At 46.6% G+C, this 71,216-nt stretch overlaps 2 protein-coding genes across 3 annotated transcripts; both read left to right on the top strand.

Moving 5' to 3' along the window:
- The first annotated feature begins 2,813 nt into the window (after positions 1-2,813).
- LOC113198447 (uncharacterized) lies at positions 2,814-9,678 on the top strand. 2 transcript variants are annotated; one of them, XM_026411195.2, is made up of 3 exons: positions 2,814-3,101; positions 5,187-6,031; positions 7,558-9,678. In XM_026411195.2, exon 2 carries the CDS (start codon positions 5,215-5,217, stop codon positions 5,824-5,826), a length of 612 nt encoding a protein of 203 aa, XP_026266980.1. In that variant the 5' UTR covers positions 2,814-3,101; positions 5,187-5,214; the 3' UTR covers positions 5,827-6,031; positions 7,558-9,678. The 2 variants fall into 2 exon arrangements, with proteins under 2 accessions (XP_026266980.1, XP_026266981.1); XM_026411196.2 differs by lacking the exon at positions 2,814-3,101 and adding an exon at positions 4,047-4,298.
- Positions 9,679-31,673: 21,995 nt separating this feature from the next.
- On the top strand, positions 31,674-56,967 carry Gimap8 (GTPase, IMAP family member 8). The gene is made up of 5 exons (XM_077795883.1): positions 31,674-31,696; positions 45,883-46,543; positions 48,397-48,442; positions 52,305-52,931; positions 55,114-56,967. The coding sequence occupies exons 1-5, from the start codon at positions 31,674-31,676 to the stop codon at positions 55,863-55,865; spliced, it is 2,109 nt and encodes a 702-aa protein (XP_077652009.1). The 3' UTR covers positions 55,866-56,967.
- Positions 56,968-71,216: the final 14,249 nt, after the last annotated feature.

Here is a 71,216-nt window from a genome sequence, read left to right as displayed (position 1 = left end):
CAGGAACACCCTAATCCCAGCATCAATAATCTTCAACCTCAACTTCCCTAAAACTCCTATTGTCACGCCCTAAACCCAAGGACGGAGATACTTCCTGCAGGAATACACCCTAATCCTGGATCCACCCTGGTGATTGAGCAGGGTCACCTTTCTCAAACACACAAGCAAGGTCGCAGCAAATTTCCAAGGCAAGTCCATTTAACATGGGGTACACTGGCAAGGATTACGATGCGTCATACCTACTTGGTAATGGCCCTCAGCACTCAGGGTAAGCTGTGAAAGCATCAGTGCCTGGCCTCCAGGTCTGGTGTCCTGAGCAAGGTGCTGATTTTACTGCCTAGTGGCCCCCTGCAATGCTTCAGTTCTCAGGCTCTGAAAAACGCACTGTGGAGCCTGGATCTCCCAACGCTCTCATGAGGGACAGCTCCACACTAAAGTTACATCCGCCATTTGCTGGAAGGGGTCCCCCTGAGTCCTGGGGAATCTCAACTACTCCCTTCGTGGGGCAGCTCCCAAGGGGCCCAGAGCTGAAGCCTTAATGTCCCTTGAGCCCTGGTAGCTTTACACTCTCCCTCCCAGGCCCGCTGACTGCCATCATATCCTTTGTGTTTGTCTGCGGGTCTTGGGCCTAGTAGGGTGGTACAGAGGACACAGTCACGAGGCCACTCCCATCTGGGCTCTGCCACTCTGTTTCAAATTTCATTTTATTTGCCCATCTATAAAATGGGATAATGATACCTACCCAATTTAGACTGCTTATGGTTATTGGAAGTTCCCACGAGATAATACATGGGAAAGGACTGTGTAAAAAGCAAAGGCTCCTACTAGCAAGCAGTAGTGTTAGTAAATGGCAGTGGGAAAATGGAATTTCTCCCTGCTTCTCACAATCGCTGCTACTTTGGGTGTTGTAGGCAGCTCTTTTATGGGCTATCTGTGGCTTGACCACTGTGGGCCAGTTGTGTGGAAGAGGGGCTCCAGATTTTTATTCCTTCTCCTGGTCATCTTAGTGATTCTGTCACTGGAAAGGAGGTTTCCCAGAAAAGAGAAGAGGATCTCGACTCTCTGGCAGGTTCTTCTCCTTATTTATTTATTTACTGGGAATTAAACCCTGGGGCTCTTTACCATTGAGCTATATTCCCAGCTTTTTAAATTTTTTATTTTGAGGCAGGGTTTCGCTAAATTGCTGAAGCTGGCCTGGAACTTGTGATCCTACTGCCTCAACTTCCCAAGTTGCTGGGATTATAGGCATGTACCACCATGCCCAGCTCTGGCAGGTGCTTGATTTAGGACACAGAAAGGAATTTAGGACACATCAGAGAAGGCACTAAGGCTTATTTAAGAAAGACAGACATTTATTTAGGAAAGTAAGCAACAGAGTCGAATATACAAAGGGAGAATTTCAGATGCTGGATAGTGAGAGATACTTTGGCCTTGAGCTCTTCATTTTATTTATTAATTTATTTTTTTTATAACTTTTTTGGTAACAGTAGGCATTGAACCCAGGGGGACTTTATCATTGAGTCAGATCCCCAGTGCTTTTTATTTTTTCTTTTAAGATAGGGTTTTACTAGGTTGCCCAGTTTAACCCCCAACTCTTAGATCCTCCTTCAGCCTCCCAGGTAGCTGGGACTACAGGCATGTGCCACTGTCCTGCTTATGCTCTTTTTAAAGGAAATTGTGTAAGCGGTGTACAAGAGAAGTGTGTGGGGGGTGATGTCAGCATGATGAGCTCAGTTTTTTTAAAAATCATGGAGCACAGGGCAATTCCCTGTGGTCTGAGTCTTTCAGGATCTCTAGGATGATGTCAGCCAGTGAATAGATAGCTTTTGAAAAATACCCACCCATACTGTAAATTAAAAAAAAAATATTTTCAATCTTTTCTCCCTCACTTAAAAAAAGTTTGTTATAGTTGCATATTATTAAAGTTTTTTTTTTTTTAGTTGTAGTTGGACACAATATCTTCATTTATTTATTTTTATGTGGTGCTGAGGATCCAACCCAGGGCCCTGTGCGTGCTAGGCAAGTGCTCTACCACTGAGCCACAATCCCAGCCCCATATTATTAAAGTTTTTAACAATATTTTCCCCTTGACTTTATTTAGCCTAAAGAAAATACATTGTATAAGCCAGGCCTATAATCCCAGGGACTCAGGTGTCTGAGGCAGGAAGGCTGCAAGGACGAGGCCAGCCTCAGCAACTGAGTCCCTAAACAATTTAGCGAGCCGCTGTCTCAAACACACACACACACACACACACACACACACACACACACACACTAATAATAAGGACTGGGGATGTAGCTCAGTGGTGCAACACCCCTGGGTTAAATCATCATCATAATCATCATAATAGTTGTATGAGCTAACAATGTATGTAGGCATTAATCATCTGGACTCACAATACTACTCTAAGATTTAAGGCTTTTACAAATTTAGGCCTGGAGGAAAACAGGCTTGTAAGGTGAGGGTGTTAATAGGCCTTCTTGGATTTAGAGTTTCCCCCTTCCCTGCTAGTTCCCTTTCTGCCTATCCTTTTTTTCCATCGGGCTTCGGTAGCACCCAGGCATGTAGTTTCGAGGGCTTGGATCTGCCCTCATAACCCTCTGCGGTTTCCGGCCCACAGACACTCTATGGGGCTCCTGCGATGACCTCGTTCTCTCTCCTACGATGACCCCTCTCTCTCTCTCCTGGAGCTCAGGGACAGCCATGTTGCCTCCAGCGCCCCCACTCTGTCTCCTAGTCGCTGGGAGACAGGCATCCTATGGGCCTGGCCAGGCTATTCCAGCCCTGGGAAAAGGGAGATTGAAGATGATGCTCTAATTACCGAATTTGGACCTGGGGAATTCTGAAAGAGGAATGGCTAGGGCGGGGGCCCTGGAGGCTTGGGGTGACCCGCCCCGCAGGGCTTTCTGGCCCTGGTGCCGGCCGGAGCCGGGTCCCCTCTCCTGCCTAGGCGGGCGAGGCGCTTGCAACCTTCCTTTTTCCACCAGCCAGGGTGTTGGCGAGTTAGACCTCCCAGCCTCACGGGGCTGCTGTGCGGCTGCGACGACGTTGGCGACTGCAGCGCTGCGGCGGAGACGAAGGGCTCGGGAGGCGGCGCCATGTGAGTCCCTGGCCAGGGTCTTGGCCGCGGCGGGAGGTTACCGTATTTATCCAGGCCATTGCTGGACCCTTGGGGGCGGGTCACTGCGGGCGCGCTACCGTATTTGCCCGGAGCCGCGCAGTCCTTTCCAGGAGTGGTAGTGCCGCGGCTTAATTACGTATTTATCCTGGGTCGCGTGGTTCCGCGGGGGGCGCTGCGGGCTCAGGGGTGGGCTGCATTCACCCTTGGGGATCGGGGGCTTGCCGCGGACTGGGTGGGGTGCGGCAGCTGGGTGGCAGCCTACGTCTATTCGTGGGTGGGGGTGCGACGCACAGTTTGCCATCTTTCTCCAGGGTCGCTCGGGTCCCCCGAGTTGGCAAGGCTGTGCGCGAGGGTCGGGTGAGGCGGGGTGAGCTCTTTCGGTTAATGCAACTCTTCAGCAAGAAGGACGTGGAGGGGGGCTTGCTGATTTTTCTGGGGGCGGGGGAGGAGGGGCGCGGAGGCGCTGCGGGAGAGTTACCGTATTTGCGTTGGGCGGCGCAGACTCTAGAGGAAAGAGCTGTCGCTGGAGACTGGAGAAGCGGGGGTGCAGCCTGGGCTGTGAGTGTGCAAGGGGTGGAGGAACTTGGGGGAGGGACAGGGGCCGTGGCCTTGGACCCTCTAGGCGGGAGGAGCCTCTGTCGGGGTTGGACCCCGGAGGAGTGGGGAGGCTGCCCAGTGACAGGCTGAATTGATGGAGGGGACTTTGATGGCTTGGGGTCTACCGCCAGTGGTACTTGTCCCCCAACTCCCAGAGTGAATGATTGCCTGTTCCCCTGGAAGACAGAAGGGTGTCCCTGAGACCCCACTCTGCAGGCGGATTGACTGAGGCTGGAAGTGGGAGGGGCCTGCAGGGTGGTAAAGGGGAACAGCCAGCAAGCTTCCCTAGTGAGGTGGGGGGGTGGGTGGAGTTGTGGGTTGTGCAGAGCAGTCCCAGTGCCCTGAAGGAGTTTTTTGGGGTATATGGGAGTGGTGGCAGTAGATAGTGCCCCTACAGGAGCAGTGGTCCTTTGGGAATAGTTGGCTCTGCCGTGGTTGGGATGGTGGTGGGGGTCTCCTCTCTACGTGTGTGTTGAGGAGTGCTTGGTTACCAAGGAGCTAGTGCATTGAAGAGAGCTTTCAACAGTGAATCTGGAGACTTAGGGCCTAGTACTGGCTCACCTTGCTGTGTGACCTTGGGTAAGAATATTGACCTCACCAAAACTCAGTTGTTCCATTTGTAAAAATGGAACTTGACAATCCTGCTCTGTTCCTTTCTCAGGGCAATGTGAGAACAATGGGAAATGATTTAAGAGGAGCACAGTGGTCTGGAATAGGATCCTTAGGAGAAGCAATGTGGAGGAAACCAGGTGCTCAAGATGTTTGTTGAACTCCAGTATTGCTCAGTCTTGGGCCAGGCTTTGCTGTGGGGACACTGAGAGGAATCAAGCTGAGACCTGGCCCTGGGAACCCACTGGTTCAGTGATTTGCACACCTTTTAAACACATGCCTCATTTTGATAAACAAAGAGCTTCTCCCTTTAATGTTTAATCCAGTGAGGTCACTTTCAAGTCCAGAATTTTATTTTTGTTTCCTGCTTTAAGTTTTGCAAAAAATATCTTTAAACCGTGAGTGATCACATCCTTCCCTCCAAGTTTGGGGTGCACCTCCCACCCCCTCTCCTTGAGAATCTGCTTAGAGAGGTAAGGTGTATCCAGGTGAAGACTAAAACTACTAGGAGCTCATGGATGGTCCCCATAGGCATTTATTGCAGGTCTTATGGGTAGCAGGCGAAGTGCTTGGATAAAAGAAGGCAGCTCTGTTGGTAAGGTGCTGGGGTAGGGGCAGTCTGGTGAATGAGGGTCACCAGGTCGGGCAACATGGCTCAAGGAGAGGCTATAGGGGTCTGGAAGTCTTCTGGGAGGAGGTAGCATTTGAGATGAGCCCAGGAGGGCAGGTAGAGGAGCATGAAGGGGTTATTTTGGCTTGAACAACGACGTAGAAGGGCGAGTGCTGGAGGTTTGGGGAGGTGAGAGGCTCCTCTGGCTGGGGGTTGCCTGACCCCTTCTTTCCCTTCTGCCTTTCCAGGGGCTGGTGATTGCAGCTGGAAGTGTCCATGACCGAGCTGGAGTCCTCCGGGGGCGGGTCCCCTGTGGGGGACGGGGAGGAGGGTCTGGGGGACGAGCGAGGCCTGGTCATCCACCACCCTGCGGAGGAGCAGCCCCACCGCTGCCTGCTGTGCGGCCAGACCTTCTCGCAGCAACCCAGCCTCGTGAGGCACCAGAAGGCGCACGCCGGGGCGGGCCGCGCGGCCTCCTTCGTGTGCCCGGAGTGCGGCAAGGCTTTCAGCGTGAAGCACAACCTCGAGGTGCACCAGCGCACGCACACGGGGGAGCGACCCTTCCCCTGCCCCGAGTGTGGCCGCTGCTTCAGTCTCAAGCAGAACCTGCTCACGCACCAGCGCATCCACAGCGGCGAGAAGCCACACCAGTGCGCGCAGTGCGGCCGTTGCTTCCGGGAGCCGCGCTTCCTGCTCAACCACCAGCGCACCCACGCGCGCATGCCCGCGCCGCACCCGCGCCGCCCCGGCGTCTTCGGGGAGCGGCGGCCCTACTTCTGCCCGCGCTGCGGCAAGAGCTTCGCGCGCGAGGGCTCGCTCAAGTCCCACCAGCGCAGCCACGGCCACGGGGCCGAGGGCCAGGCGGCCCACCTAGGCCGCGTGCTATGACAAGCACGTGGCCTGCCACCCTCAGCTGCCTCCAGGCCCAGAGCGGCGTCCCGGGGACCTGGAGATGGAGCTGGGCTGAGGCCCTCTCTCTGGACAGGATCCCGGGAGAGGGACAACACTGGCTTGGGGTGTCAAGTTCAAGACCGGATGCAGCTGCTTTGGGCTCCTGCGTTGGTTTTCCTCGGGCTCTTGTAGCCTTAAGCAGGTGAGGCCTGCAGGGCAGCTTGAAGCCCCAGAGGTCCAGAGGTGTCAGGGGCGGGCGGGTGAGTGTGTGGGGAGCAAGCTGGGTTTGTAGCTCTGGTTATGACGAGCTGTTTACCAAATCGTCATCCCCAGAATGTCAGAGTTGACAGCGACTTGGAGAGGGCCACTTTCCACAATCCCCAGGTCCAGTCTCAGTCCCAAGGCCTCCTTCACCCACTCTGTGGTGTCCTTAAGACTTCGTGTCTCAGTTTGTTCATCTGTAAGTGGAGGATCAATTTGAGAGTCTCCTCCTCCCTGGGGTATTGTGAGGATTTGCTGTTAGGAGAGGGTAGCAGCATGAGTGTGCGCTGTGCTGTGCTATGCTGCACTCTCAGAAGGAGGCATAGGTGAGGACCACAGCCCAGTCACTCGTGTGTGACTGATGCCTACACAGGATATGGGCTGTAGTGGGAACCATCTGTGAAGTTTCTGGGAGAGAGGTGACTAGAGTCACTTGGGGGAATGCCATGGCTTTGAACTGGCCCTGGGGATGAATAGACTTGCTCCAGAAGGGCAAGTATGTGGAAGGATTTGGGAAGTGAGGTTTTCTTAGTGGAGGTTCTAATTTGCCCTAGGAAGGACTTTGTGGTAAGGGAGGAGGGACCTCGGAGACTTAATGAGAACCTAGTGGGCTCAGACCTGTGCTTTAAAGGCACTGTGAGGACAGATGGAAGACCCAGAGCCTGGGGCCAACCAGGCAGAAGATGAAGCTCCAGCTAAGATGCTTGGCTGAGGTCACAGTGCGAATGGGGTGAGCCGAGCCGGAACTTGCCTCCAGGACCTCTGATTGCAAGTTGGCGCTCAGAGGCACAGACCTCTTCAGCTGATTGGCAGATGTAGAAATGGTCTTCTCCAAGCTTGTCCCAAGTCCCAGTACTCAGCACAGTGGCTAAGGTCAGGCTTTGTTTTGGATTCTGGACCCCAAGACCCTTCAGCTATACTGCTGAAAAATACAAAATGGAGCTGAGAGGATTCTAGCATGTGGCTGGGGGTCATGTGAAGGAGCCCAGGCAGGGCCATCACTGGGTGGTGCAGATGCCTGAGGGCATACAGATGATGGATGCTGCTGCTCCCAGAGCCCTTGCTTCCCATTCAAGTCTGTGCTGAGTGCTGGAGACCTGTTCCTTCTTCCCTCTGCCCTCTCTGTCCTTCCTCAATGCAGTGTGGCTCCTCAGAGATCGATTTCCTTCTGCCTGCTACCTTTGGTAGTTGTTGCAATGTGGACTAGCACTTGGTGGCAGAGAATAAGATTAAGCAGGGTCCTGGGACAACTGGAGCCAATCACCCAAATGTCCTGACCCCAAGATGTCCCATCTGTAAATGGGATTAATAATTCTCGTCTTGCATTGTAGGAGGTTAAGGGACTTACTCAAAGCCCCAGGCAGATGCAGCGGGGGCAGCTGATGTCCCTTCTAGCTTTGGGGGTGGATGGGCAGGGCCATGTTGTAGCACCAGACCTGACCCCGATCTCTTTGTTTCTCTGAACAGATGTGAAGTGAGCAGGACCTCATGGCCCAGAAGGTGCCGGGCACATCTGGGCACAGAGACTAGGAATGGAGTCCCATGGGAACCTGCATGGCACTGCACCCTGGCATGAGGACACATCCTCTAAGAAGATCTACCTTGGGAGGTGCCCTGCAGTGACCTGTAGAGGTGACCTGATGGAACCTGGAATTAGAGGCCAATTCCAAAACCTGGTGGGAAAACCCCCCAGGCCTCGAGGGAGTCACAGCAGGGGCAGGCCTCCTGCTGGCTTCCAGGCCACAGATCTCTACTCTCATGTGGCTGCAGGGATGGCATCTGTGGCCTTTCTGCTCCTGCCTGGTCCGCCAGTCAGCTAAAATTCAGAGACAGGAAGTGACTAGTCTAAGTTAACACAGCAGGTCAGCGGCAGGTCAGGCTTGAGGGCAGAACCTTGCCCCTGTGTGAACCATTCCTGCAGGCTTCATTTCCTTTCTGAGCCAGGAAGGTTGTTAACACTTTGGGGTCACGTGGCCCTTTGAAAATTTATGAAAATTGTGGACCTTCTCTCCAGGAAAACATGCATACTCACTTAGACTCAAAAATTCCAAGCAATTTCAGGAGCTGCTGGACTCCAGACAAAGAACCTCAGCCCTGGAGGCTTCATCTGCCACCCTTCCCTTACCTGACACAGAGCCCGAGCTAAGGCTGCCATGCAAGCAGTGTTTCTCTCTCCCCTGACCTCGTTCCCTTGTTTGGGAATAAAGAATTCTGAGGTGGAGATTCATATAGTCAATCCCTTCTCTCAGACACCAGTGCACCAGATTTCTGGAACCTAATTTCCCTTCCCCTGACGTCACTGGAGATTCCCTGGACTGGTTTGCTCCTCTGCATTTGTTTCGTGTTCTGCCAACAGGATGCTGGCTTGTGAAATGGAGCCTCTGCTCGGCCTGGGCTCTGATTTCACTGGGAGGTGTCAGGGAAGCTGGACTCTGAGGAGGTGGAAGAAGCACCAGTAAGCCCACCCAGGGAAAAGGAAACCGGTCACACTCAGACAAGGCTCCTGCCCCACCAGGGCAGCCCCAGGCAGTGTCCTGGGGGAGAGCTGGGGAGGAAGACGCTAGAGCCCTGCTGCTGGTGCCTGTGGCTGGTGGGAGAGGCAGGTGCAGAAGCTGTGTTGCCCCAAGCAGATGGGTACAAGTGGAGGGGCCAGGCTCCAGGCCAGCTGCAGAGCTTAGTCTTCACACCTGAGCAGGTCATCCTGGAGCCCACAAAGCTCACCTGCCTCCCCAGAATGAACTTCCCATCAGAAAAGGTGGGACCCACTGGGTTGGGATGGAAGCCAATGGATTCCTGCCCTGGGTTCCTGCTGCTCCTATCCCCCAGACAGTTTGGCACCTAGATTCTTCCTGGACACCTACTGTATAGGATTGCAGAATGCTCGGGGAAATAGAGAAAGGGGAGCCACTCCCTGCCCTGGAGGCTTCCATGCGGCTCTGGTCCTTGGCCAATCTAGGGAGAACCACAACAGCACACCCTCTCTCTGCTAATTGTTCAGCTTGTCTCCTTGCCATACCTGTGCTGTGCCTTCCCTGGTATTGCTCGGAAACGTCCCCCTTCTATCCTCCTCTCTACTGAGCCCTCCGTATCCACAGGTTTGGGCTTCCTTCTCTGTATAGGACCTGTGTGAACATACTGTCACCCCTGAGTACACTGTGCTGTCTAGTCTTGTGCTTCGGTTTCCTCTGTATGTATGTGCGTGCGCACATGTGTGTCTTGAGTCTCCAACTAGACTGAGCTCCCTGAGGGCAAGGACTGTGTCATTTCTTTTTGAACCCCGGCTGGTCTAGCACAGGGCTGGACTCATAACTCTCAGGAAACACTTGTCAACTGGCTGATGAAGCAAGTGCTGGAGCGTGGGGGGTGGGGATGGGAGGAGCGTGAGGGGAGAGGGCATATGAGTTAACTAGTGGGTGCGTTTTATTGGGCTGTGGACTGGCTCCCCTGGGTCTCCTCTTCTGGAGGCCTCAGGTCTTCCACTACTTGGAGGCAGTGGATGCAGGAGGAACCCCCACCCCCACCCCTGCCCGTGACTACGCAGGACTATACGGAAAGGGTCGTCCAGGCTGGCTGTTTTTGGAGGTCACTGACACTTACTGGAGCTGACCAAGTGGAATAAATGTTCTCTTGACATCAGCTGGTGTGAAGAGTAGTCCTTGGGGCTTAGCTGGGAGCAGGGTAGAGGCTGCAGTCTTAGCCACCATCATTTCTGGAAGGTTAGGTTCAAGGTAATACGGTGCCCAAAGACTAGAGAAAACATAGAAGTTAGCCAGCTGTGGTGGTGCATGCCCGTAATCCCAGTGGCACAAAAGGCTGAGGCAGGAGGATCTCAAGTTCAAGACCAGCCTCAGCAAGTTAGTGAGGCCCTAAGCAACTTATAGAGACCTTGTCTCAAAACTTAAAAAAGGACCAGGGGCAGGGCTGGGGTTGTGACTCAGTGGCAGAGCGCTTGCCTCACACATGTGAGCACCACATAAAAATTAGTAAATAAAGATATTTTTTTAAAAAAGGACCAGGGAGGTGGCTTAGTGGCTAAGCACCCTTGGGTTAATCCCTAGTACCAAAAATAATAAATAAACAAAAAAAAAAACAGCAATGAATTAATGCAGTTCTCTCTGCATGTGGAAAGAGAGTGCTGTTTGGATTTGGGTAACAGGTATTAGCAATTCTCTGACACCAACAGCTTGCTGAGCCCATGGCGGGGCCAGACCTGCTGAGAAGCCTTGGGGCAACTCCCACTGGCACCCAAGAGGTGGGCCACGGAGAGTGCTCGGGTCAGGAGACCAGGCTCCAGGTCTGGCCCACTTCCAATGAGAGGCCAGCCCCGTCCCACCTCTCCTGACTGTCCCTGCTCACCAGCTTCACAGGGTCTCGAGAAACAGGCATGCTTATAAATGATGCTAGTGCCAGCAGGTCATCGTGTCCTTACTGATGTGGGACCTGCAGAGACCGTGTCACTTCACAGCCAGGCCTCCTGCCACCAGTGACCCTGGGACTTGGTTAAGTTCGTTCCCTCCTGTTAGTGGGGAGCTGGCTCACTCGGCACCTTTGCTCTGTTCCTTGCTCTCTGGGATCTGCAGCTGCATCACTGACTCCTCAGTCCGGGGCCTGAGTGAGTAGGAAGTCACTCAAGAACAGCAGCCTTGAGCCCTGCTTTGCTGGGGGCAGGTCTCACGTTTGACTCACAGGTGCTTCTGAAGTGGTCACGGCCTGGCTTGTGCCCAGCCTGAGCTGGGCTTCAGCCTGTTACCTGCCCAGCTCAGTGGCCAAGGACGTGTGATGTCATGAATGACCAAATCATGTGTCCCCCACTGAGGGACTAAGTTCCACCTGGAGCCTACAGTTTAGGAAAACCAGAGTTGGGGATAAAAGCAGAGCTGAGAAGATGGGGGGCTTGGACTCCAGGAGGACCAACACCCTGCAACCAGAGGGGAGAGAGCAGGTGTGTGCCTCTCGGGCTGACAGATTAGGCGTCACCTGGGAGCCAGGCACTGGTCCCTTCCAAATCCCAACCAGAAGCTGCATTTTAACAAGATCCTGGACAGTTTGCCTGCCGTCACAGCTTGTGAGCTCTGCACCCCACCTTCCCACCGCCCTGAGGAGGGCCCTATGGCCCAGCTGTCCTCCTAGCCCTCCTGCCTGGAGGGAGAAGAAGGAGATGGGCAAGTTTTCAAGGTGTAGAGACAAGAGGCTTCTGCCTTCACAGGGGTCCAGATGCTAACCACAGCCATTGGCCCCTGGTTCCAGGACCTGGAGTACAGATCACACCACGGTTCATCCCCAGTGGGCACCTGGCCTGCTTTAGGGAGTTTGCTGGAGTACAGGAGGGAAGGCCGAGGAAAAGGCCAGTCCTGGCCAGAGAGCCCGTGTAGAGCACCTCACCCTGTCCTGACTCCTGAGGTTCCCATCTCCACCCTTCTTCAGCCTCCCCCAGCCATCTCCAAAGCTCACTGTCCTCACCCCAGTGATGCCTAGGTGTGAGGTGGCTTCCGTGGCTGCCGCTGGTGTCCCCATTCCTCTCCAGTGGCTGTGAGTGGTGCCCTCGTGGCTCACAGCTGCTTTCCCCAGCTCAGCCGATGATGTGGTGGGGGCCAGCTCTGTGGCATGTGTGCCCAGAGCCCTGTGGGATCAGACAAGCGGTCTTGCTGGGACACGCTGCGGCTGTGCTCTGCCCCGAGCTGCTTCAGCCACTCTTTTGCTCCAGACCCCCTCAACCCTCTTGTTCCCACAGTGAGGGTCCTCATCTCAGGGGAGTACAAAACCCAGGCATCCTGCACATGGGAGGTTGGGACCAGCCTCTTTCTTTGGTGGCTTTGTGTGATGCTGGTCACCTGTGGGCCTTCAGTGAAAATCTGCCAGGGGGTTCATGGATGGCAGGTGACCATATCCTTTGTGACCAGCCAGGCCAGAGGACCTAAATGCTGGCATGGCAGCCCTTCACCAGGTGCCCCAAGCACCCCTCCCAACTGGAAACAAGGGACAAAGGTCTAGTTCACAGGTCGAGGGCTGAGGTCCTTACCACTTTGCACCTGTTTCCCATCCCTGACCCTCACAGGGCTGCCTACTGACAGCTGAGGGTCCTTTGGGGTTCCCCTGACTGCCACCCAAGCATGTTTGGGTGGTGAGGAACAGAGACCCACTTGGGCTAGAGGTGGGCTGTTCAAGGGCCTCAGGGATGTAGGGAAACAATCACATCCGGCTGTGCAGCCAGGCCCCCCAGAGTGGGCAGCAGAGGCCCCCAGACAGTGCTCCTCCTCCTCTGGTCTCACTACCATCTCTGCTCTGTGTGTGGCAGATGCTTTAGGAATGGAAACCAGCCTTTTTCTTTCCTTTTTTAAGCAGGAGATTGCAATTGCTAGCAGTTTCTAGCAGCAGTCACAGAAAGTCACCTTGAAGCAGACCTCCTTTGTTTCTGGAAGGTCATCAGTCCCTTGCAGTTAAATGAGTGCAGAAACAAGACCACCATGTGGTCTCGGACTCGGGAGTGTTTCAAACACAGCTGCTCCAGACCAGGGCGAAGGTGTTCTGCTTCCTGATGACCCAGGTGCAAAGGCAGCTGCAGGCACAGCAACTGGGATGGGCCTCCGGGTGTGAGAAGGACCTGGAATTCTCTCCCTGGTGCTTGGACACCTGCAAGGGGACGAACAGGGTCCCCTGAAATTGGATGTAAAGCTTGTGGATTCGAGGCACCTTTGTTTACAGCATCAGTGGGAATTGTGTCCACATGTGGGACAAGAGAGAGTGACATGGTGGTGCAGAGGGGTCCTGAGAGGTGGGAGTGGCACTGGATGATGGACAGAGGTGACAGTAGCTTCTGTTGGGTGTCAGCACACCCAGAAATTACTACAAGGGGAGAGTGGGGCTCCTGGAGGAAGACTATATTATAGAGATTGGGGAGAGTCTCAGTATCTATTAATTTTGATTTTGTGGTACCAAGGATTAAACCCAAGGGCACTTTACCACTGAGCCACATCCCTAGTCCTTTTTAATACTTTTATTTAGAGACAGGTCTCACTGAATTGCTTAGGGCCTCACTGGTTGCTGAGGCTTCCTCCTGCCTCAGTCTCCCAAGCCACTGGAATTGCAAGTGTGTGCCACCGCGCCTGCTCAGTCTTTATTTATTATAAAAAGAAACTTATTTCAGGCTGCAAGGCAGGACCCAGTGACCCGGCCTCCTGCTTCTCCTGTACCTGCTGCTTTATCACCCATGCCTGTCCTTCTTTCTTCTGCCATTGCTCTTGGCTGTGATGAGGTTCAGGACACACCACCCCAGAACATGGCACCTTGGCATTTGAGAAAACTGTAGAATCCGGAAGGTTGCTCTCCCGCCCCTGGCCTTCCTCCTCGAAGTGGCCATCAGAGTTTCCCCGGCCTTCCTCTAGAGTAGGTCGTAATACTCTCATACGGAGGAAACCCCCATGACCAGAGGAAATGAGGGTCACGCAGAGGCTCTGGGAAGAGCCTGGACCCACAGGCCTTGCTAAGTCCCCTGCCCTGTGGTTGATGGGGTCGTGCCCTTTGTCCTGCTGTCTCACTTCTGCACAGCTCCCCGTCAGATGGTTTTGTCTGCGTTTCTGAAGGCTCCTGTGTCGCAGAAAACTGGTATGCGATACATCGTGTGCTCTCTCTTGTCCATCTGTCTTTCTGTGGTGGGGCCCCAGCCTCGGGCCTACGATGGGCAAGGAAAAGACACTTTTTCTCCCTGACGTCATCTGCCTGGCTCTGTTCCCGTGGGCCCCCTCGCTGTCCTGCAGCAGGTTGAGGTGTCTGGTCACCTTCCTCTTGCGGGTGTCTCTTGGGTGGTGTCTTTTCTCCCCCACCTCCTCTGTTGTCATGAGCCTGTCTGTTGTTATGGCTTTCCTGGGCTCAGGCCCGTGCCCTGGCCCCAGACCCACTGGCAGGGTGACAGAAGCCCGGGGTGTAAACCCTGGCCCTGGTCCAGGAGGGAGTGAGGAGCGCTTTCCTCAGAGGGCATGTCTGACGTGCTGTTCCTGCTCCCTGGTGCAGCACCACTGTGTTTCTGTGTCCTCAGAGCCTCAGATTCACTGCGCAAGTCTCTCCTTTGGTAAATTACCCCACAAGGCTCAGCACTCTGCTGTTTTTGTTTTGTTTTGCGATTCCAGGAATGGAACCCAGGGCCTCATGATGTGGACAAGTGCTCTTCCACGGAGCCCACCCCAGTCCCTGTCCCAGCCCCTGCCCCAGCCCCCACCCCATCTCCCACCCCAGCCCCCTCCCCAGCCCCTGCTGTTCTCTTTTTCCACTAGAGTTGTCTCAAGATCCCATCTGTTTTTTGACAAATTGTCCGTGTGCATCGTTTCCTGGTTCCCTTTTGAGTGTGCAGGCTCCTGGAGGGTGGGTGGGGCCTGCAGCTCTGACAGCGGAAGCTCCTGTGGACAGGAGGCTGTCTGCTTGCAGAGAGGTGGGTTTTGGCGGGAGCAGTGCCCTGAGCACAGTGCTGGGCTTGGGACAACAGAACATCGCTGTTGGAGCTTCCTTCAGCGTTTGTCACCTCCTCCTGGTTGGCATGTTGGTATAGTCACTGCTCCCTAATGCTGGGACAGTACAGAAAATGGGACTGCTGCTGGGTGTGGTGGCACATGCCTGTAATCCCAGCTGCTGGGGAGGCTGAGGCAGGAGGATCATTAACTTGAGGTCAGCCCGGGTCATTTAGCTAAGACTCTGTCTCAAACATAAAAAATAAGAAGAGTTGGGAATGTGGCTCAGTGGTGGGTGCCCCTGAGTACCTGAAAAAAAAAAAAAAAAAGAATTTTTTTAACAAATACATGTAAAGCCAAAGTGTCCCTCTAATTGCTGGCTTAGTGGCATCAGACAGACTCTAAATGTAGTGTTTTCATAGTCGTCCATTCATAAATATTTTTCAATTTCCTTTATTTTTTTGACTTGAGTTATTCAGTGTTTTAAAGCCCTGAATGTCCTAAAACTTTTGTTTGCTATCGTTTGTACTGAAGTTGACAGTATTTAACTGTATATTTTTTTGGTAGCAGGGACTGAACCCAGGGACGTTCTACCACTGAGCTACGTCTCCAATCCTTTTAATTTTTTTAAAAATTGTGAGACAGGGTCTCACTAAGTTTCTGAGGCTGACCTCAAACTTGCAGTCCTCCTGCCTCAGCCTCCAGAATGCTGGGATTACAAGTGTGGGCTGCCAGGCCTGGGTGAACCGCATATTTCTAAAAACTAGAAGAGCTGGGTGTGGTGGCCCATGCTGCCTGTTATCCCAGGGACTTGGGAGGATCGCAAGTTCTAGTTCAGCCTGGGCAAATAAGACCCTGTCTCAACAAGAAAAAAAAAAAAAAAAAAGGCATTGAGCTGGAGATGTATTGGTACAGTGGCCCTGGGTTCAATCCCCAGAATCAAAAACCAAAAACAAAACCAATCTGCATATCCCTAAAAGCATTTCGAGTACTTGAGTCAGTAGTAAGAAATATAACCTTCACTCCCACAGTTAACTAAGATAGGAGGCCCAGGTCCTTTCACTGGGGTGTGTCAACCTCAATGAAGCCTTCATATCCTAACAGTTCTGGGGCTGAGAGAACACTCCTAAACTCACTTACTGAAGCTAATAAAACTTGAAAGCTAAACCAAAAAAGGAAAATTTTAGGTGAATCTCATTTAGGACTGTAGATGCAAAATTTAAAGTAAAATGTTAACAGATTAAAACCAGAACTATGTTTAAAATTATATCATGAGCTGGGCCCTGTGGCACACGCCTGTAATCCCAGCAGCTCGGGAGGCTGAGACAGGAGGATTGTGAGTTCAAAGCCGGCCTCAGCAACAGCGAGGCAAGGTGCTGAGCAACTTAGTGAGACCCTTTCTCTAATTAAAATACGAAATAGGGCTAGGGACGTGGCTCAGTGGTTGAGAGCCCCTGAGTTCAATCCCCAGTACCTAAATAAATAAATAACATACCTATTATTATAAAACAAATTATATCATGACCAAGAAAGTTTTATCCCACAATATAAGGGTGGTTCTGGGACAGGGGTCCACTTTACGCTTTGACTATGGCCCTTGCTGCTCTGCCACTGAGACTTATTTTTAAACTGAACTTGTTTCTTTCTCTTCGTCTCCCCCTCCCCGTCCCAAGTCTCCCCCTCCCCGTCCCAAGTCTCCCCCTCCCTAATCTCAAAAGCAGGTCTACCTTTCTTCCCCATCTAGGCAGCATTATCTGTTCTCAAACCCAGCACAGGAATGAAGTAGTTTAGACTGATTTGGGGTGGCAAAACCAGAAGATCTAGGAAATGACTTTCTCCCAAATTAATAAGTGAATTACAGCTCCAACGGGGAACACCTGGAATTCGGCCTTTAAATCACCTCTTAAAAAGTCCCCTGTTGCCCCTGAGGGGCAGACTCAAGCCTCTGGGACAGGAGTCCCCTGTGCTTCTCCTTTGCTAGCAAAGCAATAAAACTTCTTTCTCCTTTTTCTCAAGACTGGGCTCTTATTACTGGATTGGCATCAGGGACAAGGACCAAGCCTTTGGCAACAGTTCATGTCAGAAAGTTGGTTAAGGAAAAACCCACTTCGGTAATCAAAGGAGAGACACCCCATAGGATCAGCTCCGCCCATAGACAAAGCTTCTGCCAAAATTAAAGTTGTTTTAATGAAAAAGCAAAAGGAGTCCTGAACACTGAGCTTTCCTCGGTGACCTCAGTTGGTCTTTGCCCCCGCACAGACTCCTGGATGAACAACAGGCCCACGTTTCCCGTGAGCACGTGGTGAGTTAAAAGGTGGTGAGTCGATTGTGTTCTGCAAACCTAACCTACTGCACAGCGCGGCCACCAGTGAGGTCCCGAAGAAGAGTATCCAACACGGAGAGCGTCTGCTGCTCTCAGTAGCTTGGGAAAAGATCAAAGCCCCCAGTCTGAAGTTTCTACTGAATCCTTATCACTTTTCTCCAGGGCAAAGTGCAAAGATTGTTGATTTGAATGATCCAAAGCCCAAGGTGTCTGTATATCTTTCCTGTTCAGTTTTGATCTTTTAAGAACTCATTCACTCTCCTCTCCCCTCCCTCTTACTTATTTTAAAAAATGAATTCTCTAGATCATTACTTTCCTGTGGCTGGGCTTTTCTTTTTCTGCTGCTTAGTACCTGGGAGGGAACCTCACAGCCAGCAGGTGCTGTTAGGTTCTCGCTAAGTGGCAAAGTGGCTGAGGCTGGCCTCAAACTTTCCATCCTCCTGCTGGGACAACAGGACACCGGGTCCTCCTTCCTTCTTCAGACAACGGTGACACAACAGATATGCTACGGGTTGGAGAATTGGAACTGTTTTTTCCTGGACGACTGTCCAACTTGCCATCTGCTGCCGCAGTGGAGGGCTCTAGACCATCTTCAAGGAAGAGGTGGAATAGAAGGAGTGAGTCCCAGAGGCTCTTCCTCTGCTTCTTCCACTCCTCCTCTTTTCTTCTGTGAAATGAATAAAAACCCAGAATTTAAATAAGTAATAACAAACATCAAAACAGGGAGAAAAAAAAAAAAGAAAAAGAGAAGAAGAACTCACACTCTCCTGAGAAGCACTTCTGCTTTGCTCCTCCCTGTGGAACTTTCTGGAATGCTTGCCTCCTAGGCCTTCCCGGGGTCTTTCCTGTCCTGTGGTATCAGCACAGCTGTGGTCTTTCCCAGAGGCCTTGGCTACGCCCTTTCTAAATCACACCGTCCGTTAGCCCAGTTTTATTCCCTCCTCAGCATTTTCCATGAACGTTTCCTGTTTGGATAGGGCGTTGGTCAACTTCTTGTCACTGAAACAAACACCTGTTGCTTTGGGCCTGTGGGGCGGTAGCAAGATGTGGCCAGATCATTTTTTGTTATTGTTGTTTTTTCTTTTGGTTTTCTCACATTTATTTTTTGGGTACCTGGGATTCAACTCAGGGTCGGTTAACCACTGAGTCACATCCCCAGTCTTTTTTATTTTTTATTTTGAGACAGGGTCTCGCTAAGTCACTTGCTTAGGGCCTCACCAAGTCACTGAGGCTGGCTTTGGACTTGGGATCTTCCTGCTTCAGCCTCCCGAGTCACTGAGATGACAGGCGTGTGCCACCGCTATGCTACCAGCTATTGTTACATATTCTTACCGCATAAAATATGATGATATAATTTGGTCAATATCACCCCCCAGTATCTTCCCTTGCCCTTCCCTCCCTCCTTCCTAGTTTCTTTCCTCTACTGATCTCTACGATTTTTATGAGATTCCCACCCACCTTTCTTTCCCCTTTTCCTATCTAGCTTCCACATATGAGAGAAACTGTATGACCTTTGACATGAGTTTGGCTTATTTCTCATCATGTTCTCAAGTTCCATCCATTTTCCTGCAAATGACATTATTTCTTTCTTCTTTGTGGCTGGATAAAACTCCAATGTGTATATGGGCCACATTTTCTTTACCCACTCATCCTTTCATGGACACCTAGGCTGGTTCCACAGTTTGGCTGTTGTGAATTGTGCTGCCGTAAACATGGGTGTGTCACTGTAGTAAGATGACTTTAATTCTTAAGGATAAATACTGAGGAGTGGGATAGCTGGGTCCTGCGTGGTTCCATGCCTAGTCTTTTGAGGACCCTCCCGACTGATTCCCATAGTGGTTGCACTAATTTACAGTCCCATCAACAGTATAAAAGTGTTCTTTTTTCCTCCACATCCTCCTAGCATTTTTTTATTGTCTGTGTTCCTGATGACCACCCTTCTCGCTAGTGTGAGATGAAATCTCAGAGTAGTTTTGATTGACATTTCCCTAGTTTCTAATGATGTTGAGCATTTTTTCATATATTTGTTGGATATGGCCAGATGTTAAGGGGGTTACAAAACCATTCACCTCATGGTGCGGAAGCAAAAAAAGAGGAAGAGGAGGGTGTGGGGTCCCACTATCCCCTCAGGGTACACCCCTAATGACTGGAAGGCCTCCAACTAGCACACGCCTCTTAAAGTTTTCTCCCCCTCCCACGGGCCATGGACTGGGGACCAAGCGATCAACTTGTGAGCCTTTGGGGGCCATCTGATATCTAAGCTACAGCCAGGCACGATGCACACACCTGCAATCCCAGCTATTTGGGAGGCTGAGGCAGGAGGATTCCAAGGTCTAGACCAGCCTAGGCAGCTTAGCAAAACCCTGTTTTTTTTTTTTTTTTTTTTTTTTTTAAAGGTTGGGAGTGTAGCTCAATGGTAGAGAACCTCTGGGTTCAATTCCCAGCACTAAAAAAAAAAAAAATAAAAGAAATGCAAAGTATACCAGTTGCCATGTTTGTTTATCTGTTTGTTCATTACCTACCTCCCCCTTCAAATGTGAGCTCCAGGAAGGGAGGGACCCTGCCTCAGCTGCCCACTCCAGGCCTGGCACAGCTCAGGCTCTGAGTAGATGCTCACTCTGTTAACTGGCTGTTTTCTTGGCCTTTATTTGGGCGGACTGAAGAAGATTGGTATTTAAAATGGAATAAAAATACTTTTTGAGACTGTCCTTACCAGTTAATAAAGTGGGAAGGCTGCATCGTGTAGACATTTAATTGAAGACTTATTGATCTCAATCTCGCAGTTTTCTTTTGGCACTTTAGTGTTGAAAACAGCACCCAGCTGTCACGATTTTAGGAAGGAGCAGACTCCCTGCCCCCAGTGCCTGCTGGAAAATAGACCTGTTTGGGGGCAATTGGGCAGGTTCTGCCTTTCTTTTTTTGTTTATGCTTCTAACGGATGGAATTTATTTCGCTTTTAAACTGCAAGTGGTGTGAAATTCTTCATCTGGGTGGGTGAGCCTGTGAGCAGGCCAAGGGAATCTTCCTAGGCGGAGTACCATCCCAGGTAGTGACAAGGGGCTTTGAGGAGCGGGCGCCAATGGGAGAGTGGCGCCCTCTAGCGCACATTTTGAGATTTGGCGTTTGTGAGTTGGACCTGGAGAGGGCTGTTTCCTCTAGCGCCTTGAGGGAGCACACTTTCAGGACATATTTGTTGATGAATGAATGTGCAGAATCATGAGCTTCTGGAGTGTTCTAAAGAAGGGAGTCATAAAAATACGTTGTCCCTTATAGATGAAATGAAGGTTGTTGGCTGATTCAGAGGAGACAAAAGGAATACAGAGATTTCTTTCTTTTCTGGTTTCAAAGAAAATTAAAAGGAAGCATGGAGTAACTTTACAAGGAGAATTAGCCCAAAAGTCAGTAATGAAAATTTGCTCTAGTCGGGTGTGGTGGCACACATCTGTAATCCCAGCGGCTCTGTGGAGGCTGAGGGAGGAGGATGGCAAGAGCAACTTAGTGAGACCCTAAACAATTAGTGAGACCCTGTCTCAAATATAAACAAACAAACAAACAAACAGACAAACCAAGGGGCCAGGGATTGTCTTAGTGGAAAGACTTGACTCTGGAATCCCCAGTACCAAAAAAAAAAAAAAAAATTTTTTTTCTTTGCTCTAAAAATCATAAAATATATAAAAAATAAACAAACAGCAATAACAACAAAACCCAAACTATCCTAAAACATTTAAGTGGGATGCCTCTCCTGACCGCCCGTGCTGCCTCAGGAGGGAGGAATGGTCTAGTAATAGCTGGGGGACAGCTAATAACAACCTCTGGGAAAGCTGTGGGCTGCTCTCATCTGTGAAATGTGAAATCCCAAGACGCTGTTGGGGAAGTGTGGGCCCCACTTGGACATTTGACAATATGGTGGTGTGGATTTTCCCCAGTTATAGTTAGGGGGTCCTGTTGGTACAAGGAGCCTTATGGTTCAGAGGTGGGTGCTGAGTGAAATGCGGTCCAGATGTGCTTGGAAATAACCCGGGCTTCGCCTGGAAGGACGCTGAGGCCGTGTTGATGATCTGGGAGGTGGTCACGGGCAGCTGGGGGTTTGTTCTACTCTTTTTTCTGCTACGTGACATGCAGACGTTTTCTGTGGGGAGTTAATGTATGTTCCTATACGATCCTTTTTCCTTTTAAAAATTCACCTCCAAGTAAATACTCCTAAAAATAGCTTCACTACTGTGGGAAGGGGGACAGGTTTTTGGCTGATGTGAAATCATGGTCTGGGGCTGTTTCCTCTGGTCTAAGAGGTCAGGATGGCTGAGGAGGGGAAGGTGAAAAAATGAGAGAATCCCTTGCTTATTTATGAATGGGGTGATTTCAAAATTGGGTCACTGGGAGAGGGAAATTAAATAATGGATCCAAATTTTAGTGTGTGATTGAATGAATTAAAGGATGAATCAACTTTTCAATATTTACTAGAGAATCAGATCAGTTTTCCAAATATCACCAAACAAGCAAAGTTGCTTCAAAGGCTCTTCACTATCCATTGCAAGGTTGAGAGTGAAGCAACTTTAAAACAATGATTTCATTTCTTAGGCTGATTTGAGGTTCACAGAGAGATCGGGCACAAAGCGCAGAGATTTCCCAGGAACCACTGCCTCCTGCAGTCAGCATCCACCAGGGCCATCACCAGAGCCTGACTGACTCCAGGGTTCCCTCTGCTGTGACAGTCCATGGATCTGGACGACCGTGTCACAACGTGTGTCCACCACGGAAGCATCACTGGAGAGTTTCACGGCCCTAAGAATCCTGCGTGCCACCTGGTCATCTCTGCCTCCCCTCAGCCCCTGATCTTTGCACTTTGTATTTGTACCTTTTCTAGAATGTCCTGTAGCTGGATTCCTGCAGTACACAGCCTTTTCAGACTGGCTTCTTTCACATAATAGTCTGACAGGAAGCAACAGTTGGCTTTCTAAAATGACAATTTTAGAAATTGTCACGGTGACCAGGCTGAGGCAGGAGGATCGGAAGTTCAAAGCCAGCCTCAGCAACTTAGTGAAGGCTTAAGCAACATAGCAAGGCCCTGTCTCCAAATAAAATGTGGCTGGGATGTGGCTCAGCTGGTAAAGCGCCCTTGGGGTCAGTCCCTGCTACCAAAACGAAACAAAAAACAAAACAAAACAAAATGTAATTCTAAACGGGAATGTTTGAGACTGGCTGCTGTTGTTGTTATTGAACTAAATATTTTTAAGAGGAAACAAAATGATATAAACAATTTGGAGAATTTCAGCTCTTTGACACAACTATTATCTTCAGCTGATCCCTTGGTGAGAGGGTGTGGCTGCTTTGGAATACTAAGTTGGGGTGCAGGTGGGGGAGCAGTTGAGGGTGCCCAGCCCATGTGAGTATTTTGGATATTGAGGACCAGCTGTAACAGAATTGTCTGAGTTAAGGCTAAATGACTGCTTATTTTTTTTCTTAATTTTGGAAGTAATTTCTGTATTTGCCTGAATTTAGAAAAATTCTGACGAACACTAGTGCTGCAGTCTGGCTGGGCACAAATCACGAGCCACTCAAGCAGGAACAAACTTTATTTCTGAACTCCACCAGCACACTCCACACACGCTCCCTGGGAAATCTCCCCCGGGAAATCTCCGGAAAGCCACCCACGCGGCTCCTCCAGGAACCACCAACCGGAAATCCCTCCTCCAGCACTTCTCCAACCAATGCGAACTCTTCAGGAATCCCCGCGAGAGCTCAACCGGAACTCAACGGGAACTCCGCGAGAACTCAAAAGTCATCATCTTAATGGCTTGCTGGTGTCACCTCTCAACCACTACTTCTGGCAAAAATGCCATGCGTCATCCCGACTCGACTGTGGCCTTCAACATCTCCCCTCTTCTGTTTAATTAAACAACAAGCAATGTGGCTTAGGGACCGTGCCTGTTAGGTTGACCAGTACTACATATGGTGCTTACCCGTCATCGGATGAGCTGACCTCAAGGCATCAGCCTCCTGTCTTAGGTTGGTACCACTGCAATTGGATCGTACCTGTCACTGACTACCTGTCCAGCATACAGCCATACTTGTGGATAGGCCTATGCACCAGTGGGGGGATGAGGTTCTTTGCCTCACCTCTGTTGGCCCCCAAATTTCGCCTCACCAACAGATAGTTCACAATGCATACAAGTGATACATAGTGCAGGCAAGTTCTGCAAGCAGTTCAAAGCAGAGGAATCCATCAGTATGTCCATTTCCTCCCAAAGTAAATCGACTCCTTGATTGAGCATTACTTGTTGAGTTATTATTCATTGATGCTTCAGTGGCTCATGATTTGTGCCCAGCCAGACTGTGGCATTTGGTGGCCCGTGCAGGAACTCCTGAAGCTTGGAGGTAAGAGAAATTGCTCGCCCCTGAGGGAAGGCAAGAGAATGGGTGACCATTTCAAAAAACAATGTGTTCTTGTTTTGATTTGTTTTGTTTTTGTTTCAAGCTGCCTATCCCTAGAACTTTCTCAGGCAAACTGGGAAAAATGGTTGGCTTAAGGTTTGAAGTTGTTCGCCCCTGAGGAAGAGATAGAAATAGACCACAAATGCACATGTCAAGAAAATAGGAAAATTGATACAATGATTTTTTGTTCCGTTTTTGTTTCATTCTGTTTTGGTTTTGTTTTGTGTTATCTTGTTGGGTTGTGTTATCTTTATAGTAGATTAGAAATTAGTAAAAAACAAACCGAAAGAGTGTTAAGTAAATTGTTAGAGGTCCAGACCATGGAGAAAGACATTTTAGATCAAGTAAAAAAGAAGGTCTCTTGAGCTAGTCAGATAGAGGAAGAAAATTTAAAGGAAAAGGGGCTATTAGGAAAAAGGTACAGCAGGAGGCTGCTACTAACTCCGTTCTATCACCAGAGGGCATAATTCAACCAACAGCTCCACCTATGGAGACAGCTGAGTGGCCCTCAACCCCTGTAGTTGATAGATGGGATCCTGAGACAGGACCTCAAAGATTAGCATGCCCTGTACTTGAACAGGCAGGAGGGCAGCAAATTCACCATGCTTTAGATTTCAAAACAGTGAAGCAGTTAAAGGAGGCTGTAACAACCTAAGGTCCCCAAGCACCCTTCACTGTAATCATGGTTGAATCCATTACCAACTTGGACATGACGCCAGCAGATTGGGCTAGCATGTGTAAAGCTGTGCTAAATGGAGGGCAATATTTGTTATGGAAGGTTGCCAATGAGGAATTTTGCATGGAGACGGCTAGGCGAAATGCAGCAGCTGGTTACCCTCAAAGAAATCTAGATATGTTGTTAGGAAAAGGACCTTATGAGGGTCAACAGCAACAAATTGAATATGAACCTGCTATATATTCATGAATTGCTGCAGATGCAGTTAGGGCATGGAAGACTTTACAAGGACATGGAGATTTACAAGGTCAATTATCTAAGATAATACAAGGAGCTAATGAACCTTATGCTGAATTTGTAGATAGGCTTATTCAAACAGCTACCAGAGTTTTTGGGGACACAGAACAAGCAATGCCCATTAATTAAACAGCTAGCCTTTGAGCAAGCAAACAGACGGTGCAAGGAGGCCATTAGACCATGGAAACATGGAGATTTAAACACATATATTAAATTATGTAGAGACATTAATGAACAAGGGCAAGTCTTGGCAGCTGCAGTACAACAGGCTTTAGATACCAGGCCGAAAACATGCTACAATTGTGAACAAATAGGACATTTTAAAGTTGCCCTATAGGAGGAGGGTTTAACAAAGTTAGGTATCAAAGGAGTAGAATACCGGGTATTTGCCCACGATGCCATAGAGGGAGACATTGGGCTAATGAATGCCGTTCTCAAACCACCATAGAGGGTACTCAATTATCAAAAAACGGACAAGGACCAGGTATTTGCCCATGATATCATGGAGAAAAGCATCGGCCTCCATTGCCAAAAAACGGACAGGGGGGGGGGCCTAATGCTCCGGGGCCCACGACCACAAATATACGGGGCACTGGAGGACACAGTGACACTATCAGGGTAGTGCCCAGGACACATTGTCCATTAGATCTCTCATCAGACAAACCAGAGGAAGTGCAGGATTGGACATCTGTGCCTCTGCCAGAGCACTACTAACTCCAGAGTTGGGAGTTCAAATCATTCCCACAGGGGTAAAAGGGCCTCTTCCCTAAGGAACAGTAGGCTTATTATTAGGACGCAGTTCTTCTACTCTAAAAGGACTTATGATAAGTCCTGGGGTAATTTATCCCAATTATGAAGGTGAAATAAAAATTATAGCTAGTTCTCCAAGAGGTATATCAGTAATTTCACCAGGAGATAGAATAGCACAGTTACTAATAATACCCAGCCTGCATGATAAATTTTCCAGCCATACTATAGAAAGAGGTTCCAGGGGATTAGGCTCCACAGGTGTAGATTTGGCTATGCTGTCTTTAAATTTAGATTCTCGCCCAATGCTAAAACTAAATATTCAAGGATATGAATTTAATGGGCTACTGGATACAGGTGCAGACCTTAGCATCATCTCTCATCAAGAATGGCCAAAACATTGGCCATTACAACAAGCCACTCAAATGCTTCGAGGCCTAGGAGTGGTAACTAATCCCCATAGAAGTGCAATGGTATTAGATTGGAAGGATCCTGAAGGATGTGAAGGAACTACACAGCCATATGTATTGGATCATCTTCCTATAAATTTATGGGGACTAGATGTCCTAAATCAATTAGGTTTGACATTAACAAATAACATCAATCCAAATGCGCCCACTATTAGGGCTAGACAAGGTTTTAGGAAAGGAAAAAGATTAGAAAAACAAGAACAAGGTATAGCAGCACCAATACAAATAGATCAAGAAATAGATAGACATGGATTGGGTCTTCAGAAGGGGTCACTGAGACAATAAAAATTACTTGGAAATCAGAAAGACCAGTATGGGTTCCTCAGTGGCCCTTGACTAAAGAAAAGATACAAGCAGCCCATGACCTGGTCAAACAACAATTAGTGGAGGGACATATACAACCTTCTGTATCTCCCCATAATACTCCCATTTCTGTCATCAAAAAGAAATCTGGTAAATGGAGATTATTGCGAGATTTAAGAGCCATTAATAATGAGATGGTTATTATGGGACCTGCTCAATCAGGGATTCCTCAATTGTCTGCTTTTGCCAAAAACCTGGTGTATTTTAGCTATAGATATTAAAGATTGTTTTTTTTTTCAATTCCAATTCATCCTGAGGATAGTCCACGTTTTTGCATTTACTATCCCTGCACTGAATCATGAAGGTCCCGATCAGAGACATGAATGGAAAGTACTCCCTCAAGGGATGGCCAACAGCCCAACTATGTGTCAAATTTATGTTAACAAAGCCATCCAACTACTTAGAAATCAAAATCCTGAACTACAAATATTTCACTATATGGATGATGTATTGTTAGCACACAAAGATAAAAACACATTGCTAGAATGTTATGCCACACTTACAAACTTATTAAAAATTATAATCTAGAGATAGCAATAGATAAAGTACAATTAAATTTTCCAATTAATTATTTAGGAGTTCTATTATCCTCAACCATGGTCCATCCACCAAAAATTCAAATACGAGTAGATCAACTCAAATCACTTAAAAAATGACTTTCAAAAATTATTAGGAGACATAAATTGGATAAGGCCTTATCTAGGCATACCAACAGGAGAGTTGGGACCTTTATTTGATATCCTAAAAGGTCCATCAGATCCAAATTCACCCTGCTTGTTAACTCCTGAAGCAAGAAAGGCATTAAAAATCATTGAGACATATATGGAAAATATGCATTTGGATAGAATTGATATAAGTTTGCCTTTATTATTTATTGTAATACCAACAAAAAATATTCCTTCAGGAGTATTTTGGCAAGAAGGTCCATTATTATGGATACATTTATCTTATTCTCCAAACACTATTCTTACTAGGTATCCCGAGGCTGTAGGACAATTAATACTCAAAGGAATAAAAGCAACAAAGGGAGTGTTTGGAATTTCTCCCAATAGAATTATTACTCCATATACTATGGATCAAATTGATGAGTTAGCTAATGAGTTAAATACTTGGGCAATAATCATGTGCAAATCTAATGTTTCATTTGATAACCACTTACCATCTAATCCTTTATTGTCTTTTTGGTCATTACATCCTATAGTTTTTCCAAAAATGACAAGAAAAACACCTATCATGAATGCTCCAAATATATTCACTGATGGGTCAAATAATGGTACAGCAGCAATAGTTACACCTGATCAAACTTTTACATTTTTAGTACCCAAACAATCAGCTCAAAAGCTAGAGCTTAATGCAGTATTACAAGCTTTTGTGATGTTTAAAGATTCTTTATTTAATTTATTTTCTGATAGTCAGTATATAGTTAATGCTATAGTATCCCTTGAAGATGCTGGTAGGATTTCCCCTTCCTCTACTGTTTTCTCTTTGTTTTCCACTATACAAAGTCTAATCTGGGACAGAAAAGATACATTCGTTATAGGACATATCAGGGCACATACAGGATTGCCTGGAGCCCTTAGTTTGGGCAATGATTTAGCAGATAAAACTACACATGACATACATATTTTCTCTACACTAGAAGAAGCTACAAATTTTCATAAAAGGTTCCATGTCAATGCTAATACTTTACAAAAGCATTTTAAAATAACTAAGGAACAAGCCAGACATATAATAAAACAATGTCAAAATTGTGTGACCTTTTTACCACAAGTTAATCTTGGAGTCAATCCTAGAGGACTGATACCTAAACCATATTTGGCAGATGGATGTCACACACTTGCCAGAATTTGGAAAATTAAAATATTTGCATGTTACAGTTGATACTTCTTCCGGATTTTTGATGGGCTCTCTTCATGCTGGAGAAAAAACTAAAGATATTATAGCTCGTTGCTTACAAAATTTTGCCACTGTGGGCATTCCAAAACAGTTAAAAACAGATAATGCCCCTGGTTATCTTCTACCTCTTTTAAACAATTTTGCTCATCATTTGGCATTACTCACATAACAGGAATCCCATACAATCCACAGGGAAGGCATAGTTAAAAGAGCTCATCAAACTATTAAAATGTACTTATTAAAACAAAAAGAGGGAATTGGAAAGGGGTATATATCCCCCAAAGATAAAATAACCCTTTTTACTCTAAACTTTTTTAATTTGGATTCATCAGGGCTTAGTGCTACAGAAAGGCATATGTATCCAAAAAATGTACATAAGCCTAAGGTACTTTGGAAGGATATTCTAACAGGACAATGGAAATGTCCTGACCCAGTGATTGTCTGGAGTCGGGGTTCTGTTTGTGTGTTTCTACAGGGAGAACAGCAGCCGATTTGGATTCCAGAGAGACTAACCAAAGCAATTTCTACAGACCAAAAAGAAGATGATTTGACTCAAATCCATAACAGCTGATATCCAGAGCTCCAGCTTGGCTATTCTTACATCTGCAACAGTGGTTCTCCCACACCTGGAGGCTAATGAATAATGAACATTATTAAGGCCTATTTCAAATGTAAAAAACCTTGAGGCTTGCTTGTGGGAATACCTTCAGACCCATATGCAAGTTACAGGAAAAAGGATGGGATATCCAAAGAAGAGTCAAACCCAGGTGGTAACCAGGATAACCAATAATAAAATAGATTTTTCAATATCTATTTTATTATTGCCTTTTCCCACATCATGAAGTTCTATTTTATTTTTTGAGCTCATACAGACCTAAGTTAATGTTTTTCTGATCAGTTCTGTTTTTTGACTGTGGAGTTTTTAAACATTGCAATGGAGATTTCACCTGTGTAAAGCTACAAGGCCTTTACTATTGTCTTATGTGTTGTATGTTATGTTTGCACACTTCTGTTTTGTGTTGTATGTCTGTATGTGCATATGTCCTTATATATGAGGAGTGCTCATGAAAAGATGGATCCAAATATTTTTTTTTATTCATGTGATTTAAATGGTTTAATTTAAATTGGGTAAATAGCTGTTGAGGATTGTTTTAATATGTGAACAAAAAAGGAGGTTAACAGATCTGTTTATTTACTTTCACCTTTCCTTTTCATTATATTTAATAATTCTGTTCAGGATAATTTAATTTGTTCAGAAAATTGTTTTCTTAGTACCTGTTGGAATTACATAATTTCTTTTTAGCCATCATTGCCAGAATTCCTATCTTCATCCCAGTGCCAGTGAAGACAAAGATAGAACCAAACTACAGCTTCTTCGATAGCTATCACAGTGAACTGTATAAACTGATGCATCAATGAATAATGTAACTCAACAAGTGATGCTCAGTCAAGGAGTCAATTTACTTTGGGAGAAAATGAACATATTAATGGATTCCTCTGCTTTGAACTGCTTGCAGAACTTGCCTGGACTATGTATCACTTGTATGCATTGTGAACTATCTGTTGGTGCAGCGAATTGTGGTAGTGCTAGCATATCTTTGCTGATGGTGTCACCGGTGATATGATTTTTCCAAAAAGAGCCGTCATTTGGCTTGGTGTCATGGCATTTTGCATCTGCTGCCTTCTGCTTGTGATGGTCTAAAATTCGGGGGCAAACAGGTGAGGCAAAGAACCTCACCCCCCCCACTGGCACCAAGGCCAAATTTGGGGGCCAACAGAGGTGAGGCAAAGAACCTCACCTCCCCACTGGTGCAAAGGCCTATCCACAAGTATGGCTGTATGCTGGACCGGTAGTCAGTGACGGGTAAGATCCAATTGCAGTGGTACCAACCTAAGACAGGAGGCTGATGCCTTGAGGTCAGCTCATCCGATGATGGGTAAGCACCATAGTATGTAGTATTGGACAACCTAACAGGCACGGTCCCTAAGCCACATTGCTTGTTGTTTAATTAAACAGAAGGAGGGGAGATGCTGAGAGCCACAGCTGAGTGGGAATGGCTCCTGGCATTTTGCCAATAGTATTGATTGAGAGGCAAGCCATTAAGATGATGATGGATTGATTCAATTGTATATTAGACCCCTGTTGCCCGCCTCGGCCTGCTACATTGGAGTTGTCGCGCTACTTTAGAGTTCTCGCGGGGATTCCTGGAGATTTCGCATTGGTTGGGGAGGTGCCAGGAGAGGGAGTTCCGGTTGGTGTGTGGTGTGTTCCTGGAGGAACACGTGGGTGGCGTTTGGGAGAGTTCCCAGGGAGCGTATGTGGAGTGTGCTGGTGGAGTTCAGAAATAAAGTTTGTTCCTGCTTGAGTGGCTCGTGATTTGTGCCCAGCCAGACTGCGGCACCTCTTCTCTCTCCTGGGGGTGAGGGAGGGGTCCCCTCCTCCCAAGGCCTAGGAGGTACCGCTGTCTGCTGTCACAGCAGAGTAAGGGGCATGATCTTCTGGAGGTGGTTAGGCTCTGGGGTCCCACCCTCATGAATGGATCAATGCTATTACTATAGGGAGTGAGCAGTTACCCCCAAAGTGTGGTCCTAATGAAAGGATAAAACTGAGCCCCACCTTTTGTCTCTTCTGCCCTGTCTGCTTGCCCGCCCTCCACCATATCATGTAGACAATGACCTCCATCAGAATCTGGGACCAGGCTCTTGGACTTCCAGCCGCCAGACCTGTGAGCCAAACACCCGCCATTCATAATCACACAGTACAGGCCATTCTGTCATAGCAGCAGCAAGTGGTCAGAGGCAAGGCGGTTTCATTATAACCAGGCCTTCTTTAGGAAATTTAGATTGTCTAAGATTTTCATAATTAAAACTACACACTTATGGCTCTGTGCTTGGATTCATACCCAGTTCTTTTGATACAATAAATTCTTAGAAGTGGACATATCATTTCTACAAGTGTAGGAATAAAATTCTCAGGTAGAATCCCTACATTTATTTTATGTATACATTTTTAAAGACTGTTAATACAATTTGCCCAAATACCCTCCAAAAAATGTATCAGTTACCCTTCCACTGGCAGTAATGTTGGGTGGTACCTGGAGTATTTGGTTGATGAATGAACGACTATACATATTTTTTGGTATCTGGGATTGAACCCAAAGGTGCTTAACCTTGAGCCACATCTCCAGCATCCCTTTTTATTTTTCATTTTGAAATAGGGTCTTGCTAAGTTGCTTAGGGTCCTGCTAAATTGCCGAGGCTGGCCTGAAACTTTCTATCCTCCTGCCTCAGCCCCCCAAATCACTGGGATTATGGGTGTGGGCCACTGCACCTGGTGGAAGGATATCATTTTTTTAAAAAGAACATGCAAAAAGGACTAACCACAAAGGGAAACATTGATAATTTTGACTAGATCCAAATTCTGTAGAAGATACTATAAGCAACTTCAAAAGACAAGCTGCAGTCTTTGCAAGGACACCTGTACAGCATAAAACTAGTAAATTATTCACACATAGGACATGTAAAAATGTAGAACATAAAACACAGGGCATAAAAGAGAGAACATGTGGAAACTAAAAGCACCCCAACAGCAAATTGGGCAAAGGCTACCAAGCGGCAAAGCACAGAAGAGAAATTTGTAAACATCTTAAAAGATGTTAAAGCTTCACAGCTGATCACACAACCTGTTACCATCCTGTCACAGCCGTAAGCTTGATGCTACCAAGTCTTGGTGAAGATGAACTGTTTTTTTTTTTTTTTTTTTGTACCAGGGATTGAACCCAGCAGCACTCAATCACAGAACCACAGAACCACAGCCCCAGCCCTTTTTAAATTTTATTTAAAGACAGGGTATCCCTGAGTTGCTTAGAGCCTTGCTAAGTTGCTGAGGCTGGCTTCCAACGCCTGATTCCCCTGCTTTCCAACCTGCTGGGATGACAGGCATGCACCACCTGGCCCGTGAAAGGTAAGGATGAAATCTAATAAATTTTAAAATTTGCATGCTGTATGACAAAGAAATTTCACTTTACAGCCTTCATTCTAGGGAAGACTCACATGCATTCATGTTGATTACAGCATTATTTGTCATAATAAATGTTGAAAGCAGCCTGTAGGTGCCCCTGGAGTTTTATCAGTATCTAAAACATTTTTCCTTTCTTTTTTTTAAAGATCTGAAACAAAAGGGCAAATTCTTGAGATTTCATGAAGATGGGTGCTGAGCACATGGGTTATTTTCTAGACTTGTTGACATATTTTGCAACCTCTTATTTTAAAAAGATGGTATGTTATTAGGAACACAGAAACAAACACCACGTACAGTTTCAGACCTCATACCTGGCAAATGCAGACACCCTTGACTGGTGGTTCCTGACCTTGGGGGAAAGCACACGTTCTTTCCGTAGCAAGACTAATTTCAGCAGTGGGTTTTGTAGATGCCTTTCCTTAGGTTGAGGTGAGGATGCCCCCTTCTGGTTGATAATGTGTTTTATTACAAAAAGAGCTCAATTTTGTCAAAAGCTTGTTCTGTGCCTATTGAGTTGATCATAGATATGTATGTTTCGACTTTATTGATATGATGTGTTCCATTAGTTGATTCTCAGGTGTTAAATCAACCTTAACTTCCTAAGATAAATCCCACGTTTCCATGGTGCATAATTCCTTTCTTATGTTTCTGGATTTAGTAGGCTAGTATTTTCTTGAGGATTCTTGTATGTATATTCAGAAGAGAGATTGGTTTTTAGTTTTCTTTGTGACTGTTGATCTGTGGTTCTTTTGTCTTGTTTGTTTTTGGTATTGGGATGGACCCCAGAGCCGCTCTACCACTTGAGCAACACTCCCAGTCCCTTTTATTTTTAATCAGGGTCTCTCTGAGTTGCTTAGAGCCTCACTAAATTGCTCAGGCTGGCCTCGAACTTGCTATCCTCCTGCCTCCGCCTCCTGAGTCGTTGGGGTCACAGGTGTGCACCTTGGAGCCCAGCTTCTTGGTCTGTTGTTTTTGACGAAGTCTCTTAAATGTAATTGACCAAAGGTGGTTGCTAGCCCAGATGCTCTGAAGGTGTAGCTGACGAGGGCCAGAGGGTGGCAGCAAAGAGCCACGCACAGAGGTCCTGGAGCCGGATGGGAAAATGAGGACATAGGCTGAGAGCCAGGAGCCAGAGGCACCCACAGGAGAGTGGTGTCAGGTGTGGAGAGGAAAAGGCAGGCTGGCCATGAGCACACCTGCCTCAGGTAGTCAGGAGGGGAGAGGGGCCTGGGTGGAAGTCCAGGGATTGCTCCTGGATCCCACCCAGGACTTGAGCCCAGGTCTCTGCCCTGAAGTTCTGCCCTTTCCACTGCCCTGAGTTCTCAAGGGCAGAGGGACTTTTGGCCCATATACAATTCACCAGGCTTTTGGGATGCACGTAATCAAATATAAATCATCACAGGCCAGGTGTTGAGGACTTGGGTGTCACACCTTGGTGTTAGCTTTCTTTTCTGCTTCTTAGAGAGTGTCTGTCAGTCAGTCCTTGGCACTGATAGAGCCCTGAGAGACTCATGGCTGGAGATCTCAAAGCCATCATCTATCTGTGAGCGAGGCTCTTGGGGAAGTTTATATTTATTTTTTAATTAATTAATTTATTTGTTGTAATTTGTTATACATGATGGCAGGATGCATTTCGATTCATAGTACACAAATGGAGCACAATTTTTCATTTCTCTGGTTGTACACAAAGTAGAGTCACGCCATTCGTGTTTTCATACGTGTACTTAGGGCCATGATTTCCATCTCATTCCACCATCTTTCCTACCTCCAAAGTTCCTCCATTCCTCCCATGCTCCCCTCACCCTCATTATGGATCAGCATCCACTTATCAGAGAAAATATTCAGCCTTTGGTTTTTTGGGACTGGATTTACTTCACTCAGCATGATGTTCTCCAACTCCATCCATTTACCTGCAAATGCCATGATTTAATTCTCTTTTAATTCTGAGTAATATTCCATTGTGTATAAATACCACAGTTTTTTTTATCCATTCATCTCTTGAAGGGCATCTAGGTTGGTTCCACAGTTTAGCTATTGTGAATTGTGCTGCTATAAACACCGATGTGGCTGTGTCCCTGTAGTATGCTGTTTTTAAGTCCTTCGGATATAAACCGAGGAGTGGGAGAGCTGGGTCTAATGGTGGTTCCAGTCCAAGTTTTCCAAGGAATCTCCATACTGCTTTCCAGATTGGTTGCACCAATTTGCATTGGGAAGCTTTTATTTTAAGCTCAGAAGTTCTGATGAGCGTTAATTACCCTTCACTCCTCCACATGTCCACCTGAAGGCCTCTGGGAAGACTTGCTCTGGCCTGGCCGTGGCATATATGGGTCACCTGTATATGGCAGACCCTGGTACTAGCAGCTCTTGGCGCATGGGACAGGAGCACTGAAGCGCGACCAGCCAAGAAGTAAGCTGTGTCTGGGCTCCTTCTGGTGCTCGGCTGGTCAGGCCTCTCGAGTGTGCTAGCCTGTTCTCCCATATGCTTTATGTCACCTTTGTGTGCACCAAGTGGCTGCACAGTTGACGTCACTTATATACTGATGGTCACAGTGTGGCTCTTTCTGCACTACCATGAGGGGATCCTGTACGTGGGAGTCCCTTCTACAGAGGCTTTGATAACTTGGGGTACAAAACTTTTGTGCAAATTTAAAAAAGCAACCTTGGGGTACATGCTGTCAGATGGGAAAGCCCAAGGCTGGGCTGGGAGGCTCTGGGTGAAGGTGAGAGGTCTTCTTTCTCAGAGCGGGGGCAACCTGTGGTGGGCACAGGGCTCAGGAGCAGAGTTGGTGGTATGTCTGACTCACCAGTGACCTTGGTCACCATGTGTCATCTGAGTGATGTTGGGTGCAGCATCATGTGGCCCACGCACACCTCAACTCACAAAAAACATTGGCACAGAAGCTTGCTACTGCCACTGAGCTAGCGGTGGAAGTCTGAGGTCACTAACAGTGGTGCCAGAGCCTCAAACACTTGCCCTGTGTGCCTGTCTCAAGGGGGCCAGTGTGTCCAGTTCTAATATCTCTAAGACAGAGGAGGCCATTGGTTCCCTCTGTGCAGTGCTTGGTCAGGGACTCCCAGAGACACGGCTGCAGCCCTGCATGTTACAGCAGCTCAGCCGCACAGGCCTTGAAGTGCCCACTCATGTCCTTTTCCCCAAGTCCAGCCTGGTGCCCCTGGGACATCCCTGAGCTGGGCTTCCCCTGCGACTTTGTGGTGTCAGGAACACGCTGTGTTTGGCAATAGAGGTTTGTCCCTTCTCTCTCCTGTCATGGCCCCGCTCTCCTCTGGGGAGCCCACCCCTTCCTGTAAAGTGGCCTCAACTGAGCCACTCCAGGGGGGACAGAACTGTTTTTATATTTTTAAAATCTTAAAAATTAAACAGTTTGGGAGGCTGAGGCAGGAGGATTCCAAGTTCAAGGCCAGCTTCAGCAACTTAGCAGGACCCTGACTCAAAAAAAAAAAAAAAAAAGGGCCTAAGGATGTGGCTTAGTGGTAAAGTGCCCCTAGTACTCCTAGGATCAATCCTCAGTACCAAAATAAAACAAAACTTAGGTTGTTGGGTGGGGATGGTAGTTAACAGAAGAATCTGGTTTGTTTTCCTAGGCAAGTTCTCTCTCCCCTTCTGAAGTAAAGAGAGAGGCACATAGGAGGGAACGTGCACCCCACTGTCTGCAAGCAAGAGCCCAAGTCCAGAAAGGCTTGGAGGGGGATGGTGGCACCTGGCTCTCCCCAAGGCTACAGAGAGGCCTCAGCCTCAGGCTCCTTTTACCAGTGGATGGAGATCCTAGGCTCTTAGGCTGCTGGGGCCCTGAAAGAAAAGCAAAAATCAAAACACACTTGGAATTCGTTGACAAGCTTGCGTTTCTTTTTGCCTTGAAGAAGAACCCAGATGTCACGCGGCAGTGGCTGTGCCTTTTCATCTGCATGGGTGACAGGAAATAAGAAGTTCCTCCCTGGTCACCCTTCCCCAGAGCCGTGCTGCGGTTCTGGGTTCTCCCCTGGTGCCAGGGTGTGAGGACATCAGGCCAGTTGCTGCTCCACCAGCCTTTGTCCCAGCCCTCATAGGCATTGGGTTCGGCCTGTCTTGGCAGCTTCCATGCTGAGCTGGGGGTCTGGAAAGACCTGAGGCTGCACACTCATGGCCGCCCCTTGCTGTGCTGCTAGCAGGTGGCTGTAGGCCCCTCTCTGGCCTTGCTGGGCTCCTTCTCTTCTTTCTCCAGTGGAGGGTGGAGGGAAGGGCAAACCTCTTTGTAGACTGGGGGGGGGGAGTCCTTCTCTCTTTACATCTGGTCCCCTGGGTTCTCAACAGCCCCGTCCCCACTCCCCATCCTCCACCCGGGGACGAGTCTTGTTGGAAACCAAGTCATGGAGCCTGTTTGGTTATTTCTTCTTTCTGCTCTGCCTCTTTCTCTAGGCCAAGAGAACAGAGCCTCTGTTACCTGGCAGGGCCACCAGCAGGAGGGGACATGTGGGCAGAAACCTCAAGACTATTTCAGCCACTTCAGATCACGAGGAACAACAGCAAGGAGGGACCAGAGACCCTGAGAGAGGCCTGAATTGTTCCCCGATGGATTCTAACATCTTCCCATGTCCTGTCTGCAGGTTAAGAAGGAAAAGGGAAGCCATTTTGGTTAGCTGGTCCCACCTTAGCTGTTGGCAGAGTGAGACTGGGAAGGACCCACTGGTCAAAACCAGAGGAGGCGGGAGAAGACCAGAGCAGGAGAGGTGAGGGGAGAACTCGTCCTCTGGAGCAAGAGGGCCATTCATACTGGATGGGTCTTCCTGCCCCAGCACCTTCTGCGTCCCTTTGGATATGAGATCTTGGAAAGTTCCCAGGCACAGGCCTGTGAAAGGTTTGGGGTTGTAGGATGGGGGCAGGTGGAGGGGGTGGCAGGACTCCCCCTCAGGTCTTCCCACTGCCTGCACAGGCAGGGACCTGGCAGGTCGGGTCCTGGGCCCTGGTTTCTCTCTGCATGTCCTGGTCCTGAGTGCATCTTCCCATTGCTGTGCAGCGGGACCTCCACCCCAGGCAGGTGGGGCTGGGGCGTTTCACTTCCGAAGTGTCGTCAAGGACAGTGGTGGACTCACAGCATAAGCAGGGTGGTCCATCTCTGGCCCGGAATCGGTACATCTCATGAGTTACAGGAACTCAAACAGGAGAACGTGCCCTTGACTTGTGCTCCATGTTCTCTTGACCCCAATGGTGGGACCCCTGATTCCTGCTCTGGTTGTCACCAGGAAAGTTGTGGGTGTTTGCAGGAACTTGGTGGGGAGGGGCCGAGGGCAAGGTGTAACGGGCAGTACTCGGAGTGGGCAGTATCCACAGGGACGGAAGGAAGAGAGGAGAAAGGACGCCCGAGCTTCTCGGGGAATGTTCCCTGGAGGACGGCTGGGCCCCTGGAGCCAGGTGGTTCCAGGCTTGTGCAGTGTCCTTAGCACCCAGGCTGGTAGTCCCCCTCAGCCTCCCTTCTCTGGTTCCTTTGGAAATTGCTTGAGGGAAAACCCCAGGAGTCACAATGACAACTACAGTAACAGAACCACCTGTCCCCAAGTAGATCTGAGGGCTTGGTGAGGAAGAGCGCCCCTGGAAGGAGCCTGGGGTTTCCTGTTTGAGTTGGGGCAGTGACGATGGGATTATGTATGCTTCCTGGGTTCTTGGGTCAAGGACCTGGGATTGCAGAGGGGCCCAGGAAAGCTCTCTCAATGCAGGGGAGGCCAGCGCACGAGGCTCTGAACAGGCCTTGCTGCTGCTGCTGGAGCCCGGGGCTGTCTTCCTGGGCCAGAGAGGGGGAGGCCTGGGGGCCTCATGGCGAAGGGGCGTCTCCTGTCTCTGGTCTCCTCTCCAGACCCCCGTTCCCCACCTGATATGTACGTGGAGTCTGGACTCTGCCCAGTACCTGCCCTGGATGTTGGGTCCCTGAGCCCTGTTCCCAGCAGCCTCCTAGGAAACAAGGTTCCAGAATGGCCCCGAGCCCAGGAAAGGGCATGTCCTTGCCTTCTTCTTCTTTTTTTTTTTTTTAGTTATGATTTATTTTTATTTTTATTTTTTTATTGTTGGTTGTTCAAAACATTACATAGTTCTTGATATATCATATTTCACACTTTGATTCAAGTCTGTGGAACCAACCTAGATGCCCTTCAATAGACGAATGGATAAAAAAAATGTGGCATTTATACACAATTGAGTATTACTCTGCATTAAAAAATGACAATGTCCTTGTCTTCTTCTCCGCGTGTTTGCTTCGGCTGGTGGATCCTTGTGGTCGCTCATGCTGATAAGAAGAATTGAAAACGTTTCAGTGAGAGGGTGGAGTCTCACCCGGGGGAGGAACCAGCATGACCTTCTGAATCCTCTGCCTGTCCTGCTTCCAGGGGCCTCAACGTCAGTGTCCCCAAGCTGTGGTGCTCAAGTCCCCACAGAACACCCGCTGTGCATACCCCTGTCTCTGTGAAGGTCACTGGGAAGTGCCTACCAAGGCTATTCCACAGCCAGTCAGCTGGGGGTGACTGCTACTGCTACTCTTCATGCAAATCTGAAAAAGCCAGCGACTTCTTCATTATTGTTACTGTGACAAACATGGACTCTGTTTGAATAAGGACATTCACTTCCATCCGAAAATTGTCAAAATACACAAATTTAGTTACAAGACACTTTACTGCCATCTGCCCAAACTGTAGTAAACACACACATTCTATCTTTGCAGTGAAACAACATGTAATAATATTTTTCAAAGTAAAAAAAGACGTCTATGCTGTGAATAGCATTCCCTTCTGTATGGGAACACGTGTAATGCAACCCTGAATTCATTTTTCTTTTAAATTCGTTTACTGTCTCCTAAATATGTCATGACCTGTATTCTTTCCCTCTGTGCATTTCCCCTCTGGTGATTCAGTTGCTGTTCTTGTTTCTAGCTGGGCCCCCTGCAGCAGCCTCTCTCTGGTTCCCTACTGACCCCTCCCCACACATTGCAGGCTGTTCTCAGCACCCTGAATCCTGTTAGGATCGCTCTTCTCCCTCTGCCCCAGACCCTTCACTCCATTCCCAACAGGCAAATTTCTCCTTGCCCTTTCCGGTGTAGGTGAGGTACTTAACCTGTGCAGCTTAGCCTCTCCTGGACTTCACAGTTTGCTCGTTCAGCACCTGCCACAGCAAATGGCCGTATTTGTTTATTCCCCCACTTGGTGGCTTTTGCACCTGGCAGGATCTTCAGCGCATCCTCGGCTCCCAGCATGCTCTCAGTATGCACCCACAGCACAGGTGGTTTAAACCTTCATAGCTGCAGGTTGAGTCTTTTTCCTGTCCTTGGGCGGTGAGCTGCTTCTCAGGGGCAGGTCTCGTGCCCCTTGGCGCCGCTGGTGTAGGTGAACTCCTTGCCTACATAACTATCTTACTGACTATTCCATTTTCCGAGGTCCAGTCGCTCTCCCTCCTGCCGCTGCGGAGAGCACGGATGGGTGGAGCGTGTGCACCTGCCTGCAGAGTCCTGCCCTCCGCCCCAGGGAACGTTCTCTGCGCCTGTCATCCCTGGCACCGCCGCTAGGTGGCAGGGAACCTCCATCCTTCCCCACGGCCCAACCAGATGGGGAGCATGACTTCCCTCCACAGGAAAAAAACAATTTCAGCTGTAAGAGCTAATTTGATGAAAGATCATTTTGTAAAACGGTCAACTCAGCAAATAATCACTTTGCTAAATCATTTAGGAGCTGTCTGAAGGTCTGGTTTTATCTGAAGTACTCCCCTAATACTTATTATTTCATTTAAGAATGAGTGAGCTTTTTCTCTGTTCAGTTTTCTCCCTTCTCTGTTTTGGGGATCATTGTCTTGCTAGGCCTTCAACGGTGCCTTTTAATTGACCTCTGGCAGTGACTGCTGGGATGGGCCGCACTGTGCTGGTCTAGGCATTTGTCTGATGGTTTTAATGAGTTGGTTTTATGTCTGTTGACCTAGTGCTCAAGAAGGTGAGAATTCTTCTGCAATGGCTTAAGGAGGTTGGGGGCCGTCACCAGCTCTCCCACCAAGGTGTGGTCCGAGTGTCCCCCAAACCCTCCTCGGGTCATCTCAGCTTGATTGGGTTTTATTTTGAGTTCATGATAAGGAGTCCTCAAGGTCGGCAGGTGGGGACTGTCGGGTGGGAGGTGATAGGCTAAGCAACGCCCCAGAGCCTGTGGTTTTGTCTCCTGTGGAGCCTGGGTGTCTGAAGAACCCCCCTGAACTTCAGCAGCCTCCCCACGCTCCTTCTTCTAGGGTGGTGCAGCTTGGCTTCAGACACTTAAAAAGCCAGTCTGAGTTCAAGGTCATGGAGTCATGGTCCCTGCACCTGAGGGAAGGTCTTGCTGCCCTCCGTGAACCTGGGGGTGGTCTGCTCAGCAGATTAAGTGAGGCACACGAGGGTTGGTTCTGTAGGAGTCCACAGGGGAGGTTTCAGAAGTCACCAAAAGCACAGAAACAGAAAGTAGAAAGGTGAAAAGGGAGTGGGGGCTGGAGTTCATCCGCCTGGAACCCTGTGATGTGAGGGGAGAAATTCTGGAAATCTGGTGTGTGACAGTGTGAATGTGCTCCAGGTAGCTGCACTATGCACTTAAAAGTGTTTATGATGAGCCACACACAGTGGCGCATGCCTGTAATCCCAGTGGTTCAGGGTGCTGAGGCAGGAGGATTGTGAGTTCAAAGCCAGCCTCAGCAAAAGAAAGGAGTAAGCAATTCAACAAGACTCTGTCTCTAAATAAAATACAAAATAGGGCCAAAGATGTGGCTCAGTGGTTGAGTGACCCTGAGTTCAATCCCGGGTACCCACCCCACACCCACCAAAAAAAAGGTGTTGATGATGGTAAATCTCATGCAGTTTTTGCTCCAGTAAGGTTAAAAATAAAAGTGTTCAACTACCTTAGGAAGTTGGGATAGGCTTTGGGACACGTTGTGGTATCTTGAAGAAGGAGTTTTATTTGTGAGACCCCGAGGTCATGTGTCACTAGTTGGGAAGAGCTGTCATCCACCGGAGAGGCAGCTGGCCTTGGCTTGGGGGGTGGCAGGTTAGGGACGCTGTTGGGAGGGATTGTAAAGGTTATTTTTGGGGTTAGCTGAGACCAGAGAGTTGGTGGGAGGAAGCAAACAATTTCTTCATATTTTTTATCTAAATCTTGGGAGAGGAGTAGGGTGAGATAGGTGGTGGGGGGACCAGTGGGGGGAAGGAAGTGCCTGCTCTGAGCCACTCCAAACAGACTCAGCTCAAACCCTCCTGCACCCAGATTCTAGCTGGTCCTCTGCTGGCGTTTCTCTTACCATCTCTGTAGTCTGCAGCTGTGGGAGAGGCTAAGCTCCACAGCTTTCTGCTGTGTGGTGGCCCCAGAGTGTGGCCAGTCCCAGAGAAGATCTGTGTGTGTCCCCAACCAGGCCCCTCCCTCAGCCTCTCCCAGCGTGGGCACTTGCCCTGGGACCTGGCATTCTGCACTCCCTCTCTGATTGCAGCTGTGCCTCTGCTGATGTGAGACCTATTTCTAGAAACCTCTTCCTTCTCAGAAACCCTCAGAAATCCTCTGTCAGGGGGATTTAGCCCTGGAAACTGGCCATTCCCCTGCTGTCCTTACCCGTGGCTCCTGCTCTCCCGAGGATTTACTTCTTCTGTCCTGGAGAACCAGCAGCTGCTCCCACAGATGGAGGAATGGAGCCAGGAGGAGCTCGGGGGTTCCGAGGCTGCCAGGGACCAGGGGACAGGACTGAGGTAGGTGTGCTGGGCCCGTGGCTGTGTGTACACTGGTGCGTGTATGAGGGGTGAGGGTGCTGGGCTCACTTACGAGGTTCTAGGAAGGTTTCCTCCTGGTTCAAAGCGCGTTGCTCGACCCTGCAGGGGGCAGATGGGGCAGGAGGGACACAGGGCCATAGTCAGCAGCCCTCTTACAAGGAGAAGTGCCAGGGAGGGGGCTCAGCCTGAGGAGGAGGAGGAGGAGGAGGAGGAGGAGGAGCAGGAGGCTGAGATGAAGGCAGGGTGGAAAGGGAGGAACAGGAAGAAAGGAAGGGTCCTCCACAGGAATGCTCTGAGCTTGGGTGGTGCCATGGAGCAGCCCCCAGGAGGAAGTGAACGGGTGCTGTGGGGACTTCCAGCCTCACCAAGAAGCAGGGACAGGGGTCCTGATTCCCCTCATTCACTCTTCTAGCACTTCCCAGCCCTTGCACAGTTAAGATACTATGAATGGGCTGGGGATGTGGCTCAAGTGGTAGCACGCTCGCCTGGCATGTGCGGGGCGCTGGGTTCCATCCTCAGCACCACATAAAAATAAAATAAAGGTGTTGTATCCACCGAAAACTAAAAAATAAATATTAAAAAATTTTTTTTCTCTCTCTCAAAAAAAAGATACTATGAATGGGGTATTAAAGGTGGATGAGACTTTGCTGAAAACTGTGGTTTCACCTCCATTTAAGCTGACCTGGTTTTCACATGTGAAGCCTTCTTCTCCTCTTGACAACTGGCCTTCGGGGCTCTGGAAGCTTCTCCGACAGTCTTTCTTTGAGGTGGGAATTGCTTCTAGATGCATCATAGGAAGCTTTTCAAGGATGCCCCAACCCAGAGCCCCCTTGGGGATAATTGTTGTGTCTCCTGCTTTTTGAAACTACAAGCTCTGGGCCAGCAGAACGTAAGTCTTGGAGACAGGAGCTCATTTTGCTAGTGGGTCACTGGGGGTGATACTGCATGGTGTCAGTCCTCACTGACTGCGACTCCCGACTTCTGGGCCATAAATCCTGGTTATGGGGTACTGGTCCGTGTTACTAGTTCATGTATAATCTCCATCCCTGCCACCACGGCCACTCTGAGCATGGACCCAATGGGTGACAGCCGGTTGGCTGGGGAGAGAGGCCGACTGGTATCATCCTGCCCACTGACTTCGATTTTTGAAGTCCTCCTCTGCTGGGTCAGCTTTTGTGAGAATGGACATGGGATACAAATATCTTCAGGCCTTTCCCTCATTCTAAGAGGTCTGTCATACTTCTCCCAGACTCCCTTGTGTCCAGTGTTCTACTTCCTTCCAGGTCCCCAGTCACCCCCCAAACCACTGGCCACAGCCTGTGAGTTGGTCTGTAACTGCGTGTCTGGTCATTTCCCTTCAGACAAAATGCACAGTCAGTGCACAGCTCGGAGTTCTGGCTGTGGGGAGAATAGCCCTCCCCACTGTCCTCAGGGATGTCCCAGATTGGGGCTGTAGTGCTGCAGCTGTTCTGCATCTTGTGCAGAACCATCTGTAAACCAGGCCCCGGTCTTCCCCTCCCTTTCTCTGTCACCGACCGCAGGGAATTCCTTGTGAGTTCCCAGGTGCAGGCTGGGAGAGAGAAGGTTGTGTAACAGGAGCAGGGCACCTGGCGGCCTTCAGGACTTGTGCCTTTAGGACCCATTTGTGCCTTATCACACACATACTGCTTCCCTTTAATGCTGGAGGGCTGTTCTACACACTCGAGTTTTGGCTTGGTGTATGGGCGTCTTAGTCTGTTTTGTATTACTATCAGAGAATGCCTGAGACTGGGTAATTTGTAAAGAAAAGAGATTCTTTCTTTCTCTCTCCCCTGCCTTCTTTCTTTCTCTTTGTGGTGCTGGGGAATCTAACCCAGGGCCTCATGCGTGCTAGGGAAGTGCTGTACCACTGAACTACATCCCCAGTTCTGGAGATTTACTATGATTCTAGAGGCTAAGGAGTCTGAGATCAAGGCGTCCCCAGCTGGCAAAGGTCTTTGTGCTACATCATCCCATGATGGAAGGCAGAAGAGCAAGGAGGGAGCAGGAGGGAGGACAAGAAGGGACCAAACTCATTTTTTGTAATCCACTTTCATGCTAACCTGCTCTCATGACAATGGCATTAATCTACATTATAGTCCTATCTCCTAACGCTGTTGCCTTGGCAATTAAGTTTCCAACATGTGAACTTTGGAGGGTATATTCCAACCTTAGAATTCTGTCCCTGACCCCTAAATGCATTTCCCTTTCACATGCAAAATGCACTCATTCCATCCCCCAACCCCCCAGAATCACCCTGTTCCAGCATCAACACAAAAGTCCCAAGTCCAGGGTCTCATCTAAGTTAGATATAGGAGAGATTTGGGACCTGATTAATCATGAGGCACATTCCCCTTGTGACATTTTTTTTTAAAATTTAAAGTTACTTAAATAAATAAATTGAAATTGAAATTATGATATATGTATATTTGTATATATGCATATATATATGCCAGAGCTTCTTATTTTTTTGATTAATTAATTAATGAATCAATTTTAATTTGGTATCTATGACAGCAGAATGCATTTTGATTCACTGTACACAATTGCAGCACAACTGGTTGTCACCGATGTAGCGTCCCACCCTATGTGCAGTCATACATGTACCTAGGGTAATGATGTCCATCTCATTCCACCATCTTTCCTGCCCCCAAGAACTTCCTGTTCTTACCTAACCCACAGAGCAGCCCTTCCCCAACCTCTCTCCTCTCTACTTCCCAGCCTCTGAAGACCACTCTTCTGCTCTCGATCTTTGTAAGATCAGCTTTTTCATATTCCACAGATGAGGGAGATCATGCAGTACTCGTCTTTCAGTGCCTGGCTGATTTCATTTAATATCATGATCTCCAGTTCCATCCTCATTGTCACAAATGACAGGAAGTCATCCTTTTCATGGCTGAATAGATTCCATAGTGCATGTGTGCCACATTGTCTTTATTCAGTCATCGGCTGATGGAGCCTCAGGTTGTTTCTGTTTCCTGGCTCCTGCTAACAGTGCTGCACTAAATACGGGGGGCGCAGGTGTCTCTTTGACGTACTGATTTCATTCCTCTGATGTGTAACCAGTAGTGGGGTTTCCTGGATCATGTGGGAGTTCAACTTTCAACTTTTTGGAGAACCTCTATTCTGTTTTCCATAATGGACATTCTAATTTGCATCCCTACCAACCGTCTGCAAAGGTTCCCTCCTTTTTTCTGCTCCCTCTCTGTCTTTTTGATAATGACCATTCACTCCATCCTGGAGTGAGGTGATACCTCACTGTGGTTTTTTAAAAAAATATTTATTTTTTAGTCATAGTTGGACATAATACCTTTATTGTATTTATTTATTTTTACATGGTGCTGAGGATCGAACCCAGGGAGGATCGAATTCGTGCTGGACAAGTGCTCTATTGCTGAGCCACAATCCCAGCCCCTCACTGTGGTTTTGATTTGCATTTCTTGATGATTAGTGATGTTAAGCATTTTTTTTTTCATCCACCTGTTGGACAAGTCACTTTCTTATATGTTATCTCATATAAGATGATGTCTTATAAAAATATTCTTGAAGGCTTGGAATGGCTAAGTGGCCTCTTGAGGTCTCAGCAGGGAGTGGCAGAGCCAAAGGTGAAGCAGCTCAGACTCTGAGCCCGTGGTCACACCCACCACCCCCTGCTTCTGTGTCAGGTTCACGTGGCACAGGGTGCTCATGCTCCCATAGGTGAAGACTCTGCTTCCTGGAATAGGATTTCAGAGCATCAAATATTCCCTATGTTATATTTGCTAATATATTCTAGCTTTTACTATTTTTAAATTTAATTCATATTTATAAGACAGGGATTCCTTAAACTTTGCTTATAATTATTTCTTAGCATTTGATGAATTCAGTTTTCTAGGCTCCTCCTTCCTTTGAGATTCTGATTTGGTAAGTTTAGGCAAATCTGTATTTTTAAAAAAATATTTATTTTTTAGTTGTAGTTGGACACAATATCTTTATTTTATTTATCTTTATGTGGTGCTGAGGATCAAACCCAGGGCCTTGCACATGCTAGGTGAGCGCTCTACCACTGAGCCACAACCCCAGCCTGGCAAATCTGTATTTTTAAGGTCTGTATTTTTAACGACTAGTTAGGAAATTTCCTTCAACTTTGAAACCTGCCTGTTTGCTGAGTTTCTAACGTATCTTGCTCCTTCTGTTCCCAATGATAAAAGCCTTGAAAGAATTAAAGGGCTCTTTAGGTTTGTTTGGGGGGTGAGAGCTCAGGAAGACCCTGGGAGCAGTCTGGCCTGAGTCTTCAGGGGCTCAATCCTGTGGGGCAGAAGAGCATGGGCTTCCTCGCTGTCCCCCTGTCCTGTGTGAGTGCAGCTCTGATACATGGCTTTGTCCCCGCAGAACCCGTTGGCACCTGGACCAGGAGAGCAGGCTGGAGCAGGGCTGTGGGATGTCCCCTCTGCGGCTCCTCCTTCTAGGGAAGCACGGTGCGGGAAAGAGTGCCACTGGGAACACCATTCTGGGCACCACTGTGTTCAACTCCAAGTTCAGTCATCGGCTGGTGACTCAGATGTGCCAGAGAGAGAGTGGGACCATGAGAGGGAGGGAGGTGGTGGTCATCGACACCCCTGACCTTTTCTCCTCCATGGCTTGTGCCGAAACCAAGCAACGCAGTCTCCAACAGTGCTTGGAGCTCTGTGCTCCCGGCCCCCATGTCCTGCTGCTGGTAATCCCTATCGGCCATTACACGGAGGAGGACAAGGCGACCATCCAGGGCATGCTGAGAGTGTTTGGACCTGAAGCCAGCAGGCACGTCATTATCGTCTTCACTTGGAAGGATGATCTGGGGCATGACCTGCTGCAGGATTATATTGAAAACGAGCCATCTCTTAAGGCATCTTTGGCTCAGCACTTCCTGAGCCGATACTGTGCTTTCAACAACAAGGCAGGTGGTGATGAGCGGCACAGCCAGGTGTCCCAGCTCCTCTGTGAGATCCAGTGTTTGGTGGATGAGTGTAAAGGACAGTGCGTGGACTTCAAAACTGAGGGTGGCAGATTCCAGGTAAGGATTAGCCAATGGATGAGATGGGTACAAATGAATGGCAATATTGCAATGTGTGATGGGACACGGCTCTTGCTTACTGAGGGATCTATACGTAATCTGGAGTGATAAGGGGAATCAGACTGAGGGCTTTGGACTTTATTAACAAGTGAAGGAGCAAATTAAGCCTTGCTCTCCTAACCCTTCATATTATTAGACACACAAAGATTTAGAATCTCTTTCCCTGGCTTCAGTAAAACCCCCTTCTTCTTGCCTTTTCCTCCTCTTTCCGGCTACTCCAAAGATTGCAGAGTCCTCCTCCAGTTGCTGGCCTCTAAAAGTGGTCCTCAGGGTTTGGTTTTGGCCCTTCTTGAGTTCTTTATACTCTCTGCAGGTGATCCCAAGTCTTTATGGCTTTGAGATCTATCTGTTGTGGACAGTTCCCACATGGAGTGACATGAGTGACTAGCTCCTGCTCTCTGTGTGCTGGCCTCACTGGCCTTCCTATTGGTCAGGTCCACTCCAGAGTCTCAGACCTGCAGTTCTCTTGGCACTGGTTCTGCCCATGTGCCTCAGCTTCCCTTCACTTCCCCAGGAACTCCTCCCTGTGAGTCCCTGGTGTGAGCCCCCCACTCCTCTGCGCCTGTGGCCCCCCTCACACCACCACATCAAGGGATTCCTAGGGATGTGGTTGCAGCGGTCGCCTCCCTACAAACTCCACGAGGACCGAAAACAGCTGTTTTGTTGACCACAGTATCTCAGACTTGTCTTCGGTAAAACAGAGACAATAATGTGCATCTCAGGAACTGCTGTGAGGGTTAAATGAGATGCTTATGAGGTTAAACCTTTAAAACTCAGTAGGTGTTCATATTTGTAAACTGTTATTATCATCGTAGAAGTGTATGAGGGCCAGTAAATTATGGACATGTAAATTAAGGATTTTAGCAATCCAGAGGAAAAAAATCATAAGTATAAAGATATATGTAGAAGGATAGTTATCATGGCAACTTTTAAAACAGTAAGATCAGAAATAACCTGAAACAAGTGATCAGTAAAGAGATGACTGTATCAGTTGTGTATGTCCATACCATGGAATACATTTTATTTACTAAAGAGTGTGGGTAGGTGTATCCATGTTGACTTGTGCAGCTGTAAAGCCTGTATTATTAGGCAGGTTGCAGAACAGAAAGCCTAGCAAGTCTCTTCCATGTTCAGGTATGCACAGATAAACACAAGGACATACATCAGCGAATAGCTGTTACTTTTCTGGTATGTTGGAGATGGACTGATTATTCACTTATATATCATGCACATTTTTCCATATTTTTTATTGGTGCATTATTGTTGTATATAATGGTAGGATTTGTTGTTACATATTTATACATGCACGCAATATATATCATGTGCTTTTGCATTGAAACGATCTTTTGCATTTAAAGAACCCTGAAGAATTTGAAATGTTTATGGAAGTGAAAGAAATCTGATCATCAGAGCTAAATGGAGAGCACTGAGGGAGGGGGATGATGAAGGTGTCAAAGACATTGGGGAGGCCCTGGGAGAAGGCAGAGGGGCAGCTTCCTTGGCTAACCTGGGTAGTTGATAAAGGAGGTGAGAAGAAAGTACAGGAGGTTTTAAGGACATGGACTCAAGACTATACCATGGAATTTATTTTGGGAGCAAGTATAGGATTCGCCAGGCAGGAGAAGGGTACGTCCACCATGGATGGTTCCACAAGGACACACCAGGACCAGATTTGACAACATCCTACTCAGCAGATTTCTCTGAATTACATAATTATGTCTCCATTTCTTTGTTTTGTGAGAAGATGAGACTACGGATGTGTGTGCTATGTCACTTCCCCCTTTGTTTTCTAGGATTGTGTGAGGGAAGCTACGAGTCAGGAGAAGGACAATGCATGTGGTAAGTTGATCCCTTAAGAACGTTAGGCTTCTGTCTGTATTCTTTTAATTCCTTATGCAGCCAGAGCAAAGTGGAAGAGTGATCCGTGGGAATCAAAGCCCAAATGCACCTGAAGACCTTGCTCAGGTGGGCGCCCACACTGTCCCCAGGGAACTCCTAATCCTTGTGCGTCAGTGTAGCGCCAGGCAGCTCCTAGGCTCAGTGTGGGTGTCTCTGGCCTCCTTGATGTGCTGTGGAGCTGGGCTTGCCTCTTGTGGCTTTTTTTTTCTCTTTCCACATTTTAAAAATTGGTGCACTATAGTTGTGAATAATGGTGGGATTTGTTGTTACGTATTCTCACATGCACACAATGTAACAGTGCATTTTGGCCGATATCCCTCCCCAGCACTTCCCCTCCCCTCCCCACTCCCACCTTCTGTTTCCTTTCCTCTAATGATCTCCTTTTGATTATCATGAGATTCCCCCTGAATCAACACCTTTCTTTCCCTTTTTCCTCTTTAGCTTTCACATATGAGAAAAAACATGGGACTCTTGACCTTCTGAGTTTGGCTTATTTCACTTAACATTATGGTCTCTAGTTCCATCTAGAGACTATGTCCAGCAAATGACGTATTTTCATTTTTTCTTTATGGCCGAATAAAAATCCATTGGGTTATATATATACCACATTTTTAAAATTTATTCACCCATTAATGAATACCTAGGTTAGTTCCTTAGTTTGGCTATTGTGACTTGTGCTGCTATAAACATGGATATGCATGTATCACTATAGTAAGATGACTTTTAATTCTTTTTCTTATTTTATTTTTTATTTTTTTGGTACCAGGGATTGAACTCCGGAGCACTTAACCACCTAGCCACATCCTCAGACCTATTTTGTATTTTATTTAGAGACAGGGTCTCACTAAGTTTCTTAGTGCCTTGCTGTTGCTGAGGCTGCCTTTGACCTCGTGATCCTCCTGCCTTAGCCTCCTAAGCCACTGGGATTACTGGCATGTGCCACTGCGCCCAGCTCAAGATAGCTTTAATCCTTCAGGGTAAATACTGAGGAGTGGTAGAGCTGGGTCATAAGGTGGTTCCATGCCTAATCTTTTGAGGAGTCTCCATAATTATAGGTGGTTGTACTAATTTACAGTCCCACAAACAGTCTAAATGTGTTGCTTTTCCTCCGCATCCTCCCCAACTCTTATTATTGTTTGTATTCTTGGTGACTGCCATTCTGACTGGGTGAGATGAAATCTCAATGTAGTTTTGATTATCATTCTCTAATTTCTAATGATGTCAAACATCTTTTTTTCATATGTTTGTGGACCATTTATATTTCTTCTTTTGAGAAGTGTCTGTTTAATTCATTTGCCCAATTATTAATTGGGTTATTTGGGTTTTTGGTGTTGAGATTTTTTGAGTTATGTATATATTCTAGATATTAATCCTCTAGCAGAAGAGTAGCTAACAAAGATCTTTCTCCTGTTCTATAGGTTCTTGTCCTCTTTTCACATTCTTAATTGTTTCCTTTGCTGTGCAGAAGCTTTTTGATGTTGTTGTTGTTGTTACATATTCACACATGCACACAATGTAACAAGAGCTACCCCATTAGCTCTTGACTGATTATTTCCTGAGCTTTAGGGTCCTGTTGAAGGAGTCCTTGTCTGTGCCTATGGGCTGGCGTGTGGACTCCTCTTGTAGCTTCTTTACTAACCTTGTCTCTTCTCCGGGTCCTGGGTTTAGCACTACCCAAGATTTGCTCATAAGGGAAAGGCAGAAATCACTCCTCGTGGACAATACCAACTTGCAGAACTCACTGGCAGAGTATGGTATCCATGTTGCGATCACCGTCAATGATACATCTTGCACACCTGCTTGAGTCACATGCACCCCGCCTCTCTCTGTTCAGTAACTGCCATTTGTTTCATGGTGTGACATACCCATCCCTTTATTGATGCACTATTAGATTATTTCTGGGCCAGTCCTGAATACTCAGTGGTAAGTAAGATAGACAAGGTTCCTGTCCTCATGGAATGCCCCAAAGTAATACAATTATAGTTTTAATAATAATGATAATAATTGCAGAGACATTATATGCTGGGAAATAACATCATCCAATTTTCATAGCTACACACACACACGTATTATTCCTCACAGCAGCCTTGTGAAGAGGGTGTCTTGTTATCAGTGTCTCATTTTACAGATGTGAACTCAGGCCGTGGGGATTCAAAATTTTATTGATACAACTCCTGGGCAATGCGGGTAGGTAGTGGAGGAGGGAGACACGTTGTTTCAAAAAGTCATAAAGTAAAACATAAGGGAGCTAATTTGAGTGGTTTGAGGGGAGTCATTTCCAATGAGCTCTCATAAAGTTCTATTTGCACAGGAGCCTGAATAACTAGGAGGAGCTAGGTTAAAATGGGAGGAAGGAGATCTCACACACACCCATGTCCCGAAGGTTGTGAGATGAGAGGACAAGTGTGAGAGAAGGGGGAGAAGCTTGGGGCCTGAGCACAGTCCCTCCTTGCCCTGAAGCCTTCTGTGGCCACTGCTGTGCTCGTTGAGATGCTGACCACTGTCCAGAGGCTGTCTCCTTGGTCCTTCCACTGCGAGGCATTCTACCCAAGTGCATTCTGAGAGCCCCAGGGTCACGACTTGCTCGGGCGTCACTAGCATTTCAGCTGCTTTGCCGTGTGCTGTGCCCCGGGGACTCCGTGAGTGCTCTCTGTAGTTGCAGCTCTTCTCTTTGCTCAGTACGTAGGTCTGGTGTTGACCTTGGCTTCCAGGAGAAGTGGTGGGGGCAGAGGATGTGTGCAGAGACAGCTTTAGGGCACAGGTTGCAGGTTTTGACAGCAATTTGTTGAGGCATAATTTACACAGAGTAAAATGCACAGATCTTAAGTATCTGCTGGATTGCCTTTGCCATCTCTACACACAGTGATCACCATCTACACAGATGCAGAGAGCATTTCCATTGTCTTGAATGGCCTCCCAGAGACAACTACTGCCCAGACTCTTATCAACATAGACTCATTTTGCCTGTTCCGAACTTCATATGATGGAATTATACAGCACATAGGTCTGTGTCTGGCTTCTTTCATTTAGCATTTTTTTTTTGTACTGGGGATTGTACCCAGGGTTGCTTTACCACATCCCCACCCCTTTTAATTTATTGTTTTGAGACAGCGTCTCACTAAGTTGCTTAGGGCCTGGCTAAGTTGCTGAGACTGGCCTAGAACTTGCCATCCTCCAGCTTCAGCCTCCTGAGCAGCTGGGACTACAGGTGTGCCCCTTTGCCCTGGCTTCACTTAGCATGCTTTTGAGTTTGTTTTTTTTTTAATTTTTTTTTTTTTTTTTAGTTCTTGGCGGACACAGCATCTTTGTTGGTATGTGGTGCTGAGGATCGAACCCGGGCCGCACGCATGCCAGGCGAGCGCGCTACCGCTTGAGCCACATCCCCAGTCCCTTGCTTTTGAGTTTCATCCATGTGGTACATCAGTAGTTCACTTTTTAAAAAAATTCTGAATAGTCTTTAATTTATAAATAGACCACTAAAAGGCATTTTAAAATGAGATTTTTCCTGCTCCTATCTTAGCCTATGGACCTCATGCTTCAATACTACTTTGAAGGACCAGATCCATTGAAGGCCAAATCTGGCACGTTCACTTTCCTAGTAGTCTTAGGCCCCCTGTATGTCTCCTGGTTTAGTTGTGTCCCCTTCATGGCTTCTGCCTTCAGGGACAGCTTCTGGTGGGGATGAGAGGTCTCCTGGCCAGTGCACTCTCTAGAAATGGACAGGGAGGAGCAATCGTAGGCCCTGTCCTTAGCTGTTGTAAACTGTAGGAAGAGACTCTGAACCTGTCCTTTTGTCCCCCAGGCTCAGGAGAGAGACAGCTGCAGGCCACAGGACCCGAGTGGGACCCAGGAATGTCAGAACTGAGGATCCTCCTGGTGGGGAAGAGAGGCGCTGGAAAAAGTGCGGCAGGAAACAGCCTTCTGGGGAAGCGGGTCTTTGAGACCCGGTTCAGGGAGCAGTCGGTGACCCAGAGCTTCAGGTCTGAGAGCAGGACGTGGGGAGAGAGGAAAGTCTGTGTCATCGATGCTCCAGACCTCTCGTCCTCAGAGGCTTCTGAATCAGAGCTTAGAAAGCACACCTTTCCAGGCCCCCACGCCTTCCTGCTGGTGACACCGGTGGGCTCCTACGACGAGAAAGATGTTAAGGTGCTGAAAGCCATCGAAAGCCATTTTGGAGAAAAATGTATTAAGTACACAATCCCTCTCCTCACCAGGAAAGAGGATTTAGAGGATCAGGATCTTGATACGTTCTTAAGAAATGGAAATAAACCCGTCTATGACCTCATCCAGAACTGTGGGAACGGATACAGCACCTTCAACTACCGGGCCACGGGGGAGGAAGAGTGGGGCCAGGTGGACGGGCTGCTGCAGAAGATCGAAAAGATGGTGCAGCAGAAGAGCAGCAAGCCCTGCATCTTCAGAGAAATAGGTAAAACTTCACGTGGGAAACCTTTTTATATGGAGTGTTTAAAAATATGTGGAATGTACAAGGCATTCTGAGGAGCCGAGAGGAGAGAAGGGACAGGTCCGGTCTGTGGACTTCCTCTCTTTCCTGTCTCCTGTCTTTCTCAGGCTGTTCTAAGCTGTGCCTTTCCCATTCACACTTCCTGAACTGGTCTTTCGTTCGGTCATGAGGCTTTTCCCATCTCTCCAACCTGGATGCTAAGGGTCTTGAGGGAAGGTGTGGACCTTCGGCCTCTTCTTTTCCTTGCAGTGTACTATTGCCCAGGGCTCTGCACTCAGTGCTGGCGATGAGATAATTTTGGATTTTTGGTTTACTCTGCTTTTCCCTTAAGCCAGATTTCTTTCTTGGTTCTTGACCCTTTTGCAGACAGGAGGCCATTTTAAAGAAAGTGTGACAAGCCAGCTGCAGTGGCACACGTCTGTGATCCCAGCGGCTTGGGAGGCCGAGGCAGGAGGATCACAAGTTCAAAGCCAGCTTCAGCAACTCAGCAAGGGCCTCAGCAACTCAGCAAGAACCTGTCTCTAAAAAGGGGCTGGGGCTGGGGATGTGGCTCAGTGATAAGCACCCCTGGATTCAATTCCCAGTAACAAAAAAAATTGTTCATAAAAGCAACACTAAGTATAAGATACTAGTGCAGTCAGGAGCCAAGGACTGGACAAGGACAGGGAGCCCCAAGGCCCTGCTGGACAGCCCTGTGGTGGGAGATGGGTGTTGGCAGCCCCGTCACACTGCTCCCTCCCACTGAAGAAGGGCTCCTCACTTACTCAGTGCTACACGTTCTGCTGACACGAGCCTTCTCTCTTTTACTTATCCCATTCTCTTCTATTCAGACATCCCCACCATGAATAGCGTAAGACCCCAAAGAGTCACTGTTACTGAGCCCTTTCCTCTTTCCCATGGAGGGCCAGGTGCTGGGAGCCTCCTAAAGAAGAATAGATGTGGGAGAATCAGGAGAGGCTGTTTGGAGAAAGTCCAATTTGAACAGGTTTTGGAGAGTGGGTAGGGTTTGGACAGCAGGGCGGGAAGCTGGGAGACATCCAGGGAGCATATTAGCAACCTGAAAGACACAGGAGTGGGGCTGACCTAGCGGCATAAAAGAATGGTCTTGATGGCGATGGGTTCATAGCACTAGACACTGGGATGGGGAGGTCGTACCAGGTCTCAGAGATGCTTGAAAGCCAGGTCCTCTGCAGGCACAGAAGCTATGTAAGCATGACTATAGTTACAGACTATGCAGGCATAACTACGAGAGTGCGACTTCCAAAAAAGCAGCTTAATATTTCCTCCTGGATGGAAGAGCATGGGATGAATTTTCCCTGCTCTTTTCTTTGAGATGGATGTAACTTAACAAAGAATTCACAATGGAAGAGCACCGTGAAGGGCACAGTATCAGTGCAAATGCAGAGGAAAAGCCCCTCTGCATTTTCATGTTTGAAAGAGCTGTGTGCATCTGCAAATTTCACCTAGAGGGAAACCTGTTCTCCTCCATCTCTGATGCTACACAGAATAGTATTAGTGGATATTCATGATCATAAGTATGATGTGCCTTCCTGGACTCATCAAAGACACAATGAGGTTCAACGTGGTTTCTAATGAGAAATGAATTTTAGCATGACCCAACAGAGGAACTGGTAATGCATTGATGGTATATATGATTACTTTTTCAGGAAAAGTCAATTCTGTAGAATAGTTTTTCAAATCCATCAAAAAGATTTTGCTGTGATGAGCCACATTTGGCAATGGGGGGGCATAATTACAATAGGAGCAGAATTCAGAGTTAAGATGTGTAGACTAGATGTAGCTGAGGGAGAGGAGATGAGGCCAGTGGCCCTCACAGGTGCCAGGGAGTCAGAAGAGGTACTGGGAGAAGGAAGCAGAGTGGATTCAGAGATGGGAACAGTACCATGTTCATGGATGGGTACTAAATGTAGACCATGGTCCGAGTCCCGCTGCTGAGTTCTCTGTCTGTGTGAATTGGGACAAGCCATTCTCATGCCTGGGGACCGACCTGCTGGGTAAACAGGAGGCCTTCAAGCTGTCTGAGCTTCCCTCTGCTTAATGGTGTAGACTGCCTTGTAAATAACTTGGAAAGGTGAATTCCATATCAGCCCATGATGGTGAATCTTTTCCAATTTCCTTTGCACAGAAACCCTGAGTATTGTCCTTGTGGGGAGGAGTGGTACTGGCAAGAGCGCGACTGGGAACACCATCTTGGGGAAACCCATCTTTTTCTCTCAGCTCCAAGCCCAGCCAGTCACCAAGGCATGTCAGAGTGGCAGGAGAACGCTGGACTGGCAAGATATTGTGGTTGTGGACACGCCATCATTCTCCCAGATATCTGGTATTGAAAAGGATCCATCCTGGTTACAGAAGGAGGTCAAACACTGTTGGTCCCTCTGTGCAGAAGGAACCAAGATTCTGGTCCTTGTGTTCCAGCTGGGGCGGTTCACTCAACAGGACAAAATGGCAGTGAAGGATCTGGAGGCCATCTTTGGAAAGGATGTCATGGAATACACCATTGTGCTGTTCACCCGGAAGGAGGATCTTGGGGGCGAGGAGCTTGAAGAGTATGTCAAGAACACAGATAACAAAGCCCTTAAAAATATAATTAAAAAGTGTAAGGGGCGAGTTTGTGCCTTTAATAACAAAGAGACTGACGAAGCCCAAGTGGCCCAGGTGAAAACTCTTTTGGCAATGGCCAATAAGCTGAGAGAGAGCCTCAGAAGCAATGGATATCCCCAAATCGATGCCAGCCAGGAAGAGAAGAATCCCAAAAGTCGACCATGGAATATAAAAGGCATGTTTAGAACTGAAAGGCTGGGATCCCTTCAGATAGGAACCCAGTTGCTGGGTGGGTTCGGTAGGATTGGTGAATATGGGGTGGCTCAAGGGCTTTGAGGTTTGAGAGGCAAAAGCACTCCACCTTGTGATGCTGTGGCTTTGTAGGTGAATAAATCGTCAAGCTGGGGCAGGGAACACGGGATTGTAAGTGGAAAGAGGGAAGAGGTGGAGGAATCTGCAAAATCTGAACACCATCAGGCTAGTATAAAGGGTCAGAACCAGAATCACCTCACCAATGTAGGTAGGATGGAGTCAGGATGGACACTGTGACCAAGGCCCAGGCCAACATGGGGTCAGAATACGGAGAGTTCCACGGGAACCTGGGCTTCCAGATGTATAGAGCAGGGCAGGGTCCAGCACATCCCTGAGCAGAGCCCACTCCAGCAGGCCGCGGTGTGGCTCAGTCTGTCTGCCCGACCCACTCGCTCCCTGGCCCTGCTGTGTCCCCCGGGCTGGGACTCAGGGCTAGGACTTAGGGACTTAGTCCCTTTACTCACACAGGAGCTGTTTCTTAGTGCTCTCCTCATTCTATGCCTGGGTGAAAAGAGGGACACTCTCCCCTCCTTCCTGTCCTGAGGAGATGAGTCTTTGAGGTTTCAGGAGAGTATATTCTAAACATCACAGTGAAATAGATAAATAAATAAATAAATAGAGTAAACATCAGAAGCATGGTAATACTGCCCAAATTAGAGAATCTTACAAAGTTCTAAAATTCTAACTTAGATTTCTTGTACAGAAAGCAATTGAAAACTCTTTGAGGCTTAGGAGATAGATTAAAACCCACATAACCCAAATAATAATGATTTAAGCGTATCAGGGGCTTCTTGTCCATATGGAGAAGTCCAGGAATGAGCAGGGTGGGGCTGATGGGCATCCACTGTCCAGCTTCACTCCTTCTGTCCAGCCTCCTGGGTGTCCACACTTACGCTTGCCTTTGGGTTCCATGACGGTGGTGTTCTAGCCACGGCTGAACAAGGTGAGCCATGTATGAGATGAGAAATGTGGAAACTTCTCCCAGGTAGATAGGGTCAGATGTTCTCAATTAACCCCTTTATTCATTCCTCCACTACTGGATCTATGTCGCCTGCCTCCTCATGATAATATTAGATCACCTTCAAGGTTAACCTGTTTATAAGAGCATGGACTGTCACCATTAACACTGTGGATGCCACATGCCTCTAAATATGATAACTTCTAGAAAATGTAAATATATTGAGCTGAACCAAATAAAAATGAATTAGATGATACTTTCAAGTTCTCCTGATTCCTGATGTTCTGATTTAGGGAACGAGCAAGCCTCTACGAACTGGCACCTGAGATGATCCCATTTATCACCATGTCTGAGCAGGTGACGCTGTACGAGGCTGCGGGTGCAGGGCTAAGCATGTGGGCATCTTCTCACAGGGAGGATCTAATCTACACTGCTGTTTTTCCTTAGGTCCCCTCCTGAGTGGGGCCACAATACCACTGTGTCAATTGTTCTGAGAATGCAATGCTGTGCAACAGGGGAGTAAGGGCTTGCTGGGGGTAATTCCTGAGAAGGACAAAAGCGGGAAGAAGAGGAACCAGATGGTGTCGCTGATCTGATACCCGCAAAGGGAGGCAGGGGAGGGGCAGGACAGCCTCAGGTCTGACTCGGCCTGGGCTGTGCAGCTCCACAGGGAGCTCAGGGGCAAGACTGGCTGGTGGCCACGCCCTGCATTTGGATGACCCTCTTCCTAGGCTGCGTTGCTGACAGTTGGGCAAGGAACTGCCCAGAGTTGCCCAAGTGCAGTTCCACATGTGTTTCTTTATGTCCCCCATCACAGCATCCTTCCTCCTGCTGGTCAGGGTCAGGTGAGCCCACCAAGAGGAGACTGCTCTTCCTGACCGCTGGTTTCCTGGACACAAGGAATCCAAAGGGTCCAGCTGGCAGCCACAGTTTAGAGTTCCCTGGGGTCTTTACTGCAGATGGGAAATCTCCCCTGCATAGCTCAGGGACAGGAGGCAAAGTCTTTCTGTGATAATTTGGATGAAGGTAGATGGCGAAGGCGCTCCCCTCCCACTGTCTCGACAAGGTCGCAGTGAGGACAAGTGCTGGCAAAGCCATGAGACCCTTTTTTAGGTAATTGGGACTTTTCATCGTTATGCTCATGTTCCTGACAGGAGGCCTGAGTGTGTTAAATGCTAAACCACACTAAGTTTCAGATGGCTAGAACATAACAGGCAGTTCATGCCTTGAAGACTGTTCTACTACCCCTCAGCATATGGAGGACAAAATAGAAGGCTGCTCCTCTATCTCAGCGTATTTTTTAAAAAATATTATTTTAGTTGTTGATGGACCCTTATTTAATTAATTTATTTATATGTGGTGCTGAGAATCGAACCCAGTGCCTCACACATATTAGGCAAGCACTCTACCACTGAGCCGCAACTCCAGCCCCTCTATCTCAGCAATTGAGGATAATGATAATGGACAACAATCATTCTCAGAAAGGTCATGAGAACTTTAAGCACCACATTGATTATATCAACTAAGAACCCAAGCCCATATTTCCGGCCTCTTAGAAAGCCTAATTATTATGCATATTGCACAAAGCCCCCTATATTTTATTTGATTAAGGGAAAGTTACGTTATACACTTAGGAAAGTTAAGGCATATCAAGATACATTCTCCTCTTTTCTATAAATCCTCTTTTACCTCACATATGGACTTATGATGAGCATAGTTAATATTGGTGGTAAGTGGACTGATGTTCAGAACTTGCCTTTCAGTGAGAGAGATGACAAAGATATAAGAAATAGTGCACCTTGACTAAGAGACAAAGAGACTCTTTGAGGAAGCAGCTCAACCAGTTTTATGAGCATAAATTTAGGAATTAATTAAAGTAACTTTATAAGACATATTTTTAGAATAATGTTAGAAATATTATTTTATTTAGAGTCTTAAGTTTAGAATTCTTAAGTTTTTATCTGTATGGGTTCTTAAGATGCTTTAAGAATAGTTTACAATCTTTAGGATATTTTAAGTATAAGATTTAAGGGGACTTCTTTTTTTGTAAATTTATTTTTTAGCTTTTAGGTGGACACAATATCTTTATTTTACATTTATGTGGTGCTGAGGATCGAACCCAGTGCCTTGTGCATGGTAGGTGAGCACTCTACCACCGAGCCACAACCCCAGCCCTTAAGGGGACTTCTTTAGGTGGGAATTTTAGATTAGAAATAAAGTACAGGTGTACTTTAAACTTAAAGGTTAATGATAGGTTAGGAGACTTAGAGTCTGGTTATGTAGTTTGGCATCTGTTAATAAGAAAATAGTACATCTTGGGAAAAATAGCACATCTTGGGAAGTCTGAAAAGTGCAAATTAGTGGTGCATTTTATTAATGATTTTGTACCCATATTAATTGATAAGGAAATGTCACATCCTGGAAAAATGTAAATTGATGTCACGTTTTTCTATACCCCTAATGATTGTTAAGGAAATGTCACATCTTGGCAAAATTTGGAAATTGTATAATCAGTGACATGTTCTGAATCCATAATGATGAGAAAAATTGCAATAAAAGATGACTCAGAGGGCTGGGGTTGTGGCTCAGCAGTAGATCGCTCGCCTAGCATGTGCGGGGCCCTGGGTTCGATCTGCAGCACCACATAAGAATAAATAAAGATATTGTGCTCAACTAAAAAATAAATATTAAAAAAAGAAAAAAAGCAAGGAAGTGTCCTCTTGTAGAGAGAATGACCATGCTGACACCTGGATTTGGAGATTCTAACCTCCTAAACCATGAGATAATAATTTGCTGTTGTTTTAAACTACTCAGATTCAGTACTTAGTTATAGAAGTTCTAAGAAACTAATATAGATTTTGGAACTGAGAAATCAGGTGCTGATGCAAAATATATTAGAGATGTGGAAGTGGCTTTGGAGACTGGGTAATGAGTAGAGGCTGCAAGAATTTCGAGCCACTTGATAGAAAATCCTGCATTGCCTTGAAAAGACTGTTCATGGAAATGTGAATGTTACAGGTGCTTCTGCTGAGACCTCAGATGGGAATGAGGTCATGTTATTAGAATCTGGAGGAAAGGTAATTCTGGTTAAAATGTGGCAGAAGACTTGCTGAATTTTATTTTGGGTGCACAGTAGATGCACTCATATGCAAACAATGAACTCATATTTAGCTGAGGTTTCTAAACAAATAATGAAAAGTGCTGATTAGTTTCTCCTCTCTAATTATACTAAAATGTGATAGGATAGAGAAATATTGAAGATGAAATTCTGTTTCAGGACTGCAACATAGGAATTCTGACTGTTTCTAGCCCCATGTCCTGCACTGTGGATTTCAAACTCAAGACATCAACACTTACCTGAATTTCTACCTACCAATACACATAGTTACCCTGCAGGCTTACTCTGCAGTGTCCTAACATAGGTTGTTCCACTGCCTGGAAAGTTCTCTTCCAGTTTTCACCCAACTGAGCCTTCCGATTGAAGCCCAGCTATCATTTCTCCAGGGAAGTCTTCTTGAACTGCCAAAGAAATCATGCAGATTCCTTACCGAATGATTTCATAACTCCATAATTTTTATCCAAGGAACTTGTCAAAATTAGCTATTACACATTACTAAAAGGATTTGTTTCTGTCTTTTACAAGGCTGTGAGCTATGTAAGAGCATAATCTTTTCTGTTCTGAATCCCCAATCCCTATCATAGTTTCTGGCATAAAGAATGCATTCAGTGTGCGTTGTTGAATGAATAAATGAATGGATGAAAAAAAAAGAATTAAAAAAAGAAGATGACCCAGAGAAAACGGCATTAGAGCTCTCTGGAGATGCTCCAATGGAACGACTCCTGTCTCATTCCTTGTGCCAACGCCACTCATCCTTCAGGACCCCCTGGACCCTGCTAGGGCAGGACCCTGGCAGGTAGGTGTGGCCTCTCCTACCTTCTGGTTTTCAAAGTATTCTTTTTACTGGGGACAGAGCACCACATAGAGTTCACTGATCCCGTATGTCTCCTGCATCCCACAAGACAGCACCCCATCCTCATTAGGGAGTCCCTCTGTGCTGGCATCCAGAATTGATCTACTTTCTCAGGCATATGTCTTAGCAATACCATTAACCTACTGACCACCTGGTGCCCACCTGCCTCTTTACTCTGATGTGGTTGGTGTAAGGCAGGGGTCCTCAACTGGGAGTGATTTTGCCCTGTAGGGGTCGCTTGGCATTTCCTGGAGTCTGTTTTGATTGTCCTAACAGGGGTAGGTGCTATTGGCACGTGGTGGGTAAATTCCAGGGATACTGGTGGGCATTACACAATGCACCAAACCGCCCCTCACGAGTGGGCTCTGACCCCAATGTCATAGTGCTGATTCTGAGAGACCTGGAGGCAGCGGATCAGTGGGGTGTACTGCAGCATGTCCAGATGATCCAGACCTCTTTGGGTCATAGGGTGGGAGAGACAACTTCAAAGGAGGTGGCTTTTCCATTTCCACAGTGTCCCTGTTTTGTACCAAGCATGTGCTTCTTTTTCACATTTCACCCCAAGGCTTCCCTTCCTCTTCAAAAAAAGATACAAATTGCTGGGTGTGGTGGTGCACGCCTGTAATCCCAGCAGCTTGGGAGACTGAGGCAGGAGGATGGCGAGTTCAAAACCAGCCTCAGCAATTTAGCGAGGCGCTAAGCAACTCAGTGGGACCCTGTCTCTAAATAAAATACAAAATAGGTCTGGGGATGTGGCTCAGTGGTTGAGTGCTCCTGAGTTCAATTCCCAGTGCCAAAAAAAAAAAAAAGATACAAATTCCTATAAAAACTGGTTGAAGTCCTAAAGGGGAATAGGCTGAGTTCTGGCATGATCTGTTAGCAGGCTCACTTCCTTGGAAGAACTCCAGGACCACCTGATCAGGAGCCCCTTTCCTCCTTTCCCAGTGGGACCTCTGTGTTCAGTAGGAACTCTCGCCTCCTCTCCATCGTCACACCTGCTGACCTGTGAAGCCACTGTCAGCCTCTCCCGTGGGCTCACTGTCCTGCTCCACAGCCAGCAGGCCTCAGCGGCCTCAGCTGCCACTTTCCATGAAAGTTGGAGTGACGTGCACGAGAATCCTTGGCAGCGTCCCCCTTCATCTCTCTGCTCTCCCAGTTCTGAGAACAGACGCAGGATGCACTCAACGGACCCGCGTGAAAGCCGCTGGAACAGCCCGCTCCTTCCTCCCCACAGTCACACGTTTCCTGTTGTTTCGTTTCACTTAACACCACCCTGGCCTATGTCTGTGGGTGGCCGTGTGGCAGGCCTGCTTCCTGGCCCACAGATTAAAAGTGGCCAAGTGGGCCAAGGTCTTAGGCCCCCAGAGTCTGTTTTCCGTAAGTGTACAGTAACCTGAAGTTAGGGTGAGGTGGCATCCATGGTAACTCCGAACCTTGCCTAGCCCTCACCCCCCTTCCTGTGCTCTCCAGGCCTCTGGCAGGATCTGCCTTTCCCCAGGAGGGTTCTGAGGTTGCCCAGCAGGTGAACTGCAGGAGCTCTTGATAATTTCTGGCTTGTTCTCTGGTGTTTATCATGTTTTCTGGAATCTGGTCTGAATTCTTCTCTGTGCTACTGCTTGTCAGGCACTGCCACAGTCTGACTGGGCACAATTCAGGAGCCACTTGTCAAAAGAAACTAACTTTATTTTTAGAACTACAAACGCCAAACAAAACAGCTCCTCAGGAAAAAACCCTCAGAGCCCAACTGCCACCACCGGCTTCCACAAGCCTCTCACCCACATAAACCTCACCACCTCCCACAATCCTCCTGCTCTTGAGGCCGATTGGCTGGGTTGCATGGGCAGAGCCAAAGAAGTCCCCCAACGAGCAGCTTCGTGGAGGAGCCAATCAGCTAGATGTTGCTGGGGCCGCTGTGAGCCAATCATCAGCTGGCAGCTGGAAGTTTGCTGGGGCCCCTTTGGCTGTGGCTCTCAACATCTCCCCCTCTCTGTTTAAACAACAAGCATGTGGCTTAGGGACCGTGCCTGCCTTAGGTTGTCCAATACTACATATGGTCCTTACCCGTCTTCGGATGAGCTGACCTCAGGGCGTCAGCCTCCTGTCTTAGGTTGGTACCATTGTAATTGGATCTTACCCGTCATTGACTACCAGTCCAGTATACAGCCACACCTGTGGAGAGGTCTTTGTACCAGCGGGGCGGGGGTGAGGTTCTTTGCCTCACCTCTGTTGGCCCCCAAATTTTAGCTGAACGATCATGGCAAGCAGAAGGGAGGAAGATACACCAAGCCAATTGACGGCTCCTGTTGGAAAAATTGAACCACCGATTACATCATCAGCAAAAATACCCCAACACTACCACAAGTCGCTGCACCAACAGATAGTTCACAATGCATACAAGTGAGTTCACAATGCATACAAGTGACATATAGTCTAGGCAAGTTCTGCAAACAGTTCAGTGATGGCTATTGCAGAAGCTGTAGATTAGTTTTATCTTTGTCTTCACCGGCACTGGGATGAAGACAGGAATTCTGGCAATAATGGCTAAAGAAAAAATTGTGTAAAATTCCAGAAGGCACTAAAACAAAACAATTTTCTTAACAATTTAAATTGTCTTCACCAGCACTGGGCAATAATGGCTGAAGAAAAAATTGTGTAACATTCCAGAAGGCACTAAAAGAAAACAATTTTCTTAACAATTTACATTATCTTGAAGAGAATTATTAAATATAATGAAAAGGAAAGGTGAAAGTAAACAAACAGATCTGTTAACCTCCTTTTTTGTTTACATATTAAAACAATTCTTAACAGTTATTTACCCAATTTAAATTAAACCATTTAAATCACGTGAATAAAAAAAATACTTGGATCCATTTTTTCATGAGCGCTCATCATATATGATATATGGACATACGTAAATTCAAACATATAACACAAAACACAAGTGTGCACACATAATATAATACATACAACACATAACATAATAGTAAAGGCCTTATAACTTTTTACAGGTGAAATCTCCATTGCAATGTTTAAAAACTCTGTAGTCAAAAAAAAAAAAAAATAGAACTGATCAGCAAAACATTAACCTAGGTCTGTATGAGCTCAAAAAACAAAATAGAACTTCATGATATGGGAAAGGGCAATAATAAAATAGATATTGAAAAAAGCATCCTGGTTCTGTTGCAGATGTAAGGATAGGTAAATTGGAGTTTTGGATATCAGCTGTTATGGATTTGGCCAAATCATCTTCTTTTTGGTCTGTAGAAATCGGTTTAGTTACTCTCTCTGGAATCCAAATCGGCTGCTGTTCTCCCTGTGGAAACACACAAACAGACCCCCTACTCCAGACAATCATTGGGTCAGGATTTTAGTTAATCTCTCTGGAATCCAAATCGGCTGCTGTTCTTCCTGTGGAAACATACAAACAGGCCCCCGACTCCAGACAATCACTGGGTCAGGATTTTAGTTAATCTCTCTGGAATCCAAATCGGCTGCTGTTCTTCCTGTGGAAACACACAAAAAGACCCCCGATCCAGACAATTACTGGGTCAGGACCTTTCCATTGTCCTGTTAGAATATCTTTCCAAAGTACCTTGGGCTTATGTACATTTTTTGGACACATATGCCTTTCTGCAGCACTAAGTCCTGATGAATCCAAATTTTAAAAGTTTAGAGTAAAAAGGGTTATTTTAAGTTTATCTTTGGGGAATATATACCCCTTCCCAATTCCCTCTTGTTGCTTTAATAAGTACATTTTAATAGTTTGATGAGCTCTTTCAACTATGCCTTCCCTGTGGATTGTATGGGATTCCTGTTATATGAGTAATGCCAAATGATGAGCAAAATTGTTTAAAAGAGGTAGAAGTATAACCAGGGGCATTATCTGTTTTTAACTGTTTTGGAATGCCCACAGTGGCAAAATTTTGTAAGCAATGAGCTATAACATCTTTAGTTTTTTCTCTGGCATGAAGGGAGCCCATCAAAAATCCAGAAGAAGTATCAACTGTAACATGCAAATATTTTAATTTTCCAAATTCTGGCAAGTGTGTGACGTCCATCTGCCAAATATGGTTAGGTATCAATCCTCTAGGATTGACTCCAAGATTAACTTGTGGTAAAAGGTCACACAATTTTGACATTGTTTTATTATTTGTCTAGCTTGTTCCTTAGTTATTTTAAAACGCTTTTGTAAAGTATTAGCATTGACATGGAACCTTTTATGAAAATTTATAGCTTCTTCTAGTGTAGAGAAAATTTGTATGTCATGTGTAGTTTTATCTGCTAAATCATTGCCCAAACTAAGGGCTCCAGGCAATCCTGTATGTGCCCTGATATGTCCTATAAAGAATGTATCTTTTCTGTCCCAGATTAACTTTGTATAGTGGAAAACAAAGAGAAAACAGTAGAGGAAGGGGAAATCCTACCAGCATCTTCAAGGGATACTATAGCATTAACTATATACTGACTATCAGAAAATAAATTAAATAAAGAATCTTTAAACATCACAAAAGCTTGTAATACTGCATTAAGCTCTACCTTTTGAGCTGATTGTTTGGGTACTAAAAATGTAAAAGTTTGATCAGGTGTAACTAATGCTGCTGTACCATTATTTGACCCACCAGTGAATATATTTGGAGCATTCATGATAGGTGTTTTTCTTGTCATTTTTGGAAAAATTACAGGATGCAATGACCAAAAAGACAATAAAGGATTAGATGGTAAGTGGTTATCAAATGAAACATTAGATTTGCACATGATTATTGCCCAAGTATTTAACTCATTAGCTAATTAATCAATTTGATTCATAGTATATGGAGTAATAATTTTATTGGGAGAAATTCCAAATACTCCCTTTGCTGTTTTTATTCCTTTGAGTATTAATTGTTCTACAGCCTCAGGATACCTAGTAAGAATAGTATTAGGAGAATAAGATAAATGTATCCATAATAATGGACCTTCTTGCCAAAATACTCCTGTAGGAATATTTTTTGTTGGTAGTACAATAAATAATAAAGGCAAACTTATATCAATTCTATCCAAATGCATATTTTCCATATATGTTTCAATGATTTTTAATGCTTTTCTTGCTTCAGGCGTTAACATGCAGGGTGAATTTGGATCTGATGGACCTTTTAGGATATCAAATAAAGGTCCCAATTCTCCTGTTGGAATACCTAGATAAGGCCTTATCCAATTTATGTCTCCTAATAACGTTTGAAAGTCATTAAGTGATTTGAGTTGATATACTCGTATTTGAATTTTTGGTGGACAGACCATGGTTGAGGATAATAGAACTCCTAAATAATTAATTGGAAAATTTAATTGTACTTTATCTATTGCTATCTCTAGATTATAATTTTTTAATAAGTTTGTAAGTGTGGCATAACATTCTAGTAATGTGTTTTTAGCTTTGTGTGCTAATAATACATCATCCATATAGTGGAATATTTGTAGTTCAGGATTTTGATTTCTAAGTGGATGGATTGCTTTGTTAACATAAATTTGACACATAGTTGGGCTGTTAGCCATTCCTTGAGGGAGTACTTTACATTCATATCTCTGATCAGGACCTTCATGATTTAGTGCAGGGATAGTAAATGCAAAACGTGGACTATCCTCAGGATGAACTGGAATTGAAAAAAACCAATCTTTAATATTTATAACTAAAACATACCAGGTTTTTGGCAAAGCAGACAATTGAGGAATCCCTGATTGAGCAGGTCCCATAATGATCATTTCATTATTAATGGCTCTTAAATCTTACAATAATCTCCGTTTACCAGATTTCTTTTTGATGACAAAAATGGGAGTATTATGGGGAGATACAGAAGGTTGTATATGTCCTTCCACTAATTGGTGTTTGATCAGATCATGGGCTACTTGTATCTTTTCTTTAGTCAAGGGCCACTGAGAAACCCATACTGGTCTTTCTGATTTCCATGTAATTTTTATTGTCTCAGTGGCCCTTTGTGAAAATCCAACCCATGTCTGTGTGTTACTTGATCTATTTGTATTGGTGCTGCTATTCCTTGTTCTTGTTTTTCTAATCTTTTTCCTTTCCTAAAACCTTGTCTAGCCATAATAGTGGGTGCATTTTGATTGATGTTATTTGTTAATGTCAAATCTAATTGATCTAAGACATCTCGTCCCCATAAATTTACGGGAAGATGATCCAATACATATGGCTGTATAGTTCCTTCACATCCTTCAGGATCCTTCCAATCTAATACCATTGCACTTCTATGGGGATTAGTCACCACTCCTAGGCCTCAAAGCGTTTGAGTGGCTTGTTGTAATGGCCAATGTTTTGGCCATTCTTGATGAGAGATGATGCTAAGGTCTGCACCTGTATCCAGTAGCCCATTAAATTCATGTCCTTAAATATTTAGTTTTAGCATGGGGCGAGAATCTAAATTTAAAGAAAGCATAGCCCAATCTACACCTGTGGAGCCTAAATCCTTGGAACCTTTTTCTACAGCATGACTGGAAAATTTATCATGTAGGCTTGGTATTATTAGTAACTGTGCTATTCTATCTCCCAGTGAAATTACTGATATACCCTTTGGAGAACTGGCTATAATTTTTATTTCACCTTCATAATCAGGATCAATTACCCCAGGACTTATCAAAAGTCCTTTTAGAGTAGAAGAGCTGCGTCCCAATAATAAGCCTACTGGGAACCTGCAACCCACGGGGCGGGCGGGTCAGGCCCAGCAGCCAGCCAAGTGACAGAGCAGCTACACGCGCCTGCGGGGAACGCGGACCGGACCCACTAGGACAGGTCCGGCGGACGGCTGAGGGCTAGGCCCATCCCCTCCCCCAGTGTCTGCAAGGTAGGCGGGACTGTGAACACCAGCAGAGCGGGCCCAAAGCCTGCTGAGGCGCGGAACCAGCCCCTCCCCAAGTGCCTGCAAGCTAGGCGAACCTGCAACCCACGGGCGGGCGGGTCAGGCCCAGCAACCAGCCAAGTGACAGAGCAGCTACACGCGCCTGCGGGGAACGCGGACTGGACCCACTAGGACAGGTCTGGCGGCCGGCTGAGGGCCAGGCCCATCCCCTCCCCCAGTGTCTGCAAGGTAGGCGGGACTGTGAACACCAGCACAGGGGCCCAAAGCCTGCTGAGGGGCGGAACCGGCCCCTCCCCCAGTGCCTGCAAGCTAGGCGAACCTGCAACCCATCGGGAGGTTAGGCCCAGCAACCTACGGAGTGACACAGGTGCCCCTGGCGCCTGTTGGGTAGGCGGACCTTTGACCGACCAGCAGAGCAGACCTAGGGCCTGCCAGCATGGTAGACGGATCACACTAATTGGAGGAGGATCACAGCCACTACCTGCCCTGCAAGGGTGATTTTTCAACTATACAAGAGCAATATAAATAAATAGAGGGAAAATATCAAAGACACAACAATTTCACAAAGCAGAAAGAAACACCAGCAGTATGAAACGACAAGGAAAGAAAGGACCACAGGCAATGCAGGTCAACTCAACTTTAGAAGAGGTAATAGCTGCAACAAATGGAATGTCAGATAGAGAGCTCAGGACATACATGCTTCAGATGATCTGGAGTCTCAAGGAAGACATGAGACAGCAAAATCAGACAATGAAAGATCACATTGACAAACAAATCCAGGAAGTAAAAGATCAATTTCACAGGGAGATAGAGGTAATAAAAAACAAACAAATAGAAATCCTAGAAATGCAGGAAACAATAAACCAACTTAAAAACTCAATTGAGAATACTACCAGCAGAGTGGATCACTTAGAAGATAGAACATCAGACAATGAAGACAGAGTATTTCAACTTGAAAAGAACATAGATAGCTCAGCAAGTCTACTAAGAAACCATGAGCAGAACATTCAAGAACTATGGGATAATATCAAAAGTCCAAACTTAAGAGTCATTGGGATACAGGAAGGCACAGAGCTCCAAACCAAAGGATTAAGCAATCTATTCAGTGAAATAATACAAGAAAACTTCCCAGACTTGAAGAATGAGACAGAATCCCAAATCCTAGAAGCCTACAGGATGCCGAATGTGCAAAATCATAAGAGATCCACACCTAGACACATTATAATGAAGATGTCCAACATACAGAATAAGGAGAGAATTTTAAAAGCTACAAGGGAAAGGAAGCAGATTACATTTAGGGGTAAACCAATCAGGATAACAGCTGATCTCTCAACACAGACTCTAAAAGCTAGAAGATCCTGGAATAACATATTTCAAACGCTAAAAGAAAATGGGTTCCAACCAAGAATCGGGTATCCGGCGAAATTAAGCTTCAGGATGGAAGATGAAATTAAAACCTTCCACGACAAACAAAAGTTAAAAGAATTTGCAGCTAGAAAACCATCTCTTCAAAAAATCCTTGGCAAAACACTACAGGAAGAGGAAATGGAAAACAACAATGAAAACCAACAGTGGGAGGTAGGACAGTAAAGGGGGGAAAATAATCAAAGAGGAAAACAAATCAGGTTTAATAGCATTAATAAACAAACTATGGCTGGAAGAACAAACCATATCTCAATAATAACCCTAAATGTTAATGGCTTAAACTCACCAATTAAGAGACACAGGCTAGTTGAATGGATCACAAAACAAGACCCAACAATATGCTGCCTGCAGGAGACGCATTTGATAGGAAAAGATATACATAGACTGAAGGTGAAAGGTTGGGAAAAATCATATCACTCATATGGACTGCGGAAACAAGCAGGAGTGTCCATACTCATATCAAATAAAATAGATTTCAAGCCAAAGTTAATCAAAAGGGATAAAGAGGGACACTACATACTGCTCAAGGGAACCATACACCAACAAGACATAACAATCATAAATATATATGCCCCAAACAATGGGGCTGCTATGTTCATCAAGCAAACTCTTCTCAAGTTCAAGAATCTAATAGACCACCATACAATAATCATGGGAGACTTTAACACACCTCTCTCACCACTGGACAGATCTTCCAAACAAAAGCTGAATAAGGAAACTATAGAACTCAATAATACAATTAACAACCTAGACTTAATTGACACATATAGAATATACCACCCAACATCAAGCAGCTACACTTTTTTCTCAGCAGCACATGGATCCTTCTCAAAAATAGATCATATATTATGGCACAGGGAAACTCTTAGTCAATATAAAGGAGTAGAGATAATACCATGCATCTTATCTGATCACAATGGAATGAAACTGAAAAACAACGATAAGAGAAGGAAGGAAAAATCATGCATCACTTGGAGAATGAACAATAGGTTACTGAATGATCAATGGGTTTTAGAAGACATCAAGGAGGAACTTAAAAAATTCTTAGAGTTAAATGAAAACACAGACACAACATATCGGAATCTATGGGGCACATTGAAAGCAGTTCTAAGAGGAAAATTCATTGCTTGGAGTGCATTCCTTAAAAAAAGAAAAAACCAACAAATAAATGATCTCATACTTCATCTCAAAATCCTAGAAAAAGAAGAGCAAAACAACAGCAAAAGAAGTAGAAGGCAAGAAATAATTAAAATCAGAGCTGAAATTAATGAAATCGAAACAAAAGAAACAATTGAAAAAATTGACAAAACTAAAAGTTGGTTCTTTGAAAAAATAAATAAAATTGACAGACCCTTAGCCATGCTAACGAAGAGAAGAAGAGAGAGAACTCAAATTACCAGCATACGGGATGAAAGAGGCAATATCACAACAGACACTTCAGAAATACAGAAGATAATCAGAAATTATTTTGAATCCTTATACTCCAATAAAATAGAAGATAGTGAAGGCATCGATAAATTTCTTAAGTCATATAATCTGCCCAGATTGAGTCAGGAGGATATAGACAACCTAAACAGACCAATATCAATTGAGGAAATAGAAGAAACCATCAAAAGATTACCATCTAAGAAAAGCCCAGGACCGGACGGGTATACAGCAGAGTTTTACAAAACCTTTAAAGAGGAACTAATACCAATACTTTTCAAGCTATTTCAGGAAATAGAAAAAGAGGGAGAACTACCAAATTCATTCTACGAGGCTAACATCACCCTGATTCCGAAACCAGACAAAGACACTTCAAAGAAAGAAAACTACAGACCAATATCTCTAATGAACCTAGATGCAAAAATCCTCAATAAAATTCTGGCGAATCGGATACAAAAACATATCAAAAAAATTGTGCACCATGATCAAGTAGGATTCATCCCTGGTATGCAAGGTTGGTTCAATATACGGAAATCAATAAATGTTATTCACCACATCAATAGACTTAAAAATAAGAACCATATGATCATCTCCATAGATGCGGAAAAAGCATTTGACAAAGTACAGCATCCCTTTATGTTCAAAACTCTTGAAAAACTAGGGATAACAGGAACATACCTCAACATTGTAAACGCAATTTATGCTAAGCCTCAGGCCAGCATCATTCTGAATGGAGAAAAATTGAAGG

The sequence above is a fragment of the Urocitellus parryii genome, chromosome 3 (assembly GCF_045843805.1).
Source record: "Urocitellus parryii isolate mUroPar1 chromosome 3, mUroPar1.hap1, whole genome shotgun sequence".
NCBI classification, from domain to species: Eukaryota; Metazoa; Chordata; class Mammalia; order Rodentia; family Sciuridae; genus Urocitellus; species Urocitellus parryii.
The sequence above is the reverse complement of the archived record's forward strand: the minus strand, read 5'-3'. Positions and strand labels throughout refer to the sequence as shown.

Excerpts from the sequence above, each read along its gene's own strand:
- LOC113198447 (XM_026411195.2), top strand. The coding sequence starts at position 5,215 with ATGACCGAGCTGGAGTCCTCCGGGGGCGGGTCCCCTGTGGGGGACGGG.
- Gimap8 (XM_077795883.1), top strand. The coding sequence starts at position 31,674 with ATGCACCACCTGGCCCGTGAAAG. Across the intron at positions 31,697-45,882 it reads CACCACCTGGCCCGTGAAAG|AACCCGTTGGCACCTGGACC; the intron begins GTAAGGATGAAA and ends TTGTCCCCGCAG. Across the intron at positions 48,443-52,304 it reads GGAGAAGGACAATGCATGTG|GCTCAGGAGAGAGACAGCTG; the intron begins GTAAGTTGATCC and ends TTTGTCCCCCAG.